Here is a 69631-nt window from a genome sequence, read left to right as displayed (position 1 = left end):
GAAATGAATCTTGAGAAGTGTCTGGAGGAGGTGAATGGGGAACAATTTCAATCTAGTGTCTTGATGCTACCACGGGATGACGGGGGTTGGGGGAGATGGGAGGGCCCAGAGCCAGTACCTCCTGAGCTGTGTTTTTAGAGGTTGGTAGGTGATCTGTGGCAATGGAGCGGGATACCAGCACGTCCACAGGTATGGAGTTGGGAGGAAGAACGGACTGTTTGCTCAGGTAGTGGGGGGCAGGAGTTGTAGATGGAGAAATGGTTTCAAAGAGGAGTTCGGGGGACCCCTAGAGTTTCAGCTGGGGCAGCTGTGCTCATACCGATTTCATACATGGAGGCTCTTTTCTATTAAAATGAAGGGTTGTGCTGCTAAAACAAACAGCCCAACACCCCTCAGATGCAGCATGGACAGCTGCCTGGGGCCGAGGGGGAGTCTTGGGCTGACGATGCCACAGAGGTGCGCGGAGGTCAGGTGGTGGAGCATGTTGTACTGGCCAGACTGAGGGTCTGCGCTTGACCTGACCTGAGCCATGGGTAACGAGAAGCCACGGAGAGGCTTTAATCAGAGGAGCGGCAGGTCCAGCTGCAGGACAGGGAGAGGGGAGGTGGCTTGAGGTGGGAGGCAAATAGGTCAGTTCAAAATTTATTTGAGCCCAGGTGAGAAAAAGTGAAGGTCTGAACTCCCAGTTGAGTTAAAGAATGCTAGATCTCCCCAGGGAGGTACGCTGGATGGCCTTGGGCACCAGGGATAGATACATCTCCTGGGAGAGTGTGAGGCCTGAGAAGGGCCCTTGCCTGTCCCCTCGCTGAAGCCCTATTCCCTGTCACCCCCTCCCCCCACCTCTGCCAACTTAACTCAGGTCTCTTACTGAACCAATTTCCAGGGTCATTCCTCCTCTGGGTCACGGTGAGTTCCTCTCCACCCCTCACTGACCTTCATCCAGCTCAGCCGAGCCCCATTCCTATCTGGTCCCTCTCCCCACACTCTATCAAATACTCAGTGAGCTCCGTGCATGTACTCGCCTCCCCGAGCCTCTGTCTCACTCACCACATCCTCAGCCCTACGTTCTGGGGGGACCCTCATTCTTTCACGGGGCTCTCATTCATCAATAAGACATGTTCTGCCCTCCAAAGCTCTTTCTAGTGGGGAAATAAAAAGACATTTAGAAGATAATAACAACACGCGGTGATGTCTACTATGATGGATACAAGTACTCGGGACATGGGAACATAGAGAAATACTCCATCCAGATTTTTCAAGGAGGAGAGATCAGGAGAGACTTCCTGGGGGAGGTGACTTTATTCTGAGGCTTGAAGGAGTTAGTCAGGCTCCGGAGGAGGCACAGAGTGTTCCAGGCAGAAAGACCACCTTGCACACAGGCAAGAAAGAAGTGTAAAGTAGTGTGATGTATGCAGAGAAACAAGAATAATTCCATATTGCTTAGGGATAGTGTTGAGAGATGAAGCAGGTGGGATCAACTCATGGAAGCTTTTTAGGAGAGGTGGAGGAGCTGAGTCTTGATTCTGCAGGCCTAGGGAGCTATTGAGGGATTCTAGGCAGGGGTGTGACAACCTCAGTTTTGGTTTTAGAAAGATGGTAATTGGGAGAAGACAAGCCATTCTTTAGGGATGAAAGGGTGCTGATTATATGGACATCAGCTTGAAGGGTTTTGGACGAGGATGAAGGAGGAGGAGAAGCAGCAGAGAAATGGAGGAGGGCACAGCCTTGCCTTCCTGGCTCAGGGAAACAGGCTACACTGAGTGCTTGGGAGCCGAGTGGGAAGCGGGGGGTGGGAAGGGCAGAGCTGTGTTTGGGGGGTGTTATGAAGAAGTTGGAAAGAAGGTGCCACCCCCTTGCTGAGCCCCCCTCCACTGAGCCCACCCAGCCTCTCTGGCCGGGCTGCAGCCCTGCACGGCTGCTCATCCGCATGCCCCTCCCACCCCATCACAGGCCTGGGCCTGGAGGGAGCCTGTCCCACTGACTCTGACCATGCCCTTCTGTGGGCCCTGTCCTTGCCAATAGAATAAAGCCCTATTTTCAATTCTGTGAACACTCTAGGACGGTCCGTGCCTCCGAACCTTTGCACAGGCCCTTCCTCCCGCCTGGCACACCCTCTTCACCTAACCGGCTGGGGCAGGGAGTGCCCTCCATTGCTCCTTCGTTCACCACAGCGCATAGCCAACCCTGTTTCCCACACTCCTGGGTGGGTTTTTGTTGCTTCACCTCCACATTCCGAGCTCCTAGCAGCTCTGGGCATGTGTTAGGTGTGCAATAAACGTCTGCAGAATGAATGAACCTTGGCTTTTCCCTTGGCATCATTATGCAACACCCCCCAACACACACACACACACACACACACACACACACACACACACACACACAGAGCCCCCCATCCCCTGGCTCTCCAGCCCATCCCTGTCTACTCTTTTGCCTGGCTAAGCTGAGGACACCTTTTGGTTCCTACCCCCTTGATAAGCATCCCTTTCCTCCTTGAACTGACCCCTGCCCATCACTGAGCCCCTCTCCACCTTGCTGAGCCCCAAAACCTCATGGAGCTTAACTCCCTAGTCCCTTGTCCCTGACCCTGACCTTACGCCTCAAGGCCAGTTTTTCCACCTGAGCTCTATAACTTGACCCTCGCGTGTCCTTGGGCCTTTAGCCTGCCTCTGAGTCTTGTGATCAGAGTCCCCCTCCCAGCTGGTCTCTCCCCTCTCTCGCTCCCTATGTTCTCTGACTCTATTGGCCCCTCTCTTCGCTTTACCTCCACCTCCATTCCTTCTGCTCACTCTTCAGCCCACTGTGGTTTGGCTCTGATCCCGACCGCTCCACCGAAACTGCCCTTCTCAAGGCCACCTCCTAATGCAAGCCTCCTTAGATTCTCCTGAGAGCTCGCCGACCATGGTCTCCTCCCAGCCCTGGTCCCTGTGATCTCTCCCTTTTCAACTTGGCTCCTAGCCCCACTCTCTCTCAGTCTCCTCTCGCCTCTCCAATGGTTCCTACTCAGCTTGTCCCTCTTCCTCTGCTCGTCTGCTGACTGTGAGTGTTGCCCAGGCCTCGCCGCCTTTGGCCGCCTTTACCAGCTGCACAGCCCCTACCCCGGGATGCCTTCCACTCCCATGCTTTACCCCCAGTGACGGCTCCCAGGATGGATTCTGAGTTCTCTCCCTCCTCCGCAGCCAGCTTCTTGAAATAAGATGGCTCTCCTTCCTCCCCTTCTTTTTACTCTTCAACCTCCGCCCCCTGCTCTCCATCCCCCACCTGAGGCATCAACAACCTGTTTGTTGCTAATCTTTACATGACACCCCAGCAGCATTTGGCATGTGAAGCCTCACTCCTCTGTGGAGTGTACTCTTCTCTTGGCTTCCATGATGCAATATGCTTTTGAGCATCCCCTACCTGCCTGTTTGCTCCTATTTGGCCTCGAAGCTGGCCCTTATTTTCTGTCTTTCTCTTAAATGTCTAATGCCTCCTCTCACTCTCTGTACCCACTCTCCTTGCTATCCCATGGGCCTCTGTGCCTTTGATGACTATTTACATGTTAAGGACTCCATGTCTCCATCTCCAGCTAAAGTGTTTCTCTTGAGTTCCAGACCCACAGGTTCAGCTGCCTCTGGGTTTCCCACAAGAACCACAACCTCAACACATCTGAAACTCTGCTACTCATCATTTCCTTACCCAAACCTGCCCTTCCTCCTGTGGTCCCTCTGTTAGCGAAGAGCCAACAGCTACCCTGTCTCCCAAGCCCAACACCTCCACGTCATCCTTGGCTTGTGCTTTCCCTGACATCACCTAGTCTTGTTGATTCTACCACCTGAATATCTTACACGTGACTCCTCCCTTCCATCCTTTTGGTTCAGCTCCATGTCTTTGAACCTGGGAATCCCCCTGCCTTCAATTTTGCCTTCCTACAACCCACTCTCTACACGACACAATGGTTTTTCTAAATCAGAATCCACACCGTGTCTCCTATTTTGAAGCCCACAGTGATTCCTCATTGCCTTTCAGATCCCTACGTGTGCCACACTTTTTCTTGCCGTGTCATTGACAGACCTGAAGGAAAATACACTCAGAGGTTTATTGATGGTTGAATGGGAGGTAGGCAGGAGGATTCCAAGAAGGCCTTTTGCAAATCTGTTCTTCACTAAAGTCATAAGGAAAGAATAAATGAGCACGGGAACATAGCTGTAAAGGCTGCAAATAGGACATGTGAATGACTTCAGTTATTGAAACTAAGGCAAAAACCTAGAGGGAGCATTCACTTCAATAATGAATTAAGTAAAAACGTTGAGTAGTATAGGATTTAATATATTTGAGGTAGAAATGGTACCTAATATCTACAGTGATTTAATTAATTTCTAATATTGCTGAATAAAGGCCCAAAGGGGGAAAATAACACCAAGGGCTCTCTCAAGAGTCCAATAACAACATTTGGAGTATTTTTGCTCTCATAATAATGAAACCAACAAGAACAATATTAGCTTTTTCTAATTTATTGATTCATTAAATAACATTGACTCCATACAATTTAAAAATCAGCCTAGTCATACTTTCAGTCTCCAGGTCACCTTGTATTGTCCTACCGCTGGTGCCCTCTGCCTGGAAGACGTACTGGCTGTGAGGCCTTGTTCAAGGAATTTAGCTCCTTCCTTTCCTCATCAGTAAAAATGAGGACTCAAAAGAAAATGACCATACCTACTTCGTGGGTTGTAAGGGTTAAGTGAGTCAATACTTGCAAAGCCACAGAATTTAGTAACACGCTGCCATTATTATGATTATGATTTTGTTGTTATGGTTATCGTTGTGTTTGTTATTCTCCTCTTCCCTTCTGCTCACCTTCTTAAGTCTTACTCCTCTCCTCTTGTGAAATCAGGGCTCATCCCTGGAGCAGAGGCTGCTCCCCACAGCGCTCCCCAGGAGGCATCCTCCTGTCCCTTTCTCTGGGGTGGGAAAGGACGCACCCCAGTTGCAGGGTGACAGTCTGGGGATGGGCTCCAGGTCCAGCTGACTCTGAAGCCTGAGTTCTGGGTGCTTCAGGGTCTCCTGCCGTCTCCACTCTCCTTCCCCAGCTCTCTGTCTCTAGCCCATATCTACAGCTCCTCGCTGCCTGGCTCCTCCTGAGTGACTCATAACCGCTCTCCTTCCTTCTCAACTTGCTCCACTTCCCATAAGCCTCTTTTAGCGACTGGCCCTACCATTCACTGTACCTTAGGCCTGAATCCTGGGACTCCTCCCAGACTCCTCCTCCTCCTATTGGTCACTGGGCCTACTGATTGTATTCCCTAAGCATCTCTGAACCAGATTTTGTTTAAGACTCTCTCATCTTTCTCACCTGGGTGACCTGGCCAGCTTCTTTCCAAATGGTCCTTTAGTCTCTGGTCTTCACCCAGGCTGCCAATCAGGACAGGTCTTGCTTCTGCTTAAAACTTGCCAAGGGCTCTCTGTTGTCTGATAAGCTCTGAGAAAGGTCCGAAGAAAAACTCTGCAAAATGTTTGGGAAATGAAGCCCTCTCTTTCCCCTTCTCGCTGTAAAGAATCTTGTTTAGACTTGCTGGACCCAGGGGTTCTCAATCTTACCTGATATAGGGGCCCTGTGAACGTTTAGGGGAATCACATTCCAAGGAATACTCTTTGGGAAACACTGCCTGGCAGGATCAAGGGCAAGTTCCTTAAGCTCCTTAGCACGACATCAAAGGCCCTTCGAAATGGACTCCTTATCTTTCACCACTCCTCTCCCCGCCCCCCTGCCCCCTAGATTATCTGCTGTGCCCGTGAGTTCTTTTGTACCTCTGCAGTCGTGCTCATAGAGAGCTCTTGTGCCTGCTTTCTCATGGACAAATCTGCTCATTCTTCAAGAGTGGGCCCGAATGGCACCTCCTTTGTGACTTCTTCCCTCTCTTCTTTTTGGGTCCACTATTGCTTGGTTTTGTGGTGTCAGCGTGTGTGGCTGTCAGCATTTGCCTGTTTGCGGGCCTGCCTGTGCCGCTAAGAAATCACTGCAGGCTAGGTGCCTCTGCCTCCCTGTCCCCAGCACTCACACTGCACCTGGTACCTGGGAAGGGCTTGGTGAGTGCTGGATGAACAGAGTGGACGAGGAAACAAGATCAAAAGGTCTGCTGTGGGCTGGCAATCGCGCTGCCTCAAAGGATGGCTCTAAGCCAGGGTTGCTTGACCTCAGCACCACTGACATTTTGAACCAGATAATTTGTTGTAAGGGCTGCCCCATGCACTGTAAGCTGTTTAGTGGGAGCTCTGGTCCCTCTTCCGTAGATGTCAGTAGCAACCCTCTTCTCCAGTGTAATAGTAAAAATTGTCTCTAAACATTGCCAAATGTCCCCTGGGGAGCAACATCGCCTCTGGCTGAAACCACTGTCCTAGACATAGATTATTCCAGTTGTCCTCTTGTCTCCAGCCAGGTGCTATTTTTCTCCTATTGTTTAACCCGTTATCCTTTTTGTCCTTAAAACTTTCTCAAGGATAAAAAACCCTCCTTCCTCTGGAGAGGGTCGGGGTAAGATCCAGGAAGGGTGTGGCTTCAGTAGCTTCTCTGGGGAAGGCAAAGCGAGCCTGCAGGGTGAGCTTGTGTCGTGCCTGGAGCTATGGAGGCATTTCTTGTGGATGTGAGCTCTTGCTCTAGGCATCTGTGCTAGTTCTCTTAAGAGAGGGTCCTAGGGAGGTTTATAAAGCAGGGGCCTGCCAGCCTGGCCTGTGCTTTCTAAGAAGCACTCTCATTCTGCGGGAGAAGAGTCCTATCTACTCCCTCCCCCTCCACGTGGGAGCCCAGGAAAGCCTGAGGTCTCTCCCATGGCCACCTTCTTACCCTTGTTCCATCCTTGCAGTCAGCGCTGAAGGGAGCCAGGCCTGTGCCAAAGGCTGTGAGCTCTGCTCTGAGGTCAACGGCTGCCTCAAGTGCTCGCCCAAGCTGTTCATCCTGCTGGAGAGGAACGACATCCGCCAGGTGGGCGTCTGCTTGCCGTCCTGCCCTCCCGGATACTTCGATGCCCGCAACCCTGACATGAACAAGTGCATCAGTGAGTGCGGGCAGGGCTGGAGAAGGGCTCCAGAGACTCTGGACGCTGGGGGGAGGGTGCTTTGAACTGTTGGTGGCCAGCGAAAGGTGGAAGAGGGGACTCCAAGAAGGGGAGATGAGGCTTCTGATTCCAGAATCCGGTTGCTGGCCAGGCATCTCCCCCAATATCCCATCCGCATTTCCAGCTCAGTATGTCTGTATCAGAACTGCATCTTCTCCCTCCAGACTTGCGCCCACCTATATTCCCACAGGTCAGTCTGTGTCTCAAGTCACCACCCAAGCCTCAGACCTGAGAGCCAACCTCTCATGGGTGCCACCCCTGTCCATTCAACAACCGACTCAGGCCTGCGCCTTCTCCTTTCTGTCCTCACTGCCCTTGCCGTACCCAGGCTCCCCTCTTCTCTCTCCTGGACGATTGCAACAGTCTGTTGATCTGTCCTCCAACCATCATCTGGGCCCCTTCGACCTGCCCTCCTTCCCGCAGCCAGGAAGATGCTTCTGAGACACACAACCTTTCGCATCACACTTCTGCTGAAAAGCCACCACTGGCTGTACTGACTGCAGAGAAATCCAGGCCCCGGCCGGCCTGCCCATCCCCTCCTCCTCCCCCTGGTCTTCTCACTCAGCTCCTTTCTCCCACACCAGCTCTGGTTCCAAGAGCTTCAAGGCACATGCTGTCATGCCTCAATCCCATCTCAGCTGTGAGATGCTGGGGGACACACGGTGAACACACTCCAGCGAACAAAGCCAATACTCCCTCCCATTTATTCAGTGCCTTGGAGTTTAGAATGCGTTTCCAGCTCTCCTATCAGAAGGGAGACGGGCCCTCACAGCGGGGCTGGAAGGGATATGACTGACCCCAACTCAGCCGACCCGGGTTGTGCTCTCAACTCTGCTACTTGTTCATTGTGTGACTTCGGGCGTGTCGTAACTTTTCAAAGCCTCATCTTTAAAATGGGAGTACCAGTTTTTACCCCCGGGGTTTGTGTGGGAGGCATATGTAAAGCCCTTCGTGTTTGGCACTCAATAAATGGCAGCTTCTATTGTTCTTACTGTATGCTACCTGCAACCAAACCCAGGAATCAGAACATGAGAGAAGGACGGAGGGAGGCAAAGCTGAGATAAAGCCACAGAGGCCAGGGGGAGCGGGGCTCTTGTGAGGTTGGAGGTAGGACCCTGGGGCTGCCCTCTTGGTCCTCAGGCTATTTGGGGCAGGGAGTTCCTGGCTGTGCCAGCTCCCGGGAAACTGGCAGCCCAGGCTCCAGGTGCCAGAGGCAGGGAGGAAGTTAGCCCCGCCCACAGTCTGGGAAGGGAGAGATTGTGAAAGACCCTGCTTGCTTCTCCAGCCCTGAACCCACCCTCCCCCACTTCCCCAGAGGGGGGAGAGCTGGCAGGAGGGCATGGGGAGGGACCCAGGAGTCCAAGCGAGGCAGTTCCTGGAACTCGCCTTGCGGAGGGAGAGGAATTTGCCCTGGGATTCCTTCCCCCTCCTCCAAGCTGATTCTTTCTGCCCCAGGCAGGAGGAGATCCAGGGTTTGGGTCTCATGGATGCCCAGCAGTGGGGGAAGAGGAGACCATGCAGCTGTGGTCGAGGACCACTGTATCCCTCAGTTCAGCTCTGACTAGGTGGCCCTCTGGGCGACCCTCCTCTCTCACCCCCACCAATCCCAGAGGGCCCTGCTCTCGTCCTCTGAAACTGACTTTCTTGGGCCTCACCTCAGGTTCCAGGGCCTGGGATTGGGTTTGGGTTGGGATTGGCTGATCCTGGTGAGTCCCAGACAGCCCTGAAGAGTGGCCACTTGGGCCTTCTCTCCCCGCCCCATCTTGCCCCAAGACTCCTCTCTGCAGTAGTCATAGCTCCAGACCACCATCCTGCCCTCGGTGTGGTGGGCATTGGAATGGGGTTAAGGGGAGGCATCTGGTTCCAGGCTAAGCCAGAGGCCCCCACTCTGGTCCTCTCCTCAGAATGCAAGATTGAGCACTGCGAGGCCTGTTTCAGCCACAACTTCTGCACCAAGTGTAAAGAGACTTTGTACCTGCACAAGGGCCGCTGCTACCCGACCTGTCCCGAGGGCTCTGCAGCGACCAACGGCACCATGGAGTGCAGCAGTCCTGGTAAGTCCCGTGGGTGCTGTGCACAGCAGGGCAGGCCAGGGAGAGTGTGGGCTTGGGCACGGTCCTGAGGCACCCTGCCCCACCACCGCCCTCTGGGGCTTCGCTCAGGGCTTGTCTGCCCTCTGGGCCTGAGCCCCAGGTAGAGAGCAGGTGGGAGGAGCTCCCCGGGGGTATTCTGGGCCAGGAGAGGAGATGTGATCCTCCCCTCCTCTTTCCCTTCCTTCCTGCCAGCTCAATGCGAAATGACTGAGTGGTCCCCGTGGGGGCCGTGCTCCAAGAAGAAGAAGCTCTGTGGTTTCCGGAGGGGCTCTGAGGAGCGGACGCGAAGGGTGCTCCATGCCCCTGGGGGGGACCACGCCACCTGTTCCAACACCAAAGAGATCCGGAGGTGCACAGTGCAGAGGACGCCCTGTCCTGAGGGTGAGCTGCGGCCTCTGCTTCCCTGGGGTCGGGGTCAGGCACAGCCACAAGAGAGCTGATCACCTCTGCTTCCTGCCTATGGCCCAGGAGAGGGTGTGAGGCCAGGGCCAGAGGGGGTATCCTCAACTCAAGACCCTGTACTGTGCAAACCAGTGCCGGGTCCCGGTGGAGACCCACAGCTCTGTGTGGTGGGAGCTGGAAACTCCTGGGTCCCTATCCTTTCAGCTTGTCCATTTCTTCGGAGCCAGCGGATGTTGGCACTGGAAGAGCCCTCAGAGGTCAGATGAGGGCATGGGAGGTGGTGCGAAGACCAGAGAGGTGTAGTGATTTGACCAAGGTCACTCAACCTGCCGCTGGCAATGATGTGGCAGCTGGCTGCAGAGGGCCATCCTGCCTGCCCTAAAAACTGAACTAAATGTCTTGGCCCATTGGGATCCCAGGTCCGAGGAAGACATGAGGAAAAGGAGGGTGCGTAGTTCATTCAGCCGTAGAGGCTGAAAGGGCTCCTGGGCGCCGCCCCTCATGTTGCAGGGTCCTCTGAAGTGGGTGATGGTCAGAGGAGGCTTTAGGGCACCCCGGCTACCTAAGGGCAGCTTTTCCAGCCTCCTGCTAGCCTCCCCCTGCCCAGCTTCCTCACCACTCCCCTCCCAGCCCATGGCTATGCCTGGGGCTTCCCTGCATGTGGCAGGACATCCTGTGTTCGATCTTCCTGCTGTTGGGTTGCAGGGCAGAAGAGGAGGAAGGGAGGCCAGGGCCGGCGGGAGAAGGCCAACAGGAACGCCAGCAGGAAGGAGAGCAAGGAGGCGGGCACCGGCTCCCGGAGACGCAAGGGCCAGCAGCAGCAGCAGCCACAAGGGACAACGGGGCCGCTCACATCTGCAGGGCCCACCTAGGGACACTCTTCAGCCTCCAGGCCCATGCAGAAAGAGCGATGGAAGCCTTATTGAACTGGAGCCCAGGGTCAACATGTACACGCACTCGGGACACGTACATGGATACACAGACATACACACAGACCCCACGTCCAAACATGCAATTGATATATGCTTGAGGCCACCAGAAGACACTTCTGTCCCTCAGATGTCACGATGTGAATAGGGTGGGGAGGCGGCGGGGTCATCTCTGCCCAGAAGAGGGCCAACGACACACACTTGGTTTGTGATGCCCCTCGTGGATGTGGCTGAGAGGACATTTCCAAGCGTCCAGGCCCACACTTTTCAGAGTGGAACCTTCGGGAGGAGTCGGTAGGACGAGCCCAATCGGGCAGGCAGGACTCAAAGCGTGAGGCCCGTCCCTCATTTCCAGCTGTGTGACTCGATTACCGTTCCACATCCATGACCCGTGTCAGGACTGCCTGAACTCTGAAAACTGCTAAAGATTTATTTCAGATTAAAAACAAAAGGTAAATGACAACAAGAGCCCCAGGCACCACATTCTTTTTCAGGGTACAGGATTGGTGGGGTAGGCATGGGAGTCGGAAGGGACAGGGCTATATTTTAAGAGACCCCCTAATGGCCTCCTGGACAGAGCAGGAAGAAAACTTTGGGGATACTCATGGTGGAGCAACTTCTCTATGTCCTTGTTACCCAGAGTGTGGTCTGTGGGTCACCGCTGATGTCATCACTGGGCAGCTTGCTAGAGATGAGAACCTTGGGTCCCATCTCAGACCTGATGAACCAGAGTCTGCATTTTAAAAAGGTTCCGGGTGATGAGTACGCGCAGTCAAATTTGAGAAGCACCGCTCTAATTACCCCTAAGGGATCCTGGTCAGCTATAGAGGACTTCCTGCCTGGGAGAGGTAGAATCTCTAGGCCAAGGGCTGCAGTGGCACTCCTAGGGGAAGGGAGTGCTCAGGCTCTCTGAGATGGTTGGGGACAGCGGACCCGAAGGCAGAACAGTAGACATCTCAGGGCATTTGGAATGTCCATTGGCAGCTGTCCATGCACCAAGCTCTGGACTAAGTGTTTGGTTTCAGGAGGGGAACCAGACGTGGGCCTTGGTCTCATGGAGCTTAGTTGGGGGTGATAGGCAAGAATCAAGTAGTCATCCAAATATATGTGTAATTCCAACTGGGTGGAGTTAAAGGCAGGCAACCACTAGCACATACGCATGGCAGTGAAAGTGAATAAATGTAGAAGACTTTATCTCAGGGAAGCTTTTCAGAGCAGGTGATATTTGAGCCAAGCTCAGGACAAGTAGGAATTAAGACAAAGAGAAGGAACAGTGCTCTAGACCAATGCTGTCTGGTAGTAATATAATATGAACCAATCATATAATTAAAATTTTTCTAGCAGCCACATTTAAAGAGTAAAAAGAAACTGGTGAAATTTATTTTGATTATATCTTCTATTCAACTAAATAGATACAAAATGTTATCTTTTTAACATGTAATCAATATAAAAAGTTGGTAATGAGATCTTTTACATTTTTTTAAAACTAAATATTTGACATGTAAAGTATTTTTATAGCATATCTTATTGTAGACACTGAATTTTCACCAGAAAGAGTAGAGCTGTATTTACACTTGATCTTAGCCCAAAGGCCAAGAAGAGGTAGTTGAGCTACATTTAGATTTTGTAAAAATTAAAGTTGAAAAGTGGATTTACACACTCAAATTATTTTAAGAATAGTTAAGCTTGCCAATATTGAATGTTTTTAAATTTTAAATTTAATTAATTAAAATTAAATAACATTAACAATTCAGTTTTCCAGTTGTACTAGCTGTGCTTCAGGTGCTCACTGGGACACATGTGGCTCGTGGCTACTGTGTTGGCAGCATAGTTCTATATAGAGGATGTAGCTCATGCAAATGTCCTGTGGTGGACTGGAACTTGTTTGAGGACCTGAAAGAAGGCCAATATAGCTAGAAGGCCTAGAGGGCAAGTGAGGTGAGATAATGCCAGAAAGGTCACCTGGAGTTGGGTCTTTATTCTCAGAGCCAGGGGAAGCTGCTGAAAGGTTTTTATGTTGCAGGTCAACCCAGCAATATCTATATTTTGCCAAGACCATGTTGGCTGTAGACAGGAGGGCAGCTGCTTAGGAAGCGTTGCTGTCACCAGATGAGGAGTGTTGAAGGTTTGGACTAGGGTGTGGCAGCAGAACTGGAGAGCAGTAGACAAAGTCAAAGGTATTTGGGGGATAAAGTTGGCAGAGTTTGGTGATAAACTGGATATGGAATAAGGGAAAGAGGGAGAAGGAAGTGTCAAAGACAAAGCCCCCATGTCTGGCCCGAACACCCAGGCCGATGATGGTGCTGTGCTCTACAGTGGGGAACCCTCAGAAGGGCAGATTGGGAGGAGAAGGGAGAACATACCCCTGATTTTGGCCAGGTCAAGTTTGAAGAGCCTCTGAGACAGCCTGGTGAAGATGGTGAGTCCCCATTCTGCACATACAGTACAGGTCTGGAGCGCACAGGGGACGTCTGAGCTGGAGTATAAACGTGGGTAGAGAAGGTCACCGAGACTGTGGGTCTGGAAGAGGTTGACTAAAGAGAGTACTGGGTGACCAGAGGGCTCAGGACTCAGGTCTGCAGCCCTTCAAGCATGAAGATGAGATAGTGGAGGATCAGTTGGCAAAGGAGTTAGAGATGGAAGAGGCAAGAGGGAAACCAGGGCAATGTCGTGTCCCTGAAGCCAGCAAGCAGGAAGGGAGATGGAGAGGCTCAAAGGCTGCTGAGACACCAAGTAAATGAGGACTGGAAATTGACCACTGGACTTACAATATGTGTGCCAGTAGTGACCTTAGCAAGAGCCCTTTGGGGAAAGTGATAGAGATAGCAATCAGTACAGACAATTTCTCCAGAAGTTCAGCTGAGAAAAGGAGAGAAATAAGGTAGGGGCTAGAAAGAGATATGGGGTCAAGAGAGTGTCCTTTCTTTTTCCTGTTTTATTTTTTTTAGGTGGGAAAGACTTAAAAATGTTTAAAACCTGCTGGGAAGTGTCCAGTTAAGCGAAAGGGAATGAATACACAGGAGAGACAAGGGGGAAGTCAGCAGTGGAGGGCGCCGGGGGAGGGACGGTTGTACAGGAGCGAGGAGAGGGCGGTATAGGGCTGGGAAGGCTGAGGGGTTTGGAAGGTGGGACATCTCGGGCCTGTGCACCTGACTCTCTGTGGGGCTCATCCCGCCCACAACCGTGAGCCTCTTCACTGCTGGTGGGGGGCCTGGGTGGTCAGGAGCTGCCCAGGGCCATCTCTGGTCTCTCCCCCAGCTCCTCGCCTTGCCTCCTTTCCCTGACCGTGACTCTGTCCTTGCCAATCTCTCTGGCCCTATCAGTCTTCCATCTCTGGTTTTGTTCTCTCTGCCCCTGTCCCCCTCTGTGTCTCTGACTCTGTCCCCTTCTCTGTCTCTCTTTTCATCACCCGGTCTTTCCCTGTTCCCACCTAGGCCTCTGATTCTATGTGTGTGTGTGCCATTGTTTCTCTGTTTTTCTGTCTCTCTCTCTTTTTTTAAAAAGATTTTATTTATTTATTTTCAGAGAGATGGGAATGGGGGAGAGAGAGAGAGGGAGAGAAACATCAATTGGCTGCCTCTCACATGCTCCCAACCATAGTCGTGGTGCATAACCTAGGCATGTGCCCTGACTGGGAATCAAACCAGCAACTTTTCGGTTCGCAGGCCAGCACTCAACCCACTGAGCCACACCAGCCAGAGCAATTTCTGCCTCTCTTCATGGTATCAATCATCAATTCCTGTGCATCTTGGCTGTCTTTGGCTCTGATTTGTCCCAATCTCCCATATCCTTAGGTCCTCCATACTCAGAGCGTGGCCTTGGATCAGCACCCTCGGTCTCATCTGGAAGCTTGTTAAAAATGCAGAACCTCAGGCCCCTCCCAGACCTAGAGAATCTGAATCTGCCTCATAAGAGATGATCCTCACCGTAATTCAGGCACATGTTAAACATTTGTGAAGCATTGCCTTAAGCTTTCCTCTTAAACAACTTCAAGCGCTGGCTGGTGTGGCTCAGTGGATTGAGGGCTGGCCTGTGGACTGAAAGGTCGCCGGTTTAATTCCCAGTCAGGGTACACGCCTGGGGTGCAGGCCAGGCCTTCAGTTGGGGACCTACGAGGGGCAGCCTTTCCCTTTCACATGTTTCTCTTCCTCTTTTTCTCCCTCCTTTCCCCTCTCTTTAAAAATAAATAAAATCTTAAAAAAAGGAAACAACATCCAAACAAAAATCCAGAGTTTTAGCAACATGGATGACCTGGATCCTCCTCTATCTCCTGCGTCACCATGGTGATGCTCTGAGGCATCCGGCTTCTCTCTATCTCCTCCTTGAGCCTTCTAAAACTGTTCCGGAAGCTCTAACCAGCTTAGGGAGGGAACATAGTAGGCTTCCACATCTGCGGAAGTACTGGTGGGAAGGAATTCTCCTGATCCTGATAATGCTCCTAGGTGCAATCCCCATGTATCCCTGAAAATGTTAACCCCACCTGGACCTACTCCTGTCTGTCTCATTCTGCCCTTTTAAAAGTAAGACCGTTTTTCTCTGGCTGGGGTGGCTCAGTGGATTTAGAACCAGCCTCCAAACTAGAAGGTTGCAGGTTTGACTCCCAGGCAGGGCACGCAACTGGGTTGTGGACCAGGTCCCCAGGCAATGAATGGATGTTTCTCTCCCTCTCTTTCGCCCTCCCTTCCCTTCTAAAAATAAATAAAATCTTTTTTTCTTAAAAAAGTAGGAATTTTTTTGAGCAGGAGTTGGGGTGTGGGTTTCCAGATGGGGGACAGTTAGCTACTCACAGCCCTAGAAGCAGCCCACCTGAGGCCAGAGACCATAGGACTGATCAGAAGTCACATGTGATTTTCAGAGTGGAGTGCTAGAGAGAGGGAATCATGTCAAGCTTTCTGTCCTCCATGGCAGGGTACTCAGTTGGTTTGAGGGCCAAGGTTGCAGGTTTGATCCCTGGTCAGGGCACATACAGGAAACAACTAATGAATGCATAAAAAAGTGGGACAACGAATAGATATGTTTCTCTCTCTCTCTCTCTCTCTCAAATCAATCAGTAACATTTTTTTAGCAGATTTCTAACACTGCTCCCAAGGTTTAGGCAACAACAGCACACGGTTTTTTTGCGACTGTTATCTGCCCACATGTTCATTCGGAAAACGTTAGCTTTTCCCTCTACAGGGTCACAGACTTTTTCAGACTAACACATTTCTGGCCACCTTACCCCGTGCCAGCTCGGCATGTTTCAGACCAAGTCTCCAGAGAAAGTGCTTGTTTTCTATTTCAATATTTTGGGTGATAGGGTTGTATTTTCTGGGTTTGTTTTTCTTTAAGGATTCTTCCCCCACCCCCCGGGGTTGTTTGGTTTGGTTTGGTTCAAAGAGACTAAGAGAGAATGTAGGAAAAGGGTCAGCTTCCTGGGCCCTGAGTCAGGTCCCTGACGCAGAGCCAGTGATCTAGGTGCTGGCTTCTTTGCCCCTGACTTCCAGCAGTAGTCCAGACCCGACTGAGAGAAACAAAAGGTGGAAACCTTGCTGAAAGGTGGTAAAGAAGGAAGAGAAGACCAGAGAGAACAGGTTCCATTTTGAAGGATTAAGTGGATTCCTTGCAGACCGCCTGGAGGACAGTCCGGCCAGGGAGAGGGAGCAGAACAAAAGCTTAGTTGTAGGACAATAGAGAAGATCTGAAGATCAGATGCCTCAGGGGTTGTTGAGATTGAGCATACCAGAGTTGAGTGCACCTGTTTGGTGTGGTCAACCTCCTGGTTCTCCTGAGAGAAAGAGCCAACACAGGGTAAAGAATAAACAGGTTTTGGCCGGAGGTTTGGTTGAGGCTCCTTCAGCATCACATGGACGCTGGATGAGCAGCCACTGAAGGGGGCGGTGGGATAGCTGCTAAACGTGGGCCCCTTTTGTCTGGCACCTCTGAGCCTACCAGCTTGGTGGGGAGGAGGAGAAGAGACCCAAGTCAGCGGCTGGAAAAGGTGGCTTGGGTCCTACCCTAGAGCCTTCCAGAACTTAAGTAGGAAATTGCGAAACAGGGCTACATTTTGAAAGAGAAAGTATGTGAAATATGGTTCCTCCCTCGCCTGTCCGCTCTCCCGGAGCTTGGTGCGGGGAGGTGGGTGAGATGGGTTCCTGGCTCGACTCAGTCTGGCGTGAGAAAGAGGGCAGAGCCGAGCCCCCAAAGGTCCCTCAGGCCATGCTGCAGCTGCTGTCAGCCTTTGGTTATTGATTATTGTTATTGGGATGTACTTTTTCCATCTGGTGAGCATCAGCCTAGCCCATGGATAAGGCCGGCTCCTTCCTCTGGCTGAGTTTTGTCTCCTGAAAGGGCTGGCTTCTGAGGGCTCCCTCTGCAACCCAATATGTACCATGGGCTGCTGATTAAATACTTGGAATGTCTTCAGGTCGAGCCAGGCCTGTCCATAAAATGGGAGGCATTTTGGCAGTTCCAAGGCCCCTGGCACCCTGTCTTGGCACTGGACCGTCTGTCTTCTTCAAGAAGCTGCGGTGGGCCTCCCGCCAGAATGCTTCCCTGGGAAACATCGAAGTGAGTTAAAGTCAACAATGAGTTCATCTCCAAAAGGAATAAGCCGGCAGCCTTCAGGGCAGAAGAATAGGAGGAGGGGGAATAGGGAATTGGGGGCAGTGGAGGGGGTTAAGTGATGCTGGAACAGCCAGACCAGGTCCAAAGCCTGTCAAACAAGCTGGCAGCTCAAGGAACAAAGAAAAGTGCTTTCCCAGGCCAGCCCTGGAACACTCACTTGGCAAAGTTGGTGACAACAAGGGTGTCACAATCCCAGGGACCAAGGGAAGCATCCTCCCAAAGATTGGCAGCTGGAGCGAGACATTGACGTGGAAAGAGGCTGGGGCAGCTGGGGTGGTGCATCAGTGAGCTCTGGCTCTGCGGGCCCCTGGCCTGCCTGCTGGGCATGTATGTGAGGATGGCCACTGGGCAGGTGAACTTCGCCGTCTCATCTTTGAGGATTGAAAGAGGGAGGTCTCAGGTGTCAAGGCCAAGTGAAGAGCAGGTTGGCAACTGCAAAACCAACATTTTAATCGGAACATCTCTATCATTAGGTTTATCTCTGAGGGCTTTGTGCTTGGATAATTGTCCCTGATTTGAGCCAGAGCCTCAATTCTGGGCTATTTAACAGCCTGGAGCACATCCTAAGGGGCATCAGAGAGCTCTTAACTCAGTGGGGGACTGAGGAACCTAAGGCAGAGCAAAGCCCAGAGTGAGTTGCGCTCTGGGACTGGCCTGTACACCGAGCGGGGGGGAGAAGAGCAGCACCTTCCCACTTTGGACAGAAAAGCCTGATGATGGCCCAGCAGCTGCTTGTGCCAGTTGAGATACACGTAACCCATCTGCTTCAGACTCTGGATCTGCCCCGGGGGCAACAACTGCCTTGAATATAGACATGGCCTTTGTCCCAGGGCCAGGGCCATTACCGATAGACTGTGTTTGATTTCTCTCAGGCCCTCACATTCATTCTCACAAGGTATTTTATTGCACGAGGTATTTGCCTACCAAGCATATTTATAATTCTTTTCCTGCCACCAGACCAACAAAATGTCCACAGACACTGCATCTCAATTTCTCCCAAACATTCCCGGTGCATTCCCATGGTTTGCCCTTTTCCTCTCTGGTCCCCGCTTTTTTTTTGGTTAAACCTACTTCCCGCTCTGGTCCTTCTGATTTCTCTCCATGTCAGCCAACTTTGGCGTTTCCACTCCGCTCATGAGAACTTTTACAGCTCCTTCCCTGGCCATCCTTTGTCTTCCTTTCTTCCTGATGTGCAATCACACATTCTTAATAACCATGCCTTGCAAGTCCACATTTCCCCTGGATACCTGACTGATTGCATTTGTCTTTTGTTATTATAGGCCAGATGTTTGTTGAATGAATGAAAAAAAGTGAATGAATGAAAAGGTCCCCCTGGAATGGGTTTATGCTCGTATGACTCCTGGAGATCAAAGTTATTGATAGTGTCAATTCCTTTTTCCTTCTGGGAGGTAAAACAAGGCCAGCCTCAAAGTTCGTCTGGGCAGTAGGCCAAAATTAACCTGGCTTTGATCTTTTTGTCATTTGGTCAACAACGGGTTGTGCCCACCCAGCTTTCCAGAATCATCTCCTGCCACTCCTACCCGCCCTCCCATCTCCTTTTCTACTCAGAACTACGCAATGGTGCCCAATATAAATGAATGTTCAAATTTCAGTGACTTTGTTCAGGCTGTTCCCCCTGACCCGTACTCATAGTTCCTACCCATATCAAATTATTAGGTGAAGGAGCTCCCCTCACTGGCAGTTGCTCACCACTCTGTGTTTCTATGGACTGTCTAGGCATTTTTATTGCATCTAAGTCTCTGCCCCCAGCCTAATGTCAGCCCTTGAGAACAGGGACTGCGGGATTCATTATTGTGTTCCCTGTCCTTTCCCAAGTCTTGCGAAGCTATGTGTGCAGTTGGGGACATAACTTATAATAACAATGACAAACATTTATGTCGCACTTACACTGTTAAGCCCTTTACTGTCATTGCCTCACTTAATTCTCAGCCTGAGAGGTGGATACTGTTATTATGCCCATCTTACAGAAGAGTACACAGAGGCACAAAGGAGCGCAGGGATGTGACCAAAGGCACACAGCTCATAAATGGTGGAGCCAGGATTCGCACTCAGCTAGTCTCTCTGTACGACGGCCTAGCTGCGTGAAGTCACATTTTGCATGTCCTTACCCAATCCGCGTGCCACGATACCCAGCCTTCTCAGTTTCACTTGTTTATCTGGAAGAAAGGGGGGATCAGGGGATGGATCACATGTGCTCACAAATAATGATTCATGGGCACCCTCCAGGCCCTGTTTTTTTGCCCCAGCCCCTCATCAGCACCCATTGCTCATGAAGCTGCTCGGGACAACCTCCCCATGGCATGTCTGTCAGCATGTCCTGCCAGTGTCGGGCCTTTGAGCCACTGGACTACCTCAGGACACTCCTGAAGCTGCCCACGCTGGGTGCCGCTCCTGAAGACTCCAACGCACCAGATCATGTTGGGCAAAGCCAAGAGTCTTTTTTCTGTGTCATGCTTTGCCTCAATGTCACCAAAGCTTGTCTCACAGAGACTCGGAACCAAGGAGCTCCTTGGATTTCTGCCTGAGCCCCTTTCTCTTTGGGCTCAGAAAAAAAAAAAATCCCAGGGCTGGGCCAGAGGACTAACAGGCCAGTGCTGCTCCTCCCAGACCCCTGTTTCTCCCTCTTGCAGTCTCCCTCTGTCTTCTCTCCAAGAAATTTAGAACTTGGCAGAGCGCCCCCTGCTGGTCCAGTACAGCATCATCTACACTCAGATGCGTGCGGTGGACCCCCCGCCCCGCCCCCGCCTCACCAGAGCAGAAAAAATTAAAGAAATGTACTTCCACATTGGCACAGACAACATTCAGTCTCAAGGAAACAATGGCAACTGATAGCTGATAGTCAGTTACACGTCTATTCAATGCAGGACACACACCAGAGCCCTAGGACAGAGTTGCGAGCAAGTTTTTCCTGTAAAGGGCCAGGTAGTAAATATTACAGGCTTTGCAGGGCAGCTACTCATCTCTGCCATTGTAGTTCAGAAGCAGCCACAAACCATCTGTTAACAAATGGCATGGCTGTGTTCCAATAAAACTTTATTTATAAACCGAGAAATTTGTATTTCATAGCATCTTCATATGTCATAAAATATTCTTATTTTAAAAACATAAAGGCCAGTCCTGGCTGCTGTGGCTCAGTGGATTGAGTGCCAGCCTCTGAACCAAAAGGTTGCAAGTTCGATTCCCAGGCACCTGCCTGGGTTGTGGGCCAGGTACCCAGCTGCAGGCCTGTGAGAGGCAACCGATAGATGTATCTCTCACACATCGATGCTTCTCTCCCTCTCTTTCTCCCTCATGTCCCCACTCTCTAAAAGTAAATAAAATTAAAAAAACAACAACAAAGACCGTTCTAAGCTCATGGGCCACATAAAAAGAGGTGGTTGTATTTGGAGGGAGTGCTGTTGTTTGATTACCCCTGCCCTTGGATATAAACTACTTGAATTGTGTCTGGCACACTTGGGGTGGGGGAGGGGAGAGCACAGCAAAGACCTGAGTCTCCAGGTCCTGGGCACAGTGACCAGGCATCCTGGGGATATGCCCAGGTCTGGGCTGGAAGCAAAACTGATAACTCTCAAGTTGCTCAAATAGATGCTTAAAGCCTCTAGAAGATTCTTCCAACCTGGCTACACTGAATTGGAAGGATTGCTTTACCTGTCTTTTTTTAATTCAAAATTTTATTTCTTTTTAGAGAGAGGGCAAGGGAGGGAGAAAGGGAGGGAAACATCAAGACACATGGATCGGTTGCCTCTTGCCCACCCTCAGTGGGGGACCTGGCCTGCAACCCAGGCACAGGCCCTAACTGGGGATCGAACCGGCAGCCTTTCGGTTTGCAGGCCAGTGCTCAGTCCACCAAGTCACACCTGACTTGTCTTTTTCTAATCAAGGCTCTAAAGAGGCACATGTAGGTTCTGATCACTTCTTCCTCTGCTGCTCGAGAAGGTATTCGTTCTACCTTTCTGCCATACCTCAGTCTGAGTCTCTACCTTGGAAGTAAGATTTTGTTCTTGGGCTACACTAGGCCAGACAAGAGAGCAAGAAGGACAAGGAAGGCCAAGGAAAACCTTAGTATCTTGCTGGGCAGAAGCTGCCTCTTGGGCAAGACTGACCTTATGACAAACAGAGGTCCCCCTGACACACTGGTTTTGGGAGTTGACTTTCCAGATTCTTTAACATGACATTATTCTTCTGGAAGCAATCCAAGGGACCTGGTTAACATTTTAGAAAAGTGTTTTCCTAAGGAAAAGGGGGGAGGTAGCCAGGAGATGAAGGGGGGTAAAGAATTACACAAAGATTTAGTCTAACGGCTTAAAAATCAAAAGGATCATTGGACAGATAGGTATCAAGTGTAATAGGAAACACACCGATCCTGGGGAGATGACTTAATACAGGCCCTCCAGCCACCTTGGAGCTTAAACAGTTATCTATGATTTGGAATTATACTTTAAATTCCCACATTGGTGTGTGTTCTGGATCCATTACTCAGGACGCAGCCAGCAATCTTGAGTTATCTAAACCAGGCTGAAAATTAGAGGCCATTAATAGCATCTCATAAAACGGCTTCTCAGATTTTCTTAAGGGGAATATGCTGAGTACCATGGGGATTCAATAATAGGAAAGAGCAAAATGCCGCTAGTTATTTTTCCAAAGCTTAATCTAGAGATCTTTTTGAAGAGCTCCTTACCCAGCAATGAGATGAATGCCAAGACCAATACAGACTATGTTTTTCCCACTTAGAAGTGGTGACCAGATACGGCATCCGTGAAGTTTCTTGGGGTTCCCGGAGGTAAGTCTTTCCGCCATATTTCATAGCCACCCCCCCCCCCACCAGCTTGCTGTATCCTTGTCCCAAAACTTTCCAGGCATCCTAGATGGGAAACTGAGGGTAATTTGGCCTGCAAAGCTTCCATTTAATGCACCTTATTTTTCTTACATTCCCTTGCAAACTTTTGAGGTTGTAGGACCAAGGACTCTCTTCTTTTACTTTCTACAAATGAAATACAACAACAAAACCCTGAAGACATATTCCAAGCACTTCCCCATTCCTCTTGGGTGCCAGAGCCTCTAACTGGGGGCTAGTGACTCTTTCACACTGAGCAGCAGCCACTCCAGGGGTCCGACTCTTGGCCCCAGCAGGCACCGGACAGTTCCTCATGGACTTGCCAGAGGAGAGACCCAGGAGTTTGACTAGAGAAGCCTCTGCTCTCAGTTCAACCAGGAAGGATAAACTAACAAGCTGGCACTAATTAAGAGCTAATGGCCTTACAATGGAGCGTTGCCAAAGGATAACGACCCTCCAGCTGCAGCATAAATATCAAGGCATTTGGGGCAGAGCCAAGACATATATTTTCAGAGTGCATTAGGCACTGCTGCAGCCTTCCTCACCCTGGCTCTGCTGAGAAAAACGAGAGGAGTTAAGATAGGTGGGAAGGAGCCAGGCCTTACCAGGGCTGCCTTCTGGTCAGCTGGTCTGAAGGGTGGCTTTTCGGAAAGACTTTGCTTTTCAGATCTCACACTTTTGTGTATACAAGAAGGATGTGAGGCCCTGGCTGGTTTGGCTCAGTGGATTGAGTGCCAGCCTGCCAACCAAAGGGTCAGCAGTTCGATTCCCAGTCAGGGCACATGCCCAGGTTGCAGGCCCTGTCCCTGGTTGGGGGCACATGAGAGGCAACCGCACGATGTTTTTCTCCCTCCCTTCCCTTCTCTGTAGAAATAAATAAATGAAAATCTTAAAAAAATAAAAAGCAGCAGCAGCAGCAGCAGCATATGAGGAGCTCCTTAAAATATATATTCTCTGGACCCCACCTTCAGAGGGTCTGATTTCAGTAGCTCTGGGCTGAAGCCCAGGAGTCCACATTTTTAACCAGTTCCCCCAAGTGATTCTGATGCTGGTGGTCCTCAGACCACACTTTGAAAAATGCTACTTTTGAAGCTCCTGCTCCTTGTCCATTAGATACTAATAAAAAAGTTTTTATGGAATGATGAAGAAAGTGAGGTCAAGATTCCCCGCTTCCTGTGGAAACACCAGCCTGTTCTTTTCTATCAGAACTTGGTATGAGGCTGTTTCAGCAAAGGGAGGGGCATTTCCAGGCAGCTCCTGTTGGGGTCTTCCCATTCATACCAACCTGTGGTTCCTGGGAGCGGAGTCCCGGGGACGAGGTGCTAACCATGAGTCTGGAGGAAAGCAGAAAGCAGCCCATCTGTACCATGTCTACAATGCTTTCATATAGTGTAATTCATATGATCCCACAGCAATCTTTCAGGGTAGTTACTATGTCTGTTTCAAAGCTGAAACAATTGTAGGCCTGAAGGTGTGTTTCGCCTCCTCTGGTTACAATGGCATCAGAAAGGGGAGGGAAAAATAGTCAGTGTATTTCATTTGCGGTAAGCAGGGCAAGCAGACCAAACCGATAACTTCAGCTTGACCCACCTTGATCAAGCTTATTTTTGGCTGGTAGAACGGAGGTTGGTTGTCAGGATCAGCAAAAAACTGTTGTAAAAGGATTGATGGATCAGGTTATAAAAATAGATGGAAAGTTTATATGATAAACGCAGCTGAGTATGAGAACAGGAGAGAAACAACCCACCATATCATCTGGGAAAATGAAACTCCTTGGCAAGACTTCACAACAGCTTGATTCAAAATTTCATAATGAAATTATGTCTCTGATCAAAGTCTGAATGAGCTCATGGGCTGATTTTTGCCATTCGTGTTTATTCTGGTTTGAACCAAATTGAGGCATCAGAAACACATTATCCTGGTCTTTGCTCTGGGAGTGGGCTATTGTACCTTCATTTGGGGAACCAAAGAGGCAGTGTGAGGCAGAAGGGGACATCGCTGGATCATCGCTGGATCCTCACTGGGCAAAACATTGTTTCTGATCTGCTCTCAAAGACTCCCTGGGACACCGTGTCAGGGTCAGGCCTTTGTAGCTAAATTGTGTTTAATCTCCTGACACTTGCCCTGGGGGCAGTGAAAGTGAGTCTTGAGAGAGAGAAGGTATTTCCCGCTCTTGCTTAGGACACGGCCTTCCTTTGTTCTAGAAAGAATGTTTTTGGGTTTGTTTGTTTCAGACTCAGAGAAATAAAGACTCAATCATTCCTTCCACAATTAGAGGACCTCTTTTTATACTAAGCTGTTTGTTTTTACGGAATGAGCTTCATCGCCGGCTGGAATCCACCTTCCTCCTGCCTAACCACCTCTTCTCTGGCCTATCCTGAAAGCACAGTGATGGTATTTCCTGGCAACTTGAAATGACAAAAAAAAAAAAGGGGTGCGGTGGGGAGGGATTCTTGGTTGAAACACTGGGATCTAGAAAGTTTTGACTGGTCAAAACAGAAAGCTGTTGGATCTTACCACTCTTATTCCCCCTGAGGGCAAGAGGCATTCCCTTCTACTATTAACTAAGTGTGTCCCATAAAGTTCACAGGTTGAAGCTTCTCATGCCCAGTGTGACATTACTTGGGGGAGGGGCCTTGAGGAGGTAATTAGATTTAGATGAGGTCTTGACTTCCCTCCTGGGAAGAGGAAGACTAGAGCCATCCCAGTCTCTCCAGCCTGTAAGGACACTTCTCACTAGAACATAGCTGTCTGTAGCCAGGAAGAGAGTTCTCACCAGGAACCCAATCAGACTGGCACCCTGATTTTGGGCTCCAGAACTGTGAAAGATGTCTGTAGTTTAAGCCACCCAGTCTATGATATTTTGTTACAGCAGGATAAGCTAAAACACCATCTATCCATTCCTTCATTCAGTGAAGAGTTATTGAGTCCTTACTAAGTTTCAAATGCTGTTCCAAATCTTGGAGGTACAGCAGTAAAGAAACTTATAATGTCCCTGCTCTCAAGGAGCTTCCATTCTAGTTTTGGGGAAGCAGCAGACAAATTTGTAAATAGCATAATTTCAGCTACTAATAAATGCCATAAATAAATAAAACAGAATAATGTAACAGAATAACTGCAAAAGGGTGGGAGGTGGCCGATTTAGTAAAAGGTGAAAGATCTATTCCTTCTGAAGAGAAACCAGAGAATGGGAGGTGGATTATTTAGACAAATTAATGTTAAAGAATAAAATTTAAACAAGTAAATTTGAAGTTCTAATTTACTTCTTAAGTTATGAATCAGACACTATCCCATCTAGCAACTGGAGGATTTATTAGCACTCCAAAGATTTATACGAAATGGAAGGTTGTTTGTTTTTTTTAAATCCTCACTCAAGGATATGTTTATTGGAGAGAGAGAGAGAGAGAGAGAGAAAGAGAGAGAGAGAGAGAGATGTGATAAAATCAAAACCCGCAATCTAGGTATGTGCCCTGGTCGGGGGTGGAGCGGTTGGGGGTGGAACTGGCAAACTTTTTGTGTGTGGGATGATGCTCCAACCAACTGAGTAACCCAGCCAGTGCCAAAATAGAAGGTGTTTATAGGCAGAAAGAGAATGGAACTAAGAAATTAAAAATGTGAATTATTTCAGGCTGGGGTCCAATTATGCAGATTACCTCAGTGTTGTTGATCAACAAATTCCAGGATGATTGATTTAAAATCCCACTCCTGCCCTGGCTGGTGTGGATCAGTGGATTGAGTGCCGGCCTGTGAACCAAAGAGTCGCCAGATCAATTCCCAGTCAGGGCACATGCCTGGGTTGAGGGCCAGGTCCCCAGTAGGGGGTGCGTGAGAGGCAACCACATATTGATGTTTCTCTTCCTCTCTTTCTCACTCTGTTCCTCTCTCTAAAAATAAATAAAATCTTTTTAAAAATTAAAAAATATCCCACTCCTGAAAGGGGTTGAAACTACAGTTAGGTTAGTTATTAGGTTTTGGTTTGATAATGTAGCTTAGCAAAAGTAACTCCATTTTGGCTTTTTTTGTTTGTTTGTTTGTTTGTTTTCAACCACAGAAAGATTTCTCCCAGCAAGAAGGATTGCCAGGTAAAATACATGATGCTCAGGTAAATTTGAATTTAAGACAATGAATTTCTTTTAGTATAAGTACGTCCAAGATATTGCAAGGGGCATACTTATCCTAAAAATTATTCATTGTTTATCTGAAATTCACATTTAACTGGGCATATTTTTATTTGCGAAATCTTGCAACCCTACTACCAGTAGGCGACATTTGAGCTGAGAAGCGAATGACCAGAAAGAACTAGGGAAAGATTGAGGAAGAGTGATTCAGGCAGAGGGAACGTCCCAGGTAAATGTCAGAATAACCAGAGGGAGGGAGGTACTGATGAAGTCAGATAAATAGGCAGGGGCCGGATCGTGCAGAGTTCTGTAGAGATGATAGGGAGTTTGTAGTTCTCTCTGTGTTTGTCTGTCTCTCTTACTCTAAGCCATTGGAGTTTTAAGGAGGAAGTGACAAAATCTGATTGTCATCTGGCTTCTGTGTGGTCAATCACTTTTAGAAGGGCTTAACGGACAAGTTCAGATCATTAAACTTGAGCTTGTGCCACTGGTGTGGGACGAGGCGTCTTTGTTTGGGGATGGACACTACTAGCAGCTCTGGGCCCGTCGCAGGGTATCTAGAAGGTTGCTACGGAGGGGCAGCTTGGCGGTTGCTAGGGAGAGAGAGAGAGAGAGAAAGAGGCGCGGCTTTGGTGCTAGGTCTGGTCTAAAACGACGGGATGGGGGTGGAGCCAGAAGTGCGGCGGCGCGCTCGGCGCGCTCGCAGGAAGTCGCGCAGAGGACAGAAGGGGCTCGAGCGGAAGTGACGTAATCTTTCACACGTGGTCCTGCGTAGTTCACGCGGGTCACTTCGGCAGGCTTTAGGAAGTTACGAGCTCCTTTACCCGCGGCAGGCCGAATTTAGCACTCGGTCCTCGACCCGTCGGCAAGATGGTGAAGCCCAAGTTCAAAGGACGGAGTACCATCAACCCGTCCAATGCCAGCACAAACCCTGGTCGGTAAAGGCGGTGGGGCGCACAGGGGTGGAGCTTGGAGGAAGCTCGCGGGGAGGGCCCCGAGGAGACGGAGGGGGCGGGGGGACACCGGGGTGGCCTTGCTTGGAGTGACTTAGAGCTGAATGGCTACTGGGGAATGAGAAGGTGGTTTCTACTTTCGGAGGCACTGTGGAGAGCTGACATTTTGCACGCCTGTCAGGGCTGTGTGTCAGGCCCCAGGACTAAAGTCGGGAAAGTGAACACTCAGGCCTGACAGCCGTGGGGCGACTCCAGTTGTGAGATTCAGAGACTGGGAAGCTCTCAGTTGGAAGGGGCAGTTAATCTTAACCTCTTCCTGTGTCCCTGTGCGGGTCAGGTGTTGAAGCCCCTCCCCCGACATATTTCAGTCTTATCGGATTCCACTTTTCCAGCTCAAGGAATTTCTAGCAGTACATTAGATAAAGTCAGATAAAAGTGGTGTAGGCCAACGCTGCTGGCCTTTTATACTTTACATACTTTGACTATTTAAATGAGAAAGGGATTGTAGATTTGGCCCTTGGAGTCATTTCATGTGATACAGCTAAGAGAAAGCCTATCAGATAAATACATAAAGATGTTTTTGGAGACGTGAATGACTTTTGGGGAGGTTCCACCTATAGGATGAACAAGACAGACTTCAGAGGAACCCCTTTCATTCAGATTTAGTTAATAAGACTTTGTTTTTATATATGATTTAAAGTTTTTGATGACTTTCTGTTGAATGTTTTCTCTGGATTGCTGATCAGTTATTCAATTTGTGTATACTGGAATCTTAGAATACAAGACACAAAAACGCCCGTAGAGATCATGATGTTATAGGTGAAGACACTGAGCCAAACTAGGGGAGGGGGCTTGTAACAACTGGTACAGGTAATGAGCGGAAGGGCTGCCAATCCAGTGATTGTAGCCTGTTTTCTACTACATCACTTCAAGAGTAGACAGGTGATTTGAAGGGATCCCAAAATGAGGAACTAGGCTAGTATTAACCATGGTTGTATGTCCTTCTCTTTGTCTCTGAGATGTGAAGCAAGAATTACTAGCTGTTGCTCAGACTAAAATCAAATATTAGAAAGTTAGGAAACTGGTACATTAGGAACACATATCAAAATTACAGTCTCCACAGCACCTTGCATGTAGCAGACACTCAATTTTCGTTACATTGAGACGCAGAGGTAGGTGTCTTAGAAGTTAAAAGCTTTTGTTCAAACTGTGGCTTAGCCATTTAGTAACTGCATGACCTTGGGCAAGGTATCTGACCACTGTGCAGCAGTTTCTTAGCCTGCAGAATGGGGATAATGTATCCATTTTTATAGGATTATTGTGTGGATTACATGAGAAAGTGCCTGTGATATGGATAGCACAGAGCCATAATTAACGCTCAAAATATTAGCTATGATCATCATCAAGTACAGTTCTATTGAGGATCAAAAGATTAGCTCAACTTTGTCATACCGCATAGCTTCTAGTAATAACTTCGTTAGAACAACATATGGAGAAAGTAGAGATTTTGCAGCGAGGTGTCAGCCTGTCTACTCTGACTGACCTGATCGGGTGTCTTTAAATCAATGTTCATATTTAGACTTGTTGGTTATCAAATAGTGTGCTTCTGTGTTTCCTAGATCGAGTACAGGGAGCTGGAGGCCAAAACATGAGGGACCGGGCCACCATTCGGCGCCTGAATATGTACAGGCAGAAGGAACGCAGGTGAGCGTTGGGCACTGTCATTCTTTGTCTTTTCCTCCATGCCCTTGACTTGTAGCTGAGGCCCATTTGATAGTCCCATGCCCACTTTACCCAAATAAGAGTAGTGTATTTTCTTTCTCTCTTTCTTTTTTTGTTTAAGATTTTTAAAAATTTATTATTACAGAGAAGGGAAGGGAATGAGAAAGAGAGAGAGAAACATCGATATGTGAGCAATATATCAGTCAGTTGCCTCTTACACGCACCCCAACAGGGACCTGGCCTGCATCCCAGGCATGTGCCCTGACTGGGAATCCAACTGGTGACCTTTCGGTTCACAGGCTGGCACTCAATCCACTGAGCCGCGCCAGCCAGGGCAGGAGTAGTGTATATTCTTCTTTTAAATTCTCACCTGAGGATATATTTATTCATTTTAGAGAGAGAGGAAGGAGGGGTGGGGGAGAGAAACATCATTTGGTTGCCTCCTCTATGCACCTTTTTGGTGCACAGGACTACGCTCCAGCCAACTGAGCCACCTACCCAGGAGGAATATATTTTCAAATATTATTTTATATGAGGGGTATCGTGATAAATTGTGAAGTTTCGGTTCAAGATGAGGGTAGTGGATGGTGACACTGTGAATGTGTCACAATACTCTACAACAATTAGGAGTCTCGCTCCTCACAGCCTCAGCCTCCATGAGGGACATACTAAATCTCAGGTGAAATATCTGTGAGATAGGAATCTGGTTTTTAACAAAGTATATAGGACTGTAATCATAAAAGCAGCCAGAAAACTTGTTTTTTAATGCCAAACTTCAGATCACAACATGTGGCGCTTGAAAATTTACCACAACTCTGAGTTCTGCCGAAGCAGCCTCTACCACAGGGACTTGCTGAGTGTGGAATTTTGCTCGCTGGTCTTAAGTTGTTTGGTAATTAGATTCTTCATCCGTTTTAAAAGATGGCTCTAAAACACAAATGTCAGTGAACTTAATCTGCCTTAGTCACCTACTCTGTAGTTTGTTTTAGAATTTTGAGTTCCAGCGTAAATCGCCCTCTGCTTAAAATTCATCTAAAGCAGCCTTTAAATAATTACCCAAAAACTCAAGTATGTGGAGTTTTGTTTTGTTTTTTTTTTTAAGCAAGAAGCAGTAAACAGATTTATAAACATCGGCATTATTTGTTATTCATCTAGCAGAAATCATTACGTGCTCTGTTGCAAGAGGTTAAATGGCTTTTGGGCAATCTGTTTCAAATGTAGAAGTGCTCTTTGTTTACTGAAATCTGTATTTCATGATCATTTAAAACCAAAAAAGAAAAAAAAGAAGAAAAGGCCCTTTTGATGGAAAGGGTATTCTATAAACCAAACTGTGCTGTTGCCTTTCTTCTGTTCTCAACCGAAATCTGTTAATTTCCTCAATTTAGGAACAGTCGTGGTAAAGTGATTAAGCCTCTGCAGTATCAATCAACGGTGGCTTCTGGCACAGTGGCGAGAGTGGAGCCAAATATTAAATGGTTTGGTAAGTATTGTCTGCTGTTCACTTTTGCTCTACAAAATGTGCGCTATGTGAAAAAGGGTGGGATGTTCAGGTGCCTAAAAGACAGGCATTTTGGGGTGAATGGAACTGCCAAGGATTATATGAGAAAGGGATGAGATAAGTACCCTTGGTGGAAAACCAGCAGAGAAAAGTAGAGGTGGATTTCGTAAATAGCTTCTCTTTGAAAAGAGCTCATTGTTGTTCGTTGTAAATGACCCTCTTAAATAGATAAGACCACCCTTAATGACCGGCATTCATAGACCTGAAACTATCATTTCTTCGTTTCTAGCAACCTTACAGTTTGAGCCATGCCTTGCGGGTGTGTTGGCCTTTTGAGTGGAGAGCGAGTGCATTAGCCTGGAGTTCCTCTGAAGTGGGTTATGCTCGAACTGAGTGACAGTGCAAGGATCTCATCGTTGGTCCTTCCTAGGGCTTCCTCTGGAAAGCCCGCCTTCCTTTCGGTCTTTCAGGCTTTCAGGCTCTCCCGTAGCCTCGTCCAGGTGTGGGGATGCCAGGTGTTTGGACCCCTTTGTTTCTCTGGTGTTGGACCTCCCTGCTTAGGGACACATGGCAGCTGCCTTTGAATATCGCTTACATCTTTTGATGGGATACCCTCTAGGAAACTGCAGTACAGAAAAGCATCAGAGAAAAACTGCATAGAGGGGTCTTCCGCATGTTGGCGCGGTACTGTCTGGTTCCCCTGCATTCTGCCATTTCTGTGACCTTGGGCACATTATTAAGCCTCTCTGTTCATTGATTTCCTCATCTCTAAAATGACGATAAAAATAGTACCTATCTCGTAAAACTATTGTGTAACGAAATGAGTAAACCCATATAAAGTGCTGAGTATAGTGCTTGGCAAATCATGAGTACAGCAGAGGCCCTGCCGTGGTCCCCATCAGCATTCCCGCTGTCATAGCCTCTGGCATCTGGAGTTTTGCGTTTGGGCGGCAATGTGCTGCTTAATGGAATACATTCTTTGCGTCTCTCCTGTGCAGGGTGTTCTCCAGGTAGTGTTATAGACCTTTATTTGTTTCTTCATGTGGATTTATTGGGTCATTTAATAGTCCCTGCAAACCCTGGTAACCCTAAAAACAGCAGCTGACTCTCAGGTTCTGTGCTTCAGGATTCTCTGTCTACCAACTGATCAGCTGTGATTGGCTCCGAGTTTCTTTGCCAGATATAACAGGAAGTAGGACATTTGTCAAATCTGAGTTCCATTCAGCGATGTTTATTTTTTCAGTTTCATCCAGTCAGGAAATTGGGCTTGGAAAACTATTGAAACCTCCGTGTGTCTGGGTTGGTGGATTAGTTCATAGTGTAACCAATGCAGGAGAGGCAGTTTTTCTTGTCCGTCCCCCCCCCCGCCCCCCCACTTAAGTTTGAAAATGGCTGCATGGATGGATGGGTCAGGTGTTTGGGTGAGGAAGGGTAATTTAAACATCTTATTTATTTTTAGAGAGAGGGAAAGGGAGGGAGAAAAAGGGGGAGAGAAACATCTGTGTGTGAGAGATCAGTTGCCTCTTGTACGCCTCCAACCAGGGACCTGGCCAGCAACCCAGGCCTGTGCCCTGACTGGGAATCAAACCAGTAATCCTTTGGTTCACAGGCTGGCACTCAATCCACTGAGCCACACTGGCCAGGGCAGCAAGGGTAATCTAAAATCTTACCTTTCACTGTATCATTGGGAAGATGGATGCAAAAGCAAAAAGGAGTTATTAAATGGCAACATTCTTTCGTAAAACAGGAAACACACGTGTGATTAAGCAGTCATCATTACAAAAATTTCAAGAGGAGATGGATACAGTTATGAAGGATCCATACAAAGTGGTCATGAAGCAAAGCAAGTTACCCATGTCTCTTCTCCATGATCGAATCCGGCCTCATGTAAGATGGAGATATCCCTGGCAGTGGGATTTCTTTAGTGAACGCCTTGCAGATCCTCTCTGTCATATTCGTCTCTTGTTTTCCCACAGAGAATAGTGGCTTTAATGCAGTACTGATGAGCTTTCTGAGACTTCTCTCTTCACCTTTGTTAGGGGGCCGCACCTTCAGTAGGAACCACATTCTGTTAGGGACGCAGTAGTGTGCTGATCAGAGCGCCGGCTTTGGAGTGAGACTTGGATTTTAGTCTTTGCTCTACCCCTTCCTAGGGCCTCCATTCCATTTCCCCGAGCTTTCACTTTCCCAGCTATAAAGTCAAGATAACGCATCTCCTTATACTGGATGCAGATGAAATGTTGGTAAAACTCTTGGCACATAGCAAGCACATAGCCAGCCACCAAGTCAGAGCTGAGTAGATCACAGCCATTACTAGTACTGTTTTTATTATTATTATTTTTTCATAGGCAAACTTGTTTAAGCAGTAATTCCATCATACCTAGTAGAATTAGGATTGGGTTCGCAGGAGGGAGACCTTTGGTGGCATGTGCTTACAGCTTCTGTGAGATCCTTGGAGATTCTTTTGAGCTAAAGGAAAGGGTGCTGGTCAGATTGGTTGTTAATCACTGAAGTTCAAAGTACAGTAAGGACTGAATCTGGCTTCAGTAGAATGAGTTTTGCACAGAACCAAAGAAATGGCCTAATGTTTTCCTGCACGTTTTTACTTGCATTGAATAATAATTCCCAGAAACGGAGCCAGTGCATAAGCTTCAGTTCCAGTATGAGGAGGAGAAGAAACATTGACATGCATACATGGATTAACAGTTCAAAGAAAAGTGTTTACTTGCAAAACAAAATAAAAACCAAGGCCTGGTTATTGCCTCAGGTTTTATCAATTATGCTTTGTTTCATGACAGACTGGAAGAATGGCACCTATTAGTGGAGGGACTGTTTTCTTTCAGAGAAACACATGAGTGTAATTCATGAACCACAGACAAGTTGCTCATTTCCCTTGTTCTCTTTGTCTCCTCTCCCTGAAGCCATCTTTCAGCAAACTATTGAATCCTGTTTATGAGAAGAACAGAGAGGTTCTATTATGGATGTATTGATTTGTTGCCCATTCCAGTTTGCTCTTTCCAAAACCCAGTGCTTAATGATCTGGTGTGTAGAATGAGGCTCTGCCGCTACAGCAGTTAGCTCGTGTTTTGATGTAGATGGGCACTCAGAGAGACTGAGGCGTGTCCCGCTTTGGCCTTGAGAAGCCATACCTATTTTATTTTACATGACACCTGCTACTCATTATAAAATCTCATTTGGAGATTGCTGCAGAGTGGAGCAATCTCCAAATCAGATATGGTTTTAACTTTTGCACATTCAGATAAATGTGCATTATAATTACTATATTGCTGTGGCAATACATTAAAAACATTTAAGTTATTTTGTATGTGTTTTTCATTATGTATTGTGTATGACTGCATTTCACCTACTAATGTATAAATCTATATACACAAATCCATGGGTACTGTACCTTAGGTCATTTAGAAGGTTTTCAGGGATAATTTCAATCATAATTTCCCCAGCGACGTTAGATGCTAGTTCCCATGTAAACACGTCTGTCCTTGGCAATGTTCCCTTGTTGGAAGGTTAGCAAGTAAAACTAAGAGATGGGTTAAAGGTTTGAGAAAATGGGAGCAGCTTAAGGGTTTTCAGGGGTTGGAGGGGGGTCTGTTCAGAAGCCACTGCATTGTCCATCATCCGTGTTTAGTAGCTGGTGCTTACAGAAGAGCTTGTTCTGAGGGGCAGAGAGTGGTTGTTTTTTCTTTTTTTCTTTTGTGGATATTCTCTGCCGGCTGTTAACGTTCTGTTACGTGATAGATCCTAACTCAAACTTTGACTTTTATCCGGTTTCAAAAATTCCTATGCCCGTAACTTCTTTACAGTCACATCAAGTTCTAGTTAGTATCAAGTTCCTTTTATCACATCTAAACTATTATTTTGGACTTCTGCTAGATGTTTTTCATCTAAAGACATTCCATGTGCATTTAATAAAAACGTTACCTAAATTAGGGAAAATGTTATCTGAAACTAAGATGCATCTTACAAAACAAGCAATTCCTTTTAGCCATGAAAGAAATGAACTTCCAAGAAAAAGTTGGCATTTACAGTTGGTTTAAAAACACACACACACACACACACACACAAATTTCAGTATGATTATCCTTGGCAAAATCTGTGAATTTGATGAATTTTATACATTTGTTTGAAAGCCCCCCCCCCCAAAACAATGGTTAGAAAAGATAAGTTAATTTTCAGCTTTGTAGCCTTAATTACATTTGATGGAAGTTTATAATAAATGAAATAAAGCAGTTTTTGGGAACTGTTTGTATTTGCTTTGACTGTTTGTATTACTTCTGTATTCCTCCAAAGAAGCTTACAGAACTTCAGAATATAGAAACACGTGCCTTTGCTATTATTTATTTTTGATTTTGCTATTTAAATAAGCATTTCTGATTTGAAATCGGGGTGCATCCATGTCGATTTTGGTACAGCTTGAGCTTTGGAAGAATAAAAGCAGAAAGCCTTTCCTTGGTAGGTTTTTAATTTTTTGTGTTTTTCTCAGTGCTTTCCTTAGTTTTACCAATAATTCTCTTTTCTCTTTAGAACTCAAAGGTGCACATTCTTGATACCGAAAGCTTTGAAACTACATTTGGCCCCAAGGCACAGAGGAAGCGACCAAATTTATTTGCAAGTGACATGCTGTCCCTTGTAGAAAATGCAGAAATGTCCACTGAGAGCTATGACCAGGACAAGGATCGTGATTTGGTAACTGAAGACACAGGTGTGAGGTATAGTTTGGAAGCTTACACGGGTCTCATCATTTGCTCTTCTGCAGCAAAATATTTTTTCTAAACTCATTTTGCTATATGAAGTGCAGTGATTTAACTCATAGATGGGTTATTCTCTTTCCTTAGAAAAAATAGTGAAATTGGTGCCAGACTGAATAATTTACAGTGACTTGTTTACTGTAGGTCTCTTTCTTTCTTCATCCCCAAAGTAAAAATAAATATTCTTCTCTTCTTCACTATCAAGGCAGTATATTCTGTCACAGGCAAATTAGTAAATGGTAGTTAAAGTTGAAATGCAAAAAAAATAAGAACTCAATCTCAGCCTGTGGCCAGCATTGTGAAGATCACGGCCACCGAGGGATTCGTGGATCACCTTTGAGGTTTCTGGGACCCTTTGAAGATTAATCTTTGTGTACACACGTGGTGGGATTTTATTCTTTTTAGTTTTGTATTGTTTTGGGGAGGTGGGAGGAGACAAAGGGTCCATATATTGATCATACATTCATCATACTCTCAAAGGTTAAGAATCAGTCACCGAACGTATTCTTCTAAAGCTGTCTTAACACTTAATTTTTATTTATGGATATAATACATAAGACTGTGTTTTAACTTGCTTTTTATTTTAATACTTTTTTCTAAATGTATTAACAGCAACACCGTATTTAAGGTCAGAGCAGTGTTTTGTGGTGGTCAGTCCCACTCCTGGACATTTTCACTGTTTCTAGGTTTCCGGTTGTCAACAATGTTAGCGTCAACCACCAGTGTGACCAAACCTCTCTCATCCTTAACTATTACCCAGAGATGAACTCTCATGGGGGGAATCACCCTATTAAAGACTTGGCCTGCATCAGCGAGCAGCTGCCACATTACCCTCTGTTTCAGGGGTTACTAGCTTAGTTTTCCTGTGCAGAGTTGTCCCCTTGCTTTCTCTCGGGTCTATTAAGTGCCTTAGCACAGAGCCGTTGTCAGCCCAGGTCCAGCTCTGGGACTCCCAGAGATGATGTCCATTTATTCTTAGAGTTATTTGGACTTTGTAGTTGGCTTTGTGTTCTTCCTCTGATTTGAAGTTTTTATTCTTCCAAAAGGTACAGTAGGTAATAGGGGGGAAACAAAACTAATTTAGTTTCAAAGACACTGGCTAAATGTCTTTGAGGCTAGTAAAACAGTTTCTCAACCTAATCGGAAAAATTCACTCTACATGGGAGCAATGGAGTGTAGATTATGGTTCATGTCCTGCCAATCCCTTTTCATAATTCTCCGACATATTGCCTAATTGCACTTGCTTTTTCAAAAATATTTTTTATTGTGGTAAAATACACAAACCATAAAATTTACCACTTCAACCTTTTTAAAGCATACAATTCAGTGGCATTAAGTACATTCATGTGGTTATGAAACCGTCACCACATTCCATCCCCAACTGGGATTCTGTACCCATTAAACAGTAACTCCTCCTGGGCTCCGGCAGCTACCGTTCATTCTGTTTTCTGTCTCATGAGTGTAATTGCTCTTGTGAGGAATACTGCATGGAAGGGTAGTCATACAATAGTTGTATAATGTCTTCAGGGTCATCCATGTTGTGGCACTAATCACTACTTTATTCTTTTTTATTACTGAAAAAAAGTGTGGGCACTTTTTTTTTTAATCCATTCATCTGTTCATGGACATTTGGATAGGCTCACTTTTGAAATTAAGTTTGGTTTTGATCCATCTGCAACTAGTTTTGATACGCCTTTTACTGAGGTAGATGGTTGACTTTCCCCTAAAACATCTTGTAAATCTAAATTTACAGTCCTTCAGTGGCTCACTTTGGGTGCTTTCTTTAGAAATGAAGCCCAAGAGGAGATATATAAAAAGGGGCAATCCAGAAGAATATGGGGTGAGCTCTACAAGGTAAGGCTTTCAGTTCTTTGGCTTTCACAGTCTTACTTGAGAAAGTGGATTTTGATACATTGAAGCTCAGTCAGAAAAAGTACAAGCTCTGCTGTCCATTCCATCCTCTTCCACAAGGAAACCAGGATCGAGGTGGCCATGGACACAGCTACCATCGGACTCGATATCTGCATTGTTTCATATAGTAGTAACAGCGACCTTACATACATTCCTGTATTCTGTCAATATGTCTTTGGATGACCCGCTACAGTGATAATCCTGGTTAGATTTACCATCCATGGTTGGAGCTGCATGTGGATTTTTAAGTTATTTAGTCCAGGCCTTTCATTTCATAGAACACAAGTCTAGAAAGACTGAATATCTTACTTAGTCGGTTAGTGGAAGTCTCTGTGAATCCTGAATCCTGGCCCAATGCTTGTCAGCCGGCTGAGTATGTCCACACACTAGTCATATTTTCAGTAACAGAACTTCGAGCATAGTTGCATAATTACATTATAACATAGTAGGAAACTAGTACCATGAAGGCAAAATAAATTTTAGTTTTTTGTAAAACACACAAAACCTAGAACAGTAGAAACTTAGATGTCTTAAAAAGTAAATGGCTCTGTTCAGTAATGCATGTAGTCATGAAAGAAGATGAAGTTCATGTAAGCTCGTTTTCCAATTTGACAAGTTTCAAGGATGAAAAAAATCTTTGAATTCTGATCACTGGGCATTGAGATTGTCTACATCCAACTCTCCTAAGACTGCTGTGAAGTTATTGCTATTGCTTTATTTTCCCAGGTTCAGTTAAATGTTAGCCCTTGTTCATTTTACCCTTGTACAATAGCAAATCATTTTTGCCTCTTTGAATTTGCAGGTGATAGATTCATCAGATGTTGTAGTTCAAGTTCTGGATGCTAGAGATCCAATGGGTACCCGTTCCCCTCACATCGAGACTTACTTAAAAAAGGAAAAACCCTGGAAACACCTCATTTTTGTTCTTAACAAATGTGACCTAGTTCCAACCTGGGCAACAGTAAGTACAGCTGCTAATGCAAAACAGACTTCCAAGGCCACTCAACTCATGTGAGCTTTGAGTGTCTGTAAGTTAATTAGATTCCTGGTTCCTCGGCCTTGGGACATTAGTTAAAGCATTGCACTCTTGAGATTGTAGTCGGTGAAATGTTCCCATTGAAAACATAACTACAATGTGCTTCCCTGACTGGGCAGAGTTACCGTTATCCTCTGGTGGTGGGTGACGGGGCCGCGGCAGTGCCTACAGGATGAGTGATCTGTGCCCCTTCTGCGGGAGGAAGCTGCCGCAGTCCCTGGCCTGTTGAAACATCATGTTACATTAATCATGTTACATTAATGAAGGCATTGGGGAAATAATGTTTTCTATTTAGAAGACAAAAGACAAAGCATTAAGTGTCATACTTGAAAAAAATTTTCAAAGAATTATAGCTAACATTTTCCGTAGACAGCTGTATTTTTGAAGCACAATCGTGTCATTCAAGCTCTGATTCTTCCTGTATTGTAAATAAACAAGTTACAATTTACCAGCATCTTTTCTTTTCCCTCTTTAGAAGCGATGGGTTGCTGTCCTCTCCCAGGATTATCCAACACTTGCTTTCCATGCAAGCCTTACTAACCCCTTCGGCAAAGGAGCGTTTATTCAGCTTCTGCGGCAGTTTGGAAAGGTATTCCAACCTGATCTGTTTCTCCAGTTGTGTAGCTGTGGGTTTATGTTAATAATTTCTCTTGCCAGTGTGTCAGAAAGCTACAAACCCCACTTCCCACATCTTGATAAGGAGAAATGTGTGTTCTACAGATGTAAAAACCTATAGAGTCTTGGGATTATAAGGGATTCTGAAATATTTTCTAGGTCAGCCTTGACTCCCATCTGTGATCAACATTGCTGCCCTTTCTGCCAGATCCCTGGCACCTCGTAGCCCAACCGCTCCTTGACCATGGGTCCCACCCCCAACTCTCTTTCCTGCCCTGGGCTTTGGAGGCTTCCCCTGCCCTCAGGGCCTGAGCAGTTTCTGTCTCTGCCTGGAAGGCACCCTGCCGACCTCCTGCTTCAGACCCTGTGGGATGTCAGTTCCTCAGCGAAGCCCTGAAATCAGAGCACCCTAGCAAATGTTCTCAAAGCATCCGTTCTACACCTGTAGCTTTGTGTATTTAATTCATTCTACCTGGCTTCTAACAAAAGACACATGTTCTCTGTCTCAACCTTCCCAACTTCCCAGAGGCAAACACTTCTTCCAACTCTTAGCTGTTTACTTCTGTTATTTTCTTCCATATTTTTAATATGAGTCTGTTTCTTGATTTCCTCCCCACGCCACTCTTCCCCACCTCCACCCCGGCCCATGTTAGATATTTACATTCCTATTATGGAAAATGGGGATTGGGTTTCTTATAGCCACCCTCCCTCCACACATACTTCCTTTTCCTCTATTCTTCCTATATCATTTTATGTTTGGTTAAATTCAGTGTTTACATCATTATGACTGTGAAATATCAGTTGTAGCTGATCCACACAGTGCTGTGATTATAATTGCTTTCTAATAAAACCTCCTGTTTTCCCTAATGTTAATTTGCTCCATTTTTTTTGTCACTAATGGTCCCCCTAATCCCCTGCTGGAGCGGGACCTTTCAGATTGTTCGGGCACCTCCCTTCCAGGGGGCCAGGCTGCTCCCCGGCCAGCTGCACGGTTTCCCTCCTGCCGCCTCCCCCACCATCGTCCTGAGAATTCCCGTGGCTGTTTTTCTGTGTTGGATTCCCTGTTCATTGGGTCTCTTCTTCTTTCTTAATTACTCCTTTCTTTTGATGAAACATATTTTCTGAAAGCTTCCTGAGGAGTGTTTAGATAGGACATTTTTTGAGACCTCACATTCTGGAAATATCTTCACCTTCATACCATTTCTTCTAAGAATGTCAAGGGCATTGTCTTCTGATATTTCTGTTGAGAAATCAGAGGCTTCTGACTCTAATCCTTTGTGACTGGGATCTTTTTTAAAAACTCCTGTTCTAAAATTTAACACTGATGTGCTTTAAGATGGGTCTTTTATTATTTAGTTAACTAGACATTGGATGGGACTCTGAATCTGAAAGTGTCCTATAGTCATTTCTTGCAAATCTCCCCTGCTCCCCATGGGTGTTCTTGTTCAGGAATTTGGTTTTACTTCCTGGTTTAATTTCTTGAGGGTTTTTTTTTGTTGTTGTTGTTGTTTTACCTTGTTTTAAATTTCAGTACATTTAGGACATTTTGCTCTATTTTCTAGGCAGTTTCTTGACTTGATCATCTAGCTGTTTTATTGCACAATTTATTTTGTCCCTCACTTTTTATTTTTAATTCCTGAGAGCTCTTGTTTAACTCTGAATTGTTCTGCCCCCTTTTTCAGCCTCTTCTTTTTGCACAGATGGAGTGTCATCTATGTCTCTTAACAATGATAGTGGTGTTTGTTTTAAAATTTTCCTCTCTCTGTACATTGACTGTGTTTCCTCTCAGCTTCATTGTGTGTTAGAGAGAAGGGAAAGGAGGGAGAATGAGAGGGAGAGAAACACCCATGTGTGAGAGATACAGAGACTGGTTGCCTCTCTCACACTCCCAACTGGGTGCCTGACCTGAAACCCAGGCATGTGCCCTGACAGGAATCGAACTGGCAACCTTTTGGTTCACAGGCTGGCACTCAATCTACTGAGCCACACCAGCCAGGGCAGATACTACATTTTAGCTGCTAGTATTTTGTTAATATCCCGTGTTACTGTTTACTGACTCTTCTTCAGCTCATTCTTTGGCTTTACATGTTTGGTTCTATGTATGTTAATTCCCACTGCTATCTTTCTGGTAGCGTTCGGAGGCAGAGTGAGGTAGGCGTGGGTGTTCGCTCCACCATCTTTAATCAGAAACCCCCATCCATTCATAGACCCTCTTCTTGAGCTTTGCCTCCTTCATTTCTTTTTGGCGATGAAAATGCAAAATGTATTTTGCAGAGAAAAGGAGGGCTAGGGCATGGGATTGACAGTTCGTGCATCTCCTAAGGTTCTCTTCCCTAAAGACATTTTATCAGTGGTTGGTGCTCTTCTAAACTGATGACTAACAAACTGTTTCTTCCTTTGTTTCCTGACCTACATATTTTTAACCTTAAAACATTCAAGTATAATTTCACGTGGGTGACTGAGGAAATGACTCACCTCTGATTTATTAATAAGTATATGTATCCAGCTGGCTCAGACTATATAGGTGGTGTGTTTCTATGCTTAAATCAAGTTGTAGCAACCGTTTTGCACTGTATCCTTTATATTAGCAAAGTAATACAACCTGTTTGTCCAAAGGGATTTTCATGACTGCTGTGTATGTGTGCTTCTTTTGAACAGTTGCACACTGACAAGAAACAGATCAGCGTCGGGTTCATTGGCTATCCAAATGTTGGCAAGAGCTCTGTGATAAACACATTACGCTCCAAGAAAGTTTGCAATGTGGCCCCCATTGCAGGTGAAACAAAGGTATGTCTGGTTTGAGGGGGTCTTACCCCCAAGTATTTGATTTCCATGGAGGGTGACGTTTTAGGACAGGGAGATTTCTATCTGCTTCTCTTGAATGAAGGCTACCGTTGAAAGGGTAATCTCAACATAATAGTTTGGAACGTACCAGAATGGTTTCTGTCCATTCTGATAAAGACTAAGAGTACTTTGTATGCCACTGTGTGGCTTTGGCATGATTTCGTGAGTGCCATTCATATTTAAGTCTGTTTCAAATTGTCGCGGCAACCTTTTGCTTTCGTAAGCAAGGCTAACTCAAGATAATGGGTTAAGAAGGAAAACTCAGCATTAGGGTTGATTCTGGCAGTTGGGGCTCATACCCTGAAAACAGACTATTGGGGGAGCCAAACAATATTAAGCTTCCAAGTGTACTTTTAAACATTAGGAAAAGGCTCACTGGATGTTAATGCACAGCACTAGGTGGGGATCCTGCCCCTGCATTATTTTTAGACTCTTAGCTGATGGAAACTATAGTCGATACTTAGTGAAGTGCCTCGTGCATGGGGCAAGGAGAGGAGAGACTTCGCAGCTTAGCTCCTCAGCAGGTGGCTTCTCTTTGGTTACTCCCCTTTTTCTCTCATGAGCATCAGGGGTTTATGGAATTGGACTCCGAGCGTTTGACCTGGGGCGTCTCTGGCTCTTTTCTGTCTCAGGTCTGGCAGTATATCACCTTGATGCGTCGGATATTCCTCATCGACTGCCCAGGTGTGGTGTACCCCTCTGAGGACTCGGAGACAGACATTGTGCTGAAAGGAGTCGTGAGTACTCCATTCCTCGTGGGCTTTGGATTGCTTTTCGGCGGATACTGGGTTCCTTTGCTTTTTACTCCTTCAGGAGACAGTTTGGGGTAAACCTGTCTGAGCAAACTTTAGGAACATGATGCTGAACGGGGTGGCTTCTCCATTGCCCTAAAGCCTGTTTGAGGAGTTAGTGGAATCCCGGGCAGATCTGGTTAATGTCAGCCCACAAAAGAGTTCGTCGTTTACACACAGGATCCAGAGGGAAGCGGGGCCTGTTTATGTTTAGTGACAATTCATCTTCATGGGTTTATGGGTTGAGTCATTTTGGGACTCAATCATTTCCTCACTTGTTTCTGAATACGACTGAGAACTTTTTAACTGGTTCCACTTAACCTTAACCAGTGCTGCTGGTTATCCATCCTGTGCACATTCCTCCCTTCCTCTCTCAGGCTATTCCTTTCTCTTCGTGTCCTGGGGTTGACAGGCTTTTAACCATTTCTCCAAGTGAGTAGCATGAAGCATTCCAAGTTTAAACTGCTTGCGGAAGCCACTCAGTTAGTTTGTGGTGAACTGGGATTAGAGTGGAGTCCTGGGTGCCGTGGCTGTGGCCGGCTTTCAGTGGCGCTCCTTCCAGCTGACCACAAGCATCCCCCTCGGAGACAGGCTCCTGCCAGGACCCACTGCTGTGTGGTTTTGAAATCTTTTTTTAGATGTTGTAACAAACAACACAGAACTTCCCTGCTTCCATAATAAGGTTTGTAAGCAAGAGCTCTCCTATTAACATCTAGGTTCAAGTTGAAAAAATTAAGTCTCCTGAAGACCACATTGGCGCTGTACTCGAACGAGCTAAACCAGAATATATCAGCAAGACGTACAAGATTGATTCTTGGGAGAACGCTGAGGACTTTCTTGAGAAGCTGGCCTTCCGGACTGGGAAGTTACTGAAGGTGAGCCACGGGTTGTGAGGTTTTAGACCACGACGTCCTGCAGGTGCCTGTGTACGTGGCCCAGCCCGTTTCTGGTCCATGGTGCGCGGGCAGTGTGGAACCTCATAGCAAGAGAAGGTGACGAACAATGGGAGAGCTGACGTGCCTCCGAACTGGGGGTGGTTTTGTTCTCTGAATTTAATTGGGAGTCTTTCTGTGACATTTCAGGGCGGCGAGCCCGATTTGCAGACTGTGGGCAAGATGGTTCTCAATGACTGGCAGAGGGGCCGCATTCCTTTCTTTGTCAAACCGCCCAATGCAGAACCTCCTGCAGCCCCCCAGGTAAGGACGGGTGGGCCCCCTGTTGGAAAGCGCGGTTACTGACCTGGGTGTGGTGTCTTGATTACCGCCATACGGGGTAGGCATTTCAGCTGCAGTGTCCCCCAGTCCAGAGCGCCATCACCATGACCTTGTTGGCGGGTGGCATTTGGAGACCAGAAAGGAGATACACGACAGAAGACCAATTTTAAATACCTGTCTTTAGGGCCTTAAAAAAAGAAGGCTCATTAAATGTAAGTGCTTGTCTGGTACTTAATGTCTTTTCTAACACTTGAGGAACAGAGACATTTGCAAGATTCATTTCTTTAATAGGCATTTCTTAGACCCAGGCATGCGCCAGGCACAGGGAATGAAGGAATACATGACAGAGCCCTTGTCGTAAAGAAGCTCTAGGCAGGTGGAAAAGGAGAGTGGCACAGGCCATACTCAGGAAGAGAAGTCAGGTTTGGGGCCCCTGGGCTGGATTGGGACCCTTCCCTGCTGCCCCAGTCTCCTCGCCCTGGCTGTGGGCTTCCATGAGCTCCCGCTTGAGCACTTTATTTTTCTATTTGTAGGACCTTTTTCAGAGCTCAGCCAACTCTCTTAAAGAGGCAACTTTAAGTTTCGCTTCCATGCTAACCTTTCGAGTCCATAGAGCCCTGGGGTGAGCAGCAGTAGGTTTATATTCTTTTGAGTTAATAAAGATACTGTAATAATTATAACCTGCATGTCTTTTTTCCATACCAACAGCTGTATGCCTACTTTTGCCCACCCCGTATATGCCAGTGAGGAGTGTGTGGTTTTTCTCTGGTACCAAATATATTTTGTTCTTCCGTACCAATCCTTCAGTTCTCTGGTGCTAGCTCCCAGAGGCAGACCCCGCACGCTAAGGTCTCAGTCCCATAAGACTGCCCTTACTTCACATGCCAGCTGCAGATGGGGTTCCCAGGTTATCCCCACTCCTGCCCAGCCGACTACAAGTCCAAGCGTTCCCACCCTGACCCGTGTGGCTTGGTTGGGCGTCATACCGCAAAGAGAAGGGTCGCCAGTTTGATTCCTTGTCACGGCACATGCCAGGGTCATGGGTTCGGTCCCTTGTTGGAGCACGTGTGAGCAGCAACCAGTTGATGTATCTCTCTCACATCGATCTATCTCTCCCTTTCTTTCTCCCTCCCTTCCCATGTCTAAATAAATCAGTGGTTCCCAGGTTTATAATTTGCTAAAATAACTCAATGGAACTCAGAAAAAGTGCCTTACTTCTGATTACTAGTTACTATACAGCTCAGGAAAAGCCAAATGAAAGAGGTGTATGGAACAAAAAATAGGGTGGAGGGTGGCTCTGGGTGTCATGCTCTCCCTGGGCACACTGTCCTCCTGGCACATCCACGTGTTCACCAACCAGAAGCTCCCAGACCCCGTCCTTCAGGGGTTTTATAGAGGTGTCAGTACATAGGCGTGGTTGATCACATCATGAGCCCTCGGTGACAGAGCTCAGTCTCTAGCCCTCCAGTCAGTCACTTGGGCGGCCTGGTGATCAGCTTTAATGTGGACGAGGCCCCGCTGGGAGGCAGCTCCGTAGCATAAACTTGGTGTGGTGACAAGGAGCTTTTATGAATAACAAGAGACACCTTTGTCTTTACTTAGAAAGTTCCAAGGGTTTTTGGAGCTGTTATGTCAGGACCCAGCTAGGGTCAAAGAGCAAATAGGTATTTTTATTATACTACAGGGACGCAGATAGACAACAGATAAACACCTGTCGGTGTTTATCGTGTGTCGGAAGTATTGACTGCAGTGAGGAGAACTGAGCCCGGGTACGGGATTTGAGGTAGACAGGAGTGCCTGTGTACGTGCGGTGATCGGGGCGGCCTCTGGGGAGGTGGCAGCTTGGCAGAGACCTTGATGACAGGAGGCAGGAGCTATACGGATGTCTTAGGAGGAGAACATTCCAGACAAAGGAAGCAGAGCACCCAAAGCACCCTTGGCGGGAGAATGCCCAATATGTTCATAGCCCTGGCGGAGGTCATGGGGCTGGAACATGTCGAGCAAGGGGAGGGCAGTGTGGCGGGGAGCCACTAGGTCTGACGGGGTCTATCACTGCTCTCAGTGGTCCGGTGCGGAAGCAGCGGAGTTACCGCGAGTTCGTCCTCCATGCCCGGTCACTAACTTTAGGTCGTTAGGTCCCCCCACTCTGTGATTCTCGTCGTCTTTCTTTGTTTGTTTTTGGTGGTGGTAGCAATCCCCTTGAGAATCCAAAAACTAAAATCATGTTACTAGAAAAATGAACACAAATGTACATATATTTTATATGTAGTTTCATGAATTTATTAATTCCTGGTTTATTTAGCACTTTTTTTCTTTGAAAATCATTAGGTACTGTGCATTTTAGTTGCAAGGATAGTGCATCTGTGAAGCACCAGCCTAAAGTCTGGCACATGCTTGTCTTTGCATCATTATCTAAAACAGGCTGGTCGTTTTCATGTTTCTGCTCCTTCTGAACTCACTTTACATCCTTCCTTCTAGATGGCTCCCCAGTGCCTCTTTTTAGTACTCGACACTTTCTAAACTAATGCTGCTTTCATTCTTAGGTAGTTGTGTGTGTGAATTTTGAATGTATTTATCTCCACAACTCCCATTCTTACAGTCCTCAGGAAGGTATAGTGAATCTTAACCTGTCTAACATAAAATAGGCGATCGGTTGTAATCATTAAATACCTTATAATTGGTTCTTCCTTTGGAGCTGCAGGTATAGTCCTGTGAGCTTTAATGCTGGGTTCTGAGTTCAGTGCACATCCAGCTTACAGCAGATGAGCGATACGACTTGAATTTGGGGGTTGTCAGTGCTCCCCCTGAGTCCTGAGAAGAGGACTCCCTCATCGGAGAGCAAGGTATAAATTATGAAACTCAGCTTTCCTTTTCCGATTCCGTTTCTCTCCCCCACCCCACCCCTTTTTGGCCTGGATAGATTCCATCCTCATCATCTTTGGAAGCTGCCACAGAAACGACCCAGAACAACCCAGAAGAGAAAATCACAGAGGCTGTAGGTGAAGAGTCAGACTCTGTCACCGAGAAGGAAGGAGGAGCGAACAGTCATGGTGACACCAGCTCAGAGATGCAGCAGATCCTCGCGCGGGTTCGGCAGAACTTCGGCAAAATCAACGTCGTGCCTGAGTTTTCTGGGGATGACCTGGTTCCTTTGGAGATGTCAGATATTGATGAAGAGCTTGAGAACTCTTCTGCAGAGGAGGAAGAGGGGGAGGAGGAGGGGAAACAGGAGCAGCAGGGAGACGATGAGGAAGAGTATTACCCAGAGGCCCAGGAAGAACATGTGGAAAACGACACCAAGGCAGTGATTAAAGCCCTGGATGAAAAGATCGCCAAATATCAGAAGTTTTTAAACAAAGCCAAAGCGAAAAAGTTTTCAGCAGTCAGGTATTGTTTTCATCTCCTTGTGAATTGCAGTTTGCTCCTTTCTTTCCAAGAAATTTGCCACAAGTATTGGAACAATATATTTACAAGGGTGGGGAGGACTAGGGGGTATTGCCCACATTTTTAAAAAGTGTATTTTTAAAAATTCAGCTCCCTAAAATATGAGAAGCTTCATTGTTGTCTTTTAGAAATGCCTGGGGAGCTGCAAAAACTATTTGGTGTTACCTTCTACCAGCGCTGGTGGCTGTGTGGAGAGTGGGCTGTCTTTAGTGTGCTGGGCTGTCACAAGTCAGCATGTGATTTGGGCGGTGGAGGGGAAGGTCGGACAGCTTCATTATGTTGCTTTTCTGTTTCAGGATATCCAAGGGACTAAGTGAAAAGATTTTTGCAAAATCTGAAGAGCAAAGAACAGCTGAAGAAGATGTGGAAGATGCAGGTAGAGTTAAATTATTAAGTCATTTAGATGTAATTTACATCTTTGGGAAATCCAAGCTTAATTTCCAAATTATCCCGTACCATCATTAGCCACACAATTTTTTACACTCGGCAGATTGCCAGGGTTCCACAGTTTGTTTATTATACAAATTGGATTATCCACTTTTTATTCTGCACATTTCTTAGGATTAAATTGGTAACTTAGGAAACTTCCTCAAACAGTACATTATTAACCTTATACTTAAAGGTCTTCAGACAGATTTTTTCGCAGCGGGCAGGGTGGTTCATGCATTCATTTTTTCACTCCATTGGACTATTTCTAAACCAAGGAGGTGTTTTCATGATGTAAATGCACGCGCCGCCACGGCCCGTGAGACCTTTCCTGGCCTGGCGCCCTCCTGCTCTCACGCTGCTTTGCTCACCAGGCTCCATTCGTTCTGACCCATTTCCTTCTTCCAGCACATCAAGCTCATCCTCACTTTAGGACTCTTAGACACATTTTGAACAAAAAAAATTCCTGTTTGTTTTCTGTGTGTGTTTGATATTTCTAGCACCTGCCAAAAAGGGAAAGAAGAGGAAGGCGCACAGGGAAGAGGAGCATTCAAATAAAACTCGCAAGACACTTACATCTAAGGAAGTATGTGTTTTTGGTCTTAATATCATCCAGGTGTAGAATGTAGAAGAGGAACCCAGTTCTTAAGATGCACTCTTTCTGAAACCTGTGGTTTACAGTTGAGTTCAAGGAACCCTAGTCCTGAGTGACCTAGTTGAGGACAGTTAAATAGGGTCAGGAGTTGACCCGTGGATGAAGGTCCTGAGGTCATGTCTTATGGTTTAGGAGACCCTGATCACTGCCCTCACATGCAGCCTGCCATCTGGATGGAAGAGTTCTTTGGTTTTATGTGGCCCCAAGGAAATGACACGATGAGCAGAGCTGTTATTAGGCAGACAGATCACTGTTCCCTGTGACATCAGCTTTGTAGCTGGGCTCTTCAGAGCTGGAATGTGCCCCTTGGGAGGTGATGAGCTTGTCATCAGAAGTGTTCAGCTTCTGACCAGGGGACCACATGCCAGGAGTGCAGTAGAAAGGATCCAGGCATTGGACAAGGGCTCGACCAATTGAGTCTGTAACTTGGTGTTGTCACAAGTCACAGTGGAAGAGCGAACTTGGGTCTGGAAGGTGAGCTGTTTCTCATTGTTAGCACTGACTGCTTCCCGTAGCTGGGGAAGGAGCACAGGAATGGGGCTCAGGGAAACGGGCCTGTTTTGTGATTTTTAGAGTTTGAATGGTTTGCCTTTTTTTTACAGCGGAGGCGAGCAGAACGGCAGCAAAGATCCAAAAAAGTTGGTGTCCGCTACTATGAAACACACAACGTGAAAAATAGGAACAGGAACAAGAAGAAGACCAATGACACAGAGGGACAGAAACACAAACACAAAAAATTCAAGCATAAGCAGTAGCAGTAACATTTTAAAGGCTGTTTATTAAATTATACAAAAATACGCTATTAGAAACTGCATTCATTTTCTTCATGCCCCGTTGGCATTTCTGAGGCCACAGTGCCTGTGTTCCGAGGTTTGACAGTTGAAACCATTCGCCAGTGCCCGTGGGAGTAGAGCCTCCCGCCCACGGGTTTCCGCCATGGAGTCCATTGGCACCTCCGACCCTGGAATCTGCCCTGTTGGCTCCTCCAGAGTGAAACCCGGTCACACAAATATCTGACAGAACGGATGAGGTCCCTAAAATGGAGAGTGCAATAGTACTACTTCTGTACTGGCAGTTAGCAATGTTTGGATAGAACAGTAAAAAGAACAAAATCTCAAGGATGTAGTGTACATGTCCTAGGCTTTAAAACATAAAGAAAAAGCTACAGCAGTTTCTGTCGTCCCTCCTTGTGTCTGGTAGGTGGACTCAGTTGGGACACGTGCGCTCCCCTGTCAGGCAGTCATGGCAGCAGTCCGTGGCCACGACCAGCATTGCTGCGCGTGAAAACGGCAGCGCGGACGGGTCACAGAGAGTCTGAGAATATTTCTCAGGACCCTGGACAAGGGTAGAAGCTGTGGCTTCAAGTTTGTGAGTTGAGTGAATGGGGCGCGTCTACTCAGTAGAACGCAGCTCTGTGGGACTGCAATTCTTCAGTGAGCCACCAAGCCCTAACCAGAACAGGTGGCAGGTCAGGGCTTTGCTGCAGAGCTCCTCTTCATGCCTCTCAGGGCAATACCGAGCACTGGAGAAGCATTTCAGTGTGAGAGGGAATGTCACTGCCGCCTTAGGTACGTTACTAAGGAAATTTGAATGACAGAAGTGACTTGGCTCACTGCCCTCGCCTACCCTGGGCTGCCCTGAATTGATGATGTATGTCACTCATGTAGCCTTCTATGTCTATGAAGCCAGAAGAGTGCTGAGCCTCCAAACTGAATTGAACTTAAGAGGAATAGTAAAATGCAATTGCCTGCAGTCTATAGCCTGGTAGTTAACAATAAGAACTGCACGTAGTTTGGGCATCTCTCCCATTATTAAGCATAGCTAGTTAGGGGTGTGTGTGGCCAGGGTTTGATTTTCTACAGAATAAAATGAACAAATCGGTGGTGGGGGAGAAGCTGAGGTCCAAGCAGCTGCCACTGGACACTGTGACTTGCAGCTCTTTCTAGGAAACATTTATGTCCTTAAAAGCCGTGGGTTTGACTCTGCCCTTGCCCCTTTACCTAGGCTGTCTGAAACCAAGGAGGAAGGGGTCCAGTCCACTTGGCAGGCAGGGATCAGATGCTACAGTACAAACCCCATACTCCAACATGAATTACTAGAGCTGTGTTGGAGCAGGGCTGATGAAACATCAAATAAGGGAAAGACTGAGGCCAGAGGAACCCCTATTAATGTACAAGATGATCTGTGGATCAGAAATGTGAGGACAGGAGCAGCTTCATTCCACCAGAAGTGAGTATGGACTGGTGAGAAAGCAGTTTGCTTCACCTGAGGGATACAGCAGACGAGAGTGAATTGTAAGGGTTACTGTTTGAACTGGCCAATCCCGAGGTGGGCCATGTACTGAGACCATCTAGGCTACACCACCTTCCATTGCCCAACCTGGAGCCAGGCTGCCAGACAGGTGTTTCATGGCACTGGGGCAATGATGTGACTTATGACAAATGCATCGATGGTGATCAGGGGACGGTATGGCATGTTCCTTCAGGAAACCAGCTTTTTTTATTACAGAGGTCTTACTATGGGGTAGTAGCGCTTGTGAGACCCATATGGAAATTATCACTTCTTTGGTGCAATAATGCCTTCCAGTTGGGCCTGAAAAACAAAAACAAACTCCATTAATATTAGAAACTTGCAGCCTAACACAAATAGCTGAGAGGTGATAAAAGTCTCTGGGAAGGATTATCCCATTGCTGCAATTCCAAGCTATTTTTTCCCTTCATTCCCAACTCCATATTTTCTAGATTAGTTGGGTTTCTGGCTTGGCATGCAGTCTTGCTACATTAGAAGAAACCAGAGCCGTCCTGGTTTCCATACAATAACGGCTCAGTGCGTAATACAAAGCACTGAAAAGGAAATTGAATAAAAGTTGTTGAAATAGTGGTTTTTCTGGCTCAGATTTCAGACCTAAATATGTCTGCTAAGTTAAACTCTGGGATCCTGGGAGCTCTGTGCTGGGACAAGAGGTTTGGGAAACAGCAAATTTTCAGCCACTGAGACAACTTGACACCCAATTAGAGAAAATTGCTACCAGTGAGTAAGGAGCTGTCCGTCTTGTATGTAAAGCTGAAGACACTTGGGACTTGTTTGCTCTGCTCCTCTGGCAGCCCATAACGTAATTTACTATCATGGTATGTGGACAGATCTTTAAGTAGGTCTATCCTGGGGATTGCAAACACTGCTTTATTTGCAGTGCAGTTTTGAGCCAATAAAAATAACTCACTTCTAAAGAGTCCTTCACTCTGGGGATTACAAGGTTGCTTGTAAATGTTAGAAAGATGCCAAGGTATTCTGCTTTGCTCTTGCTGCCAATACTATACTACAGGAGGAATTGGGCTTATGATAAAGGAAATGGCAGATAAGGGAGGCTGCTTTCGAGGCTGCTAAGTAAACAGATGCACATCTGGCGGTGAATATTTCTAGCTTTTCTTTGTTTTTGTTAAACTCAGCAACAAGAAAATCTATGTCATCCTGCACTAGCTGTTAACACAAGGCCTTCTTTATCTCAAGTGCCTGTCCTTCTTGGTTTGTAGTGTCAACAAGCCTGCCAATTGCAAGAATGTAAGCTTTCTATGAGACTAAGGGGGAGACAGAGAAAAATCCAGGGGCCCCTTCTGGCCAGGACCATGGGAGCCAGCCCCAAAACGTCAATAGGCTGTATATCTAGAACAGTGATTCTCAGACTTTAGCAAGCATCAGAATCACCTGGAGGCCTTGATAGACCACATTGTTAGACCCCCAACTCTGAAATTTCTGATTCAGGAAATCTGGGGCGGGGCCAAAAGTCTGTATTCCTAACAGTTGCCTGGTGAGGAGGATGCTGGTCTGGACCCCAACCTTCGAGAGCCTCTGGACCAGACAGCCTGGAGTTTGACAGGCCTGGCCCCTGCTCAGCCCTCTTCTTCACCATCCCTGCTTCCTTCCCTCTCCTTCAGCTCGGCTGGATCAAAGTATACACCCGCAAGAGGGCTTTCAGGAAAAACACCTACAGCCCAGCTCCTCTCAGCACACACCTGGAGAAGGTTCCTGATTTTAAATGGTTCTTCTCTCTCAAAGGGCCTTCCCTGCCCGCCCCAAATGCCTCAGGGGGGACTGGCTGCTGGTGGGAAAGCTTGTCCATGCTGCAGCGCTCCAGCCACTCTAGGAAGGTTCCAGACCACCAGCGCCATGGGAGAAGAAGTTCCATTTTTTGCGAAAGATAGCCCCCTCTCCCGAGGATGGACAACTTTTTCCCAAGGGGGCGGGGACCATCACTGGAGAGCGAGGCTGAGGCATCATGGGGATTCAGAGTTGAGAGTAGAGCCCCCTACAAAACCGGACAGATGGAGAATCTGGGTAATGAACCCTTCCCTCCCACCCAAAAAGTCAGCTTCCTCTACTCCTGGGCAGCGCATGTGGACAAGTATTTAAAGTCATCCGTAGGAAAAAGAACGGAATGTTTGGCCTGCATGGCTGGGAGGGCGTGTGGGCCAGCACCTCCACGTGGGCTTACACAAAGATTACCTTCAGCTGCTGATTCGTGCGCTTTAGGAACTGAATCTCCTCGTTGTGCTTCTTCTCCTCCACCTGCCTCCTCTCGCTCTCCCTCTTCTCTGTGGCTTCACATTTTGCCTTCTGCTCATTCACTTGCCTCTCCAAGTCTCTCTTTTCCGCTTCTAATTCTGCAATCTAAGGGCAGAAACCCCAGTCATCCTGGGATATTACCAACTGGATGGGGTGGCTTGAATGCCTGGGTGGAGGGGACCTGGAACACAGCTGTCCAACCCAAGACATTGCCAGGGTCTGTACTGCCACCCAGTGGGAGGTCATTGCCTGGCATGCATGTCCAAGAGGAGACAACCCTGCCATGACCAGGATGGCCCTTACACTTTGACCCAAGGGTCCTCACTGAGGTCATGGAGAGCACCCCAGGAGGCCAGAAATCAGTGCCAGAGCGACAACCATGTGGCCCCGAGACAGAGGAGTCAGAGGGCCAAAGGTTCGTGTAAACCCCACTCACTTTCCTCTCCATGTCTGACTTCCCCTGTTCTGCCTGAAGCGCCTTCCTCATGCCGAACGCCACGCTGCTCTCGTACAACGTCTGGTAGGCAGCGATGGTCATGCGGATCTCATCCCGGACCCGCAGCAGAAGCAGCCCCCTCTCCGCACAGTTGATGGTCACCTCACGAATCAGCTCATCTTCCGATGCACACGCACAGGGAGGTCAGAAAAGGCAGGCGGGAGGGAAAATGCATTACGCCTACAGCAAACCACCCTTCCTCCTGGGAAGGGTGCTAGGATGTGTCCTCACTTGGAGACAGATCTCAGGGAGGGGCCTTCAGCGGTCCAGGGGTCTTGCCTTGTAGCCACAGCTCTGAACCTGGCACTTGGGAGTACAGGCAGTCGGCCAGCCCAGGGCAGAGGGAGACAGGAGCCCCAGGTTTGTTTGCAGCATGAGGCCCCTCTCTTCCATCCTCAGCCAAGAACTGGATACTAAGAAATCTGACTTTTCAATTTTGAAAATGGTAGCTGCTTTCAAGTAGCTGGGAAATCCTATGTGCCTCCTTGGATGGACTGGTTTGGGGCCAAGAACAGCGCAGTCTAGAGCTTGCCCACCCATCTCCTCCATAAATGCTGACCTGAGAGGCAAACTATAATCACCCTCAGACCACAGTGCCCCTGGGTTTGGAAGCAATTTGCATGTCAGAGTCCACATGGGCCAGTGACATTGGGCTGGAGGACAAACACTGCACACTGTCACTTGAGGAGGGAGAACTTAAATCCCTGTGTCTGTCAGTTAACAACAAATTACCCTGAAATGTTTTCTGGACCAAGGGCCGAATGTTGATGCGTAGATATAAATATAGAACATAAATTTTTCTGATTAAAAAATTGACACATGCTTATTACAGACATCTTTGAAAAAACAAAGATTTTAAGTGGATGTTCTCATTTATTCCAAACATCCTCTAAGAGGTGAGGAACCAGGTCGTTGGGTTGACCTACAAGTGGGTGTACTGATCAGAGAGGCAGGGCTGGGAAGGGGGAGGGGGTGCATGTAGCATATTCCAGGTGAGACAGGTAGGGGGACACAGATGATTCCAGATGGGGTGGGCTTCAGCTCAAGTACACTCAGAGCTTGGGGCTGTGCTGAAGGGGAAGGGAAAGAGGCAGTAGAGGGTAGTGTGACCTCCTCCCATGAGCCAGGCCGCTCACCAAAACACTGCGAGTAGAGCTCCCTGCGGACAGGGCAGATGCCAGTCTCCCTGGCCTGCCGCTGCTGCAGCTTCAGGTCCAGCTGCTCCTGGAGGTGCACCACATCCATCCTGGTGCTGGGGGTGCTGGACACCTGCTGGATCCATAGCTGTGTGTCTTCCACCCACTCCCTGCAGCACAGACACAGTCAGGCTGAGCAAAACCCATTATCAGAGAGGGTCCTCAGGACGTGAGCAGAGACGGCCCTCTGAGCCCTCTGCCCGAGCAGGAGTCGGGGCAGCTCAGTCACCGACCCACCAGAATCCTCTATCCTCCCTCTTCCTGGGGGAGTGTCCAGCTCCAAAGCCACACCCGCTAGGCTGCATCCACAGGGCCCCTACCTTGGGGTCGGGCAATCTCTGCTCTCCTACAGCCCTCTGTGAAATCATCACCCATGTTCCAGATCTTACCCTCCTAATGTGTTGAGGACAAATTTATGGTTGTTGCTTGATCTGAACAGAAGGCCCAGTGGGAACTGCCCACTGATTTGTGGGGTGGGAGACACGGGACACCACAAACCCTGTGCCAGTCAGAAAAAGGTCAGTGTGTGTATTGGAGGGTGGGGAAGCTCTTGAAGGTGTCAGAGGCATGGCCAGGTTCTGGAATCACAAGGAGGGAGCCTAAGGGTAGAATCACCATAGGGGGAGAGGACATTTATGCATTGGTGGGAGGTAATCAACAGAAAAATCACTTCCCTCTCTTTCTTTGATATCCATTTCTGGTCAAAAAGGCATGTCAGACAGCGGTGAGGGTGGCTACAGAAGAAAGAAGCAGGGTGAGGGGATTGTGAAGGCAGAAGGTGCTCTTTTACAGGGATTCTCAAGGGAGTTCCCCCTTGAAGAAATGGTATTTGAGCAAGACCTGTGTGAAGAATGGGAGGGAACCAGGTGGATATAAGGTGAAGAGTATCCTTGGCCGTAAGAACAGCAGTTGTCAAGGCCTTGAGGTGAAAAGAATGAAGTGTTTCAGAAACAGCAAGCAGAGACCCACGTGCCATTAGCACAGTGAATAAGAAACAGAATAACAGGAGATAAGATCACAGATACATTAGGGCCAGATCATGCCAGGTCTTCCAGATCACTGTGTGGACTTGGGATTTTAGTATGAGTAAGATGGGCAGCCATTAGAGTTTCTGGCAGAAGTCTGGCATGATCTGACTTATGGTTTTGGGGTTGCGTGGAGGATGGATTCTCAGGATAAAGAGTGGAAGCCAGGTTTTCAGATGGGAGGCCACTGAAGTAGTACAGGCGACAAACAGTGACTAAAAACAACATGGTGGAAGCAGAGGTGGTGAAAAGTGGTCAGATTTGGAATATAATTTGAAGGTGGAGCCAAAAGAAATTGATAAAGGCTAGAATTTACGATGTGAAATACCAAAAGGGATGAAAGGTGGCCTGAGACTCTAGTAGAAAGAGAAGACTGGGGTGAGCAGGTTGGGGGGAGGAAGAAACTTAGTTTGGACATGTTGAGTCTGAGATGTCTATTAGCATCTTCATAAAAGTAAGAAGGATGTAGAATACATGGGAGTTTAGGGGAAGAGGAAGGGCTGGAAGTATACACTTGGGAGCCATCAGTATATAGATAGTATTTAAAGCCATAAGCCTTGGTGACAGCACTTTGGAAATAAGGGTGGATAGGGAACAAGGTACATCCACCTTCCCAGGATCCAACCATCTGTACGTTCTAGGAGCATGGACATGCTGGGAGGAAATCCCAGCCAGGAACAGAGACAGTATGCCTCTGCCACATTTCCAAGTTCTGGGATGCAAAAGCTGGGTCTTCAAGTCATTACTCTGCTTTTTTTTTTTTTTTTTTTTTTTTTACCTTGGAGGTAGGATGGCATTCAAGATTTCTTCTGCCTGCTTTGTAGGATCTGGGACACTAGAAGCTGAAGGGAGCTTGCTCTTTGGTGGCTGTGGGACTGGACCCGAGAGTCCAGGTTGCTGGGGGCTGACTTTCAATGGCCGAGCCTGGGAAGAAGGGACAAATTAGGGCTGGAGGTGAACAGGTGCTAAGCTCCACACATCCTGGCCCTTGCTCCAGGTCTCCCACACACCCCCCCGCCCCTTGTCTCCAGCTCACTTTCCCCATCTGTCTTCTTAGCAGATGTTATGCCTCAGAGCTAAAGGAGGCCATGAAGAGTTTCTGGTCCCACCCCAATTCAATGCTTGCGTCTCCTTGAACCGATGTTTCTGGCCCCGGGCACTCAGGCCTCTGCTGTCAGTACTGGATCTATCCTTGAATGTAGCTACCGTGAAAAATAGTGAGCCACATTCATTTCCCTGTGATTTCCTTCCCCATCATAAATCTGCCCTCTGGAGTCGCCCAGCATCTGGGCTTCTTGTACTGCTCTCCCACCCTCCTTTCCCCATTCCAATTCCCTCTCTTCTCGGTTGCTTCAGCCCCCATCCCTCGAGACTCCGCACCCTTAACGTGGGCATTTGTCTTTCCCCATTGGAGCTTCCGGGCTCCTTGGCCCCCTGGTACCTGTCCTTACTTTGGGGCTCCGTTTCTCCGTGTTCCGGCTCACCAGTACCGGAGTGTCATACTTGAGCAGAGAGTCCGAGGGGGGGATCATGGCGAAGGCGAGTAGCCCAGCAGCAGCCCCTCCAGGCACAGCCCTGTTTACCGTCACCATGGAAACACTTAACCACGTGGCCTGGGCGGGGCCAGGAGCGCCGGAGTTTATTTTTCCGCAGCGTTCGGGAAAAGTTTTTCAGTGCTTGGTTTGTCAGGCTGCTTTGCTGGCCAGGTCACTGCTTGTGCTCTTGGAAGCAGGGAAGACGGGTTCGAGCCCCTGAGACGCACCTAGCTCGCGATTTTAATGAGGCGGCCGATCACCTTCTCTGACCCCCGATTTTGTCATCTGCAAAGTGGGAGTCATTGGCATTTGTTTTTAATGAAGTGGATAAATGACAAAGTAACAGAAAGTTCAAGAATACAGGGGAACCCTGGCGGGATAGCTCAGTTGATTAGAGCGTTGTTCCCATAGGTTACGGTGGCAGGTTCCGTCTGGTCCGGTCACACACAAGAATCAACCAATGAATGTATAATTAAGTGGAAAACAAATCAATGTTTCTCTCTCTCAAAAAAAAAAATAAATTTTTTAAAAAAAAATAAAGGGAAAATACTAAGGATTTGCCCACAATAGACCATCTATGATTGCATTTCCTTCCTTCATTCCTTTGTATTTCCAAATGTAAATGTAAGCACAGTTTGCTCGCAATTTTGTATCCTGCTTCTTTAGTTTAACGTCAGGGTTTCTTTTGTTTCTTTTTTTTTTCGTCGCATAGAGTTTGTAGATAGCATTGCAAATGGTGATATGACATCCATCAATTGCCTAAACAATTCCCTACTGCTGGGCATTTACCATATTTTGCCATGTATAATGCGCTCCCGTATATAATGTGCACCCACGTTTGTGGCCCGAACTTTCAGGGAAAAAATCTTTCATCTTAATTCTTTTATTCAATTTTTTATTTATTTAGGTACTTGTTTTCTATATGAAAGGAATTTTAGCATTTCTTTTTTAACACATTATGGTAAAAGAAGTTTTATGTAACAAATAATTACAAAACATAAGAACAGATACAAGGTATTTCAGATACTACCCACGTATAATGCGCATCCCTATTTTTCCCTTAAAAATCTGGACAAAAAAGTCCTCATTATACACGGCAAAATACCGTAGGTTGTCTCGGTGTTTAGGAATTACTAGTGACGTGGCAACAGCCTTGAGCCTAGCTGCTTTCCAGAGTTAGCTTTTGAAACTTAAAACTCCCGCCACCCTAGCGGCGCCACTACGGCCCCGCCCACAAGCGTCGTAGTCACGTGTCTAGCTTCAGCGCAGCGAGGGTTTCTGGGAGAGCGAGCATCCCAGAAGCGGAAGTCCAGGGGTCTAACACGTCATTTCCTTTCTACGAGAGGATCGCAACGGCTGTGTTTTTCCTTTGCTCCGCGGATATATCAGCATGAAGGAGGTGAAAAGCGAGCGGGAGCGGGGAAGCCGGCGAAGGCACCGGGACGAGGACATAGTGGCCACGGCGGCGGTGGTGGTTAAGCAAGAGCGCCTCAGCCCGGAGGCTGCGCCTCCAGTTCACCGCCGTCCGGACTGCTCCCGCGGTAGCGCGTCCCCGCCAGCCGGCGAGCCAGGCCGCCCTGGTCACCGCGGGACCCGAGCCCGAGGACATAGCCGGTAAGTGGGAAGCAGCCGTGGTGGACCTTCGGTCCGGCTCATGGAGAGAGGAGGACGGGGCTAGCGTTAGAAACACACCTTGAGTGCTGAGCGCAGCGGCTCGGACTTCATCCTGAGGCGGTGGGAAGGGACCCGGTGGTGCTTGTGTTACTGTTTACCTGTCACTGGTGTTGAAGATGGGCGTTAATGGTCTAATGGACAAGATCCCGCCCCTTCAGTTCTTCAGCACTTCAGTGAGTGAGGCCCAGTGGATAGCACTGATCATTAAGTTGAAATGAAAGGTTTTCCCCATCTGTCGGCACATGGAGTGTGAGCGTTGTCCCTCCAATTATCTGCCCCAGGAGGTTTCCACATGGAGAGCCTAGGGGATCTACCTGATAAAAATTCTAGAAAAAAAATTGTGTCGTGCTAGACTCGTTCATTTATTCATTCAGCATAGTTTTACCGAGTACCTATTATGTGCTAAAGACTCCCCTAGGCACTGGGGCCAGAAGAGTGAAGAAGATAGATGGGCAGTACCCTCCCAAGTTGATGTTCTCTAGCCTTGAGACAAAATAACTAGCGGAAAAGGAAAATAGAGCTAGTTAGTAACAAGTATTAGGGGTAGGTTAAAACAGGAATGTGATAGAGATTGGAGAGAGGTGGGAGACCTCTCTGCAAAAGTGCCATTTGAGCTGAGACCTGAAGGATAAGACTAACCCAGCCTTGTAAAGGTCCAGGCAGGGAAAACAACACGCGCGAAGAACCTGTCGTGGCTTTAATTGTGATTGTTTTAGAAATAGAAAAAAAACCCAGTGCGGTGAACAAGGACAGTGGTAGGCATGAAGTGGGAGAGGGAGGGGACAGGGAGAGGACTTGCTGATGGATTTAACGTGATTGTGGGGGAGGGGTGTGGAGAGCTGTTGATGGTGAGGACAAGAAGAAGAGAGGATGACTTCGAGGGTTTTTCTGGCTTGAGGAACCGGGTGGATGGTGGTGCCACTTACTGAGATGGGAAAGGCTGAGCGAAGAAAGGTTTTGAGGGGCTGAGAATAAAGAGTTATGTTCTGTAAGTAAGAGAAGGTTTGGTAGGCCTGACATTTGAAGGTAATTATATGGAGGAAGGGAAATGGAAGAAAAATCCCATTTGTACCATTCTCTTAACAGATCGCCGGCCAAAAAGAAAAAGTCCTCAGGAAGAAGAAGCAAGTCTCCTCGGAGTAACAGAAGCCGAAGTCCTCACCATTCAACAGTCAAAGTGAAGCAGGTAAGTGGATTAAGATGGTTTGATGCTGGGTTTGTGTCTAGAGCCTATTACCATCATAGTTAAAGTGTTGTGTATGTATTAACCTGTACCTACAACGGGCGTTTCTCAAAACTGGGTGGGCTCTTCCTGCTTGTTTTGCTAAATGAAACTTTTTATTTTGAAATGATTGTTGATTCACTTGCAGGTATAAAAATAATACAGGTGTATACGTTTTACCCCGTTTCTCCCAATGGTGACATGTATACAGTCAAGATATAAAACTTTTCCATCACCACAAGGATCCCTCATGTTGTCCTTTTATAGTAACACCCACTTCCCTCCCACTTTTACCTTCAGCCCTGGCAACTGCTAATCTGTTCACGATTTCTATAATTTTGTCACTTCAGAACATACATACATTTTAAATGTATTGCTAGGTATTGAATAATTGTTACTCTTGTAATGAGATATTTTCAGATTACTATTACATTTTCATTTTTGGCACAAGAGAAAGCTACCTTTTTCCTTTACATATTTATTCTGTATATGACTAGTTAACTCTGTTAGTTCTTTTTTCTGTATGTGATCCTGTTTAAGTTTGCCTGCAGGCACTCTTGTTTCTAGGGCTCTGAACATGGGCTCACATTGTTAGAGCTATAGTTAGGCAATAGCATGGGATACAGTCAAAATGACCTTGCCCAGAAACATAGTCACCACTGATAACCTCATTTCCATGGGACATTTTGCTCTTGAATGCCAAACCAAATCACAGATGACTTTTTGAATGTAGCTTGTTCATAGATTGTGGGCTGCCTTGAATTTACTGAATTTGTTTACATTTCAGGAACGTGAAGATCATCCTCCCCGGAGAGAACGGGAGGATCGGCAGCACCGGGACGCATCCGGACAGGAACACAGGCGAGCTAGGAACAGTGACCGAGACAGGCACAGGGGCCACTCCCACCAGAGGAGAACCTCTAATGAGAGACCTGGGAGTGGGCAGGCTCAGGGACGGGATCGGGACCTTCAGAACCTGCAGGCTCAGGAAGCAGAGCGGGAGTTTTATAATGCCCGACGGCGAGAGCATCGTCAAAAGAATGAAGTTAGTGCCAGTGGTAAAGAGTCTCAGGAGTTGCTTCCTCCACCTGGTGGCAAAAACAAAGACAAAGAGGTGCCTGTTAAGGAAAAGCCAAGCTTTGAACTTTCTGGGGCACTTCTTGAGGACACCAACACCTACCGGGGTGTAGTCATTAAATATAGCGAGCCCCCTGAAGCACGTATCCCTAAAAAACGGTGGCGTCTTTACCCCTTTAAAAATGATGAGGTTCTTCCAGTCATGTACATCCATCGACAAAGCGCTTACCTCCTGGGGCGCCACCGTCGTATTGCAGACATTCCAATAGATCATCCCTCTTGTTCAAAGCAGCATGCGGTCTTTCAGTATCGGTAAGTACATTTGCAGAAAGGAACTCGTGTGAGCAGCAGTTAGTGTCTCAGTTAGGATTATTAAGTTTTGGGGTTCCTTTGTATTTGTTTTTTTTCCTAATCCTTGCCCGAGGACATATTTTCATTGCTTTCAGAGAGAGGAAGGGGGAGAGAGAAATGTCGATGTGAGAGAGAAGCCTCAATTGATTGCCTCCTAGAGGCACCGGACTGGGGATCAAACCTACAGTCTTGGTATGTGCCCTGACTGTGGATTGAACTCACAACCTTTCAGTTACAGTCAAAGCTCCAACCATCTGAGCCATACCAGCCAGGTCAGGATTACTAAGTTTCATGTGCATGTATATGCAGAGGAATCCATACCTCTTATATCTGATACTGGTCTTAAGGAGTATTGATCTAACTGCCCTTTTAGTAATCCCTTATATTTGTATAAGAGCATTGAACTTGGTGTTGGGAATCCTGCCACTGCTATTTACCAGGTGTTTGACCTGGGACAAGCCGCTTTCCGGGCTTCAGTTTCTACATACCTCACAGGGCTATTAGTGAGGGTTAAATGGAAATATAATTGAGAATGCTTGGCATATGTCTTGGCTGTATCTGTATGTTGACTGTTTGCATAGTACACCTGTTACTGTTTGATCCTCACAACAATCCAGTGAAATGGCTAGCAGAGGTCTTAATATTCCCATTTGACAGGTGAGAAAGCTAAAGTTCAGCAAAGCCAAGTGACTTGCCTAATAAATGATCGCCATAGTAGAATTCTGGCTCAAATCTAACTCCCTTAACTCTGAAGTTCAAATCTGCTTTATTTTCTTGCCCTGGCTGGGTAGCTCAGTTGCTTAGAGCATTGTCTCGATTTGCCAGTGTTGGGGGTTCGATATCTAGTCAGGGCACATACAAGAAATAACCAACGAATGCACAAGTCAGTGGAAAAATAAATCAATGTCTCTCTCCAAAATTCAATCAATAAAAAAAAAAACACTTCATTCCCATTGGGATGGGATATACAACAAGTTGAAATACAGGTGAAAGAAGCATTAGATTGATTATAAACAGTATCAAAAAAATGTGTTTTCTTAACTATGTCAAGAGCTCCTGGATTCTGCATTTTTTTTTAATTAATTTTTTCCCCCCCAAATACATTTGTCTCTGCCTTCCCCTCAGGATTCTGCATTTAAAATTTTGATCTATCGTGAATTTACTGTCCTGCAGCGACCAGGTCTCACCTTTCTAATGAATATTAATTTGCTCTTAATTTCTAGATTCAAGGCCATGCCTTCCCCTTGATTTCTTAGAGTTTGAACTTGAACTGTGTTAAAGCCACATTATTTACCCCATCTAGGCTGTGTTAGCAAAAGGCTGGATGACCTGAGGCAGGATTTGGCCTACAGGTTTCTCTTTTTTTTTTTTTATATTGAATTTATCGGGGTGACATTGGTTAATAAAATCATATAGGTTTCAGGTGTATAGTTCTATAATAAATCTGTATGTTGTAGTGCGTGTTCACCACCACAGATCAAGTCTCCTTCCATCATGATTTATGCCCCCATCCTCTCTTTCCCTTACCCTCCTTAGGTTTTTCTCTTATCTCTCCTAGGCTCGTGGAATATACCCGTGCTGATGGGACAGTTGGCCGCAGGGTGAAGCCCTACATCATTGACCTTGGCTCAGGCAATGGAACATTCTTGAACAACAAGCGCATTGAGCCACAGAGATACTATGAACTGAAGGAAAAAGATGTACTTAAATTTGGGTTCAGCAGCAGAGAGTATGTTCTGCTTCATGAGTCCTCTGATACCTCTGAAGTAGACAGGAAAGAAGATGAGGATGAGGAGGAGGAGGAGGAAGTATCTGACAGCTAGCAAACTAAGAAACAAACTCTTGAGAGAGACCGTTCCTTTCTGCAAAGGCTTTGTGATTGACTCGGGAGCACCATGGTGCTCTTGGTAATGCCTCTTATTGCCTTAAGTCTTTATGTTTCGTTGAACTTTTTTTCTGTGGCACATCAGCCACTTGCCTCTGGGCATATGTTTTCAGAACAGTCTCACCAACACATCGTGTTTCATAGAAGCATTGTGGCTTTTAGTTGGTGCTTTCAGAACTGCTGCCTAGGAAACTATAACCCTTGGCTAAAGGGAAACTGTGGCTTGTCCTCTTTGTACAGTTACTTTATTTATAGGCTTTGTGAACTGGGATTGTTTTATTTTTGTTTCTGGGGCAAATCCCTTAACAGAATTTTTCTAAGCTTTGGTTATCACCAGAACAGCCTCCAGTATATACCAAAGCTTTGAACTGGTTGAGCTCTTGAGTCACAGAAGTTAATTTTGCACTTCTTTTTTGGGGGGGCGGGGGTGGGAATTTACCACATGACCTCACTGTTGACTGTTGGACTTAAACAGATGCTTTATGGAGTCTCCTCAAGCATGGGACTGTAATGGAAGATCATGACTACTGCCCTTGGGATCTAATGCCCCAGGAGGCTGGAGTGTGTTATGCATCTGTTTCCTCTGAGAGTTCTGATTTCTCTATGGAGCATGTACATAACAATTTTGATCATCTTAATCTGTTCTTCAACTTTACATTTTTTTTTTCCAAACGTTCTCTTTTTTTTCCTCTTTTGAGAAACACTGTCATTTATGTGGCAGGGTCCTTGTTTTATTCTAACAACATGTGTATGTCTAAAGAAGGTTGTGTAGTTTATGTTTCATCTTTTTAAAAAACATTTAGAGAGGTTGTATTTACCTTCCCAAAGCTGGAAAGCATGGGAATTGCCCAATTTCCTAATTTTCCACTAAAGGAATCTGTGTAAGTAGAAAATGCATAACAACGTACGTATATATAGTGTTGTATATATAATTGTGTGTGAAAGAGCTGCATACTGATTTTCATATGAGAATGTTTTGTGATGTAAATGTAATACTACATTATAGGCAAAGGCCTCCCTGCATTTGAAGAGCAGGTTTTCATTTATATGTATTTTTGGGATGCAAAATAATAAAATTTGTAAATATAGCCCCATATCTCAGCAAGCAAGTTTTAGTCCTGTTGAAGCAGCAGTGTTTTCTGAATTGGCAGTGAAGGGATTTTCCTTCCCTGAATAGTCAGAGTTGGGACAGGTTAAACGTGGTGGTCCTTATACCAGTTTATCCCTGTCCTCACCAATTCATCCTAAGGTGGGATGGAGAGAAAGAGATGATACAAATCGATTGTTGCTGCTGCTAAGTAGGTCTCTTCGGCTGAAATGTATGATACTATTAGATGGTCTTCTTTATATTGTTTTTCCATTAAGGTCTCACCCGTGTGTACTCGAGGTAGCAGCTGACTAATGTTTACTCAATAAGAAATGAAAAGATCCTCTTCGAAGAGTGAACACTTAATAAGGTTAGTTAGATGTAAGGTTAGATGAAGGGAAGCTATAACCATGTAAAAACAATGATCACTCCTCCCCCACTGTGTTGTACATGGGCTACTGTAATGGCTGTTGTCTAATTTTGATATGTGCCATAGATCACAGATTATGTGAGCATGGGTTTTGTTGTGATGGATTTTTCTGTTGATCCAGGAATTAGGCACTAATCTGGCATCTCACGCCAGGGCCTCCTTGTTCAGCTTGTGCTCTTCCTAACTGCTTCCTGGAGGCCTTGGGCTTGGCTTCAAAACCATCCTGGTGGGCACTGTGATGGATGACCACTTTGCCTACATTTTTCAGTAAGAGGTCCCAATTGTGTAGTAAGCTCTTGCTTCCTGGGTTAAGAGATTCCTTATACCAAAAATCTAGGAAGTTGCTCCCCACCCTTATTTTTTTCTAAGAGGGTTAAAGAAAAGATACCACCCATCTCCACTGCCAGATATCACCAGCAGACTTCTCATTTGAAGGAGACAATCCTAAAGCTTTCTCCTTGAATTAATTCATTGCTTAGAAACAAATGTTCATCTAAGCTTTTTGCAACTTCTTTATTCCCTACATTTTCTCCACTCTGGTTGGCTTGTCTATAAATCGTTGTCAAAATCAAGTTACCTCCAGAACAGCCCTTTGCTTCTGGAACCTCTCCCTAAATCCTCTGTGATGGTCTGCATTTCTGCAGAGGTATGGGACAGAATCGTTAGATTTTCCCCATCAAGCTTTTCCTAGTCATCTAGTTCCTTCATTCTCGCATTGACTAAGGACAGCTTGTTACGTGCAGCTGGTGATTTAACTTTCAAATACTTTTATTGTGTCCTGGCGATAAGTGAAAGCAATCAATGCAGCTAATTGAAAAAAATTTTTAATTGTATTATTGAGTATATTTGATACAGTGCCCAAATGGGTATATTTTTTTTAATGTTTTTCCCTTTGGGGAAATTTGTGGATGTGAAGAATGAAATGATACAATGTTAATCAAAGCCTAAGAATGGCACCACAATATGCCCACAATGTTCCTGGGTATGTGAGTTCCTATCAGCTGAAAAGGCTACTTAATCTAAATTAAAGCTTTGGAATTGAAAGTTTCATTTGGTCTCTTGGGTGAAGCTTCCAGTGTATTTCTGAAATGAGAAGCAATATTAAGACAGTTGATTTGTTCACATCTACCCTAAAGTGAATTAATTCCTTAAAGCAATGGTTGCATCAGGTTACTATACTAGCATTTGGTTTACAGCTGTCACAAGCAGGGAGCAATAATATGGAAGTAGGCTGTACTGTGACAAGAGGTGGCATTTAAGGTATTTCTTAGAGACTAAGTGGAGTTTGAACCAGTTGTGAGGAGGGCATTGTTTTTGACTGAACAGTCCAGGGCACAGCAGGGCAGGATGGAGGATGTGGAAAGGATCCTATGAAATTGGTTAGCTGAAGGCCCACAGCAAGTTCGTGGTAGAGCTAGGAACTTAAGGTTCAGTGGCCATTCCTCTGGACTGTGGCTTCCCACCTCCCTAGCAGAGCTTGGTGGAGTGATCTGAGAGAAACAGGCTGTCCTCTTCTAGGGGTTCAAGGAAATTACAGTAGGTGGGATTCTCAGTGGTAGAGAGTGGCTCAGGCAAATCCTCACCACACCCCACCAAGTCAAAGCTGCTTGGAAATCATGACTCATAAAGGTAGACAAATATTCAATAACTGGGTGCCTAAGAAGTGCTATGAACTGAGACCTCAATAATAAAATTGGCCAGTATTTAAGAGCACTTTTTATGTGTGAAGCACAGTTCTAAGCATTTTACATGTATACTAATATGTACCTTAATTAATTTCTTCCTCATAACCCAGGATTCTTTCATCATTCCACTTTGGAGATGGGTAAACTGAGGAACAGAGAGGTTAAATTCACACACAGAGGTAGAGAGGATTGGGATTCACGCTGGTCGCAGATGCCACATTCTTAACCACCGTGATACACTGCCTCTCATGGTCATGAGATGTGCAAGGTCCGGCTCTTGCAGAGCGATATAATCGGGAGCTACAGACAGTGCTAGGCAGAAGCAGCACTGGGGGTTATGGAAGCTCAGAGAAATCATATTCAACAAAGCCTCAGCAGTCAGGGAAGAACGAGCAGTTACTCAGAAGAGGCCAGTGGGGGTGAGGAAAGAAAGGAAAGCATATTTCTAGACAGACTGGCAGCCAGAAATACCTGAGGGGAACCCTGACCACTGTGGCTCTGTTGGTTGGGCATTGTCCCTCAAAGAGAAAGGTTGCTGATGGTCAGGGTGCATGACTAGGTTGTGGGTTCGATCCCAGGACTATCATTTTCAGAATAAAAGAGTGAATCAGAAATTGGATCCTCCCAGGCATTTGTAGTGTGGGAGTTCAGGAAACCTCAGTCCTCAGACTCCATTTAAGATGAGCCGGTACTATTAGTGCCTTCAGGTATCTGATAGAAATAGGTGAAATTACTCCTTGGAGGGACTTTTTAACTCCCCTCCAGTTATTTCCACATCCCTCTCCCCCATATACAATTTTTTTAAAAGCACACAATAAGAGGCACTGTGGATGAAAACCAACAGAAATAACAGAAACTGATTCTCAAAGAGCTTCAGGTACTTGAATTACAAGATAACTATAAAATGTTCATGATCAGTGGGAATTGACGGAGTGGAGGGTGGGATGGGTGAAGAGGGCAAAGGGGGAAAAACTGGGACAATTGTAATAAAATAATAAAACTTAAAAAATGATAACCTCTAAAAGGAAAAAAATCAAAATGTTCATAACTATTTTCTCAGAAATAAATGACAAGTTTGAAAATACCCACAAGGAACAAGAAACAGCAACAAGTGAAATGGGAGTTATTTAAAAGACCAACTAGAACTGTTAGGAATGAAAAATATAGTAACTAGACAAAAATCCATTAATGGATGGCTTTAAGAGAAGCTTCAGGGAGAATTAATGAACTGGAAGATAGGCCAAAGAAAATTACCCATGCACGTAAATTTATTTTTTTTAAGATTTTATTTCTAGAGGGACAGGAAGGGGGGAGAAAGAAAGTGAGAGAGACATCAGTGTGTGAGAGAGGCATTGATTGGCCACCTCTCACACGCCCCCAGTCGCGGGCCTGGCCTGCACCTCAGGCACGTGCCCTGACCGGGAATCCGACCGGTGGCCCTTTTGTTCGCAATCCAGTGCTCAACCCACTGAGCAACACCAGCAAGGGCATGCACATAAATTAAACAACTTAGATGAAATGGACAAATTCTTCAAAACCCATAAGTTACCAAAATTCACTCAATATGATAAATCATCTGAGTAGCCCTATAAATATTAAAGAAATTGAACTTAATTAAAAAGCTGTCAAAAAGAGCCCTGTCTGGGTGGCTTGGTTGATTGGAGCGTCATTCTGTGCACCAGGGGGTTGTGGGTTTGGTCCCTGGTCAGGGTAGATATGGGAGGCGATTGATATTTCTCTCTCCCTTCATCTCTAACACCAACAGACATGTCCTTGCGTGAGGGTTAGGAAAAATAAAAAATAAAACTTCTGAAAAGATATATTGAGGCCCAGATGATGATGTTTTTCACTCAAGAATTCTATCAGCTTTTCAAGAATTAGCACCATTCTATACCACCTCTTCTAGAAATTAGAAGAGCAAGAAACACCTCCCAATTCATTTTACAAGGTCATTATTATTTTGGTACAAAAGCCAGAAAGCAAAGTACAAAAGGAAAAAAAAAAAAAAAGCTTGTAGGCCGACATCCCATGAATTTAGCCATAAAAATTCTCAATAAAATATTAGCAAATTGAATCTAGCAATATATAAAAAGAACTATACTACACGGTCAAGTGGGGTTTAGTCCAGATATGCAAGGCTGGTTATACACTTGGAAATGATTCTATGTGATCCACTATGCCAAGAGACTAGAGAAGAAAAATCACAACCATGTCAATTAATGCAGGAAAAGTATCTGACAAAATTCAATACACATTCATGATAAAAACTGTCAATAAACCAGAAATAGAAGGGAACTTCCTCAAATTGATAAAAAGCATCTCCAAAAATCCTACAGCTAACATCATACTTGATGGTGAAAAACAATACTTTCCTCCTAGGATAGAGAACAAGTCAAGGTTGTCTATTCTGGCTACTCTTATTCAACATAGAACTAGAAGTCCTAAAAAGGATGGTATGGCAAGAAAAGGAAATAAAAAGTATACAGGTTGGAAAACCCCTCTAGAACTAATAAGGGAGTACAGCAAGAACCCAGGTTACAAAAGCAATGCACAAAAGAAATTATCCAGAATGCAGCAGAAAGAAACAAAAAGATGAAAAATAGACCATGTCTAGGGGAAGGAACATAAAAGCGAACTAAATGGTAATGGGAAAAAATGCAATAAAGATTAAAATTTTAAAAAGACGGTAAAAAAAATAAAAGATATTATATTTAAGTTCCAGAAGGAGAAAATGAGGCAGAGGCATATCTGAAGAAAGAGCTAAGAATTTCTTAGAACTAGTGAATTTCCACAGACTGTAGAAGCCCAAATACTTCCAAGCAAGGGAAAGAAAGGAAGAAAAGAGGGAAGGAAGGAAGAAGGGAAGGAAGAAATGAAGGGAAGGAAATCTTCCCTAGACTCATGATAGTGAAATTTGCAGAGCCTTGAAAAATTGAGAGAGGTGAGGCTGGTGAGGTAAGGGGCCAAGTGAAAACCAAGCTAAGGAGGTTGGACTTAATGAAAAAAGCTAACATCTAGATAGTGTTATTACCGGCCAAGCCCAGATCGACATGAAGTGATTTACTCTTTGCAGCAATTGTTATTAGGCAAGTATTATTACCTCCATTTTACAGATTAGGAAATTGAGACAAGTGAAAAATTTGTTTACTTGCCCAAGGTGGCATGGCTTATCAGTGGTGGAGGTAGGATTTAAAAAAAAAAAATTGGTTGTTTTTTATTTAAAAAATTGTCATCCAAGGACATGTTTACTGATTTTAGAGAGAGGAAAGAAAAGAGAGAAATAAACATGGATCTGTTGCTTCTTATGCACATCCCAACCAGGGTCAAACCGGCAACCTAATGGCAACGTATAGTGCCCTCACCAGGGATGAAGCCCCAACCTCTTGCACACAGGACAATGCTCCAATCAACTGAGCTACCACTGCTAGGTTCTAGAGGAAGGATT

The 69631-nt window shown here is 46.4% G+C and overlaps 4 protein-coding genes across 4 annotated transcripts in view; 3 read left to right on the top strand and 1 right to left on the bottom strand.

Moving 5' to 3' along the window:
• Positions 1-10455, top strand: part of RSPO1 (R-spondin 1) — a 13321-nt gene extending 2866 nt beyond the window's left edge. Inside the window, exons 2-5 of the mRNA XM_054571567.1 lie at positions 6837-7028; positions 8993-9142; positions 9374-9562; positions 10289-10455. Of these exons, the coding sequence (XP_054427542.1) occupies positions 6837-7028; positions 8993-9142; positions 9374-9562; positions 10289-10455 (698 nt within the window). The remainder of the gene's footprint in view (positions 1-6836; positions 7029-8992; positions 9143-9373; positions 9563-10288) is intronic.
• A 16383-nt stretch (positions 10456-26838) lies between these two features.
• GNL2 (G protein nucleolar 2) lies at positions 26839-48758 on the top strand. Its single transcript, XM_054571980.1, has 16 exons — positions 26839-27022; positions 28661-28745; positions 30149-30243; positions 32009-32148; positions 34804-34988; positions 36815-36881; positions 37741-37899; positions 38450-38563; positions 41248-41376; positions 42066-42170; positions 42941-43099; positions 43307-43420; positions 46359-46825; positions 47179-47258; positions 47809-47894; positions 48566-48758. The coding sequence occupies exons 1-16, from the start codon at positions 26959-26961 to the stop codon at positions 48716-48718; spliced, it is 2202 nt and encodes a 733-aa protein (XP_054427955.1). The 5' UTR covers positions 26839-26958; the 3' UTR covers positions 48719-48758.
• Positions 48759-50519: 1761 nt separating this feature from the next.
• Positions 50520-56787, bottom strand: DNALI1 (dynein axonemal light intermediate chain 1). Its single transcript, XM_054571566.1, has 6 exons — positions 56692-56787; positions 56019-56164; positions 54156-54325; positions 52960-53138; positions 52464-52628; positions 50520-50555 (listed from the first exon to the last, which is right to left on the bottom strand). The coding sequence occupies exons 1-6, from the start codon at positions 56770-56772 to the stop codon at positions 50520-50522; spliced, it is 777 nt and encodes a 258-aa protein (XP_054427541.1). The 5' UTR covers positions 56773-56787.
• A 1333-nt stretch (positions 56788-58120) lies between these two features.
• On the top strand, positions 58121-63355 carry SNIP1 (Smad nuclear interacting protein 1). Its single transcript, XM_054571565.1, has 4 exons — positions 58121-58389; positions 59536-59635; positions 60459-61060; positions 62658-63355. Exons 1-4 carry the CDS (start codon positions 58166-58168, stop codon positions 62920-62922), a joined length of 1191 nt encoding a protein of 396 aa, XP_054427540.1. The 5' UTR covers positions 58121-58165; the 3' UTR covers positions 62923-63355.
• Positions 63356-69631: the final 6276 nt, after the last annotated feature.

The sequence above is a fragment of the Pteronotus mesoamericanus genome, unplaced genomic scaffold, assembly GCF_021234165.1.
Source record: "Pteronotus mesoamericanus isolate MK-2021 breed Mesoamerican mustached bat unplaced genomic scaffold, CSHL_Meso_final contig_221, whole genome shotgun sequence".
Taxonomy (NCBI): domain Eukaryota; kingdom Metazoa; phylum Chordata; class Mammalia; order Chiroptera; family Mormoopidae; genus Pteronotus; species Pteronotus mesoamericanus.
The sequence above is the reverse complement of the archived record's forward strand: the minus strand, read 5'-3'. Positions and strand labels throughout refer to the sequence as shown.

Excerpts from the sequence above, each read along its gene's own strand:
- GNL2 (XM_054571980.1), top strand. The coding sequence starts at position 26,959 with ATGGTGAAGCCCAAGTTCAAAGGACGGAGTACCATCAACCCGTCCAAT. Across the intron at positions 41,377-42,065 it reads CCATTGCAGGTGAAACAAAG|GTCTGGCAGTATATCACCTT; the intron begins GTATGTCTGGTT and ends TTTCTGTCTCAG. Across the intron at positions 42,171-42,940 it reads ACATTGTGCTGAAAGGAGTC|GTTCAAGTTGAAAAAATTAA; the intron begins GTGAGTACTCCA and ends ATTAACATCTAG.
- DNALI1 (XM_054571566.1), bottom strand. The coding sequence starts at position 56,772 with ATGATCCCCCCCTCGGACTCTCTGCTCAAGTATGACACTCCGGTACTG. Across the intron at positions 54,326-56,018 it reads AATGCCATCCTACCTCCAAG|GGAGTGGGTGGAAGACACAC; the intron begins GTAAAAAAAAAA and ends TCTGTGCTGCAG. Across the intron at positions 52,629-52,959 it reads AGTCAGACATGGAGAGGAAA|ATTGCAGAATTAGAAGCGGA; the intron begins GTGAGTGGGGTT and ends TTCTGCCCTTAG.
- SNIP1 (XM_054571565.1), top strand. The coding sequence starts at position 58,166 with ATGAAGGAGGTGAAAAGCGAGCGGGAGCGGGGAAGCCGGCGAAGGCAC. Across the intron at positions 59,636-60,458 it reads CAACAGTCAAAGTGAAGCAG|GAACGTGAAGATCATCCTCC; the intron begins GTAAGTGGATTA and ends TTTACATTTCAG. Across the intron at positions 61,061-62,657 it reads CATGCGGTCTTTCAGTATCG|GCTCGTGGAATATACCCGTG; the intron begins GTAAGTACATTT and ends TATCTCTCCTAG.